Raw genomic sequence first — 72,089 nt, 5'->3', positions numbered from 1 at the left:
GTAGAATGGTTCTGAAGTCCTGAGTGTGGAAGAGTGGTCTAATTCTTTTCAGAACTTGGAGTTTGTGGAAACAGTCCTTGGTGGTTCTGTTGATGGAAGCTTTAAGGTTCATCCGGTTATCAATTAATACTCCTAGATCTCTCACCTGTGTAGTAGTTGGGATAGTTGGAGGATTAGAGATGGCATTGTTATCTGGGGAGATGACAAGCAGTTCTGTTTTAGAGGAGTTTAAAACTAGGTTTAGGTTAGCCAGGAGATGTTTAATTTCGAAGAGGCAGTTTTCCCAGTGAACCAATGTTTTTGTGTAGGATTCTTTAATGGGTATCACGATCTGGATGTCGTCTGCGTAGAGGAAATGTTTGAGGTTAAGGTTGGAGAGGAGTTGGCAGATAGGTAAAAGATAGATGTTAAAGAGTGTAGGTGACAGCGAGGAGCCCTGAGGGACTCCTATGGATGCGTCCATTCGTGAAGATTCTTTGTTCTGTATCTTAACCTTGAAGCCTCTGTTGGAGAGAAAAGATTTAAACCATGAGAGAGCGGTGCCTGAGATACCTATAGAAGCCAGAATGGAAGTGAGAATGGAATGATTGACCGTATCAAAGGCGGCTGATAGGTCCAGTAGAATTAAGAGGAAGGATTGGCCTTTGTCAAGGCCCATTAATATGAAGTCAGACATGGAGATGAGGAGGGATTCTGTGTTCAGTGATTTGCGAAATCCGTATTGTGATTGGAATAGGATTTTGTTTTCTTCTATGTATTCGGAGAGTTGAGTATTGACAACTTTTTCTAGAATCTTGGCTATGAATGGGAGATTGGCGATAGGACGGAAGTTGTTGGGGTCTTTAGGATCCAAGTTGGGTTTCTTGAGTAGAGGTTTGATGGAGGCCAATTTGAGGTCGTCAGGATATAGTCCTTGGGAGAGTGAGCAGTTTATGATGTCCGACAATGTTTTAGCGATGGAGTCAGGGATGGCCAGGAGCAGTTTGGTGGGGATAGTATCCAAAGGATGGGAGGAAGGTTTCATTCTTCTTATAAGAGTTTGTATCTCTAAGATAGAGATGGGTTCAAGTGTTTCCAGACCATTGTTGTTGAGGGATGACTGTTGAAGAGACTGGTAAAGAGCAGGGTCGGTGGGATTAGAAGGCAGATGAGTTAGAAGGCTGTTGACTTTGTTGTGAAAATGAAGAGCAAATAAAGCAGCTCATCCATAATCGGTTCCATGCTAAATAAATAATGCAACTGACGGAAAAAACTCAGCTATGTTATTTGATCACATTTCAGGGAGGCGTGGTTACTTGTTTCCAGGGACATCCCGATGCCTGCATATAACTGCACCCCCCCCCCCCCTCAAATGCATAAATGACCCCAGGGGTCTGAGTAGACCCACTTAACCACCCCTGCAATCTAAAAGTAAAAAAAAGTTAAACTGCATGGAGACACCCCCTTCCCAAGCTCTTTCCCTTGGTGTTAAAACTCACCCTGTCCCAAACAAACCCCCCACCCCAGCAGCAGCTCCCACCTTCTCCATCCTCTCCCCTTGGTCAAATTAAAAAAAAAAAATCCCCGTGGTCTAGTGGTCTCCCCAAATCCCTCCTCCCAGCCCCCTACCAGAAAAAAAGACACTGGTGGTCTGAGGGGGGCACCCTAACCCCTCCCCCATCTCTGGCTCCCCCAATCTCTTAGAAGACTCGCTGGAGTGTAGTGGGGGCCCCGGAGTGATAGGAGAAAAGTCAGGTTGACGACATTTTGGGAAATGGCTCCGGGCATCCACTATACCCCAACAAATCTTCTAAGAGGTAGAGGGGCGAGGGATGGGGGGGGTCTTCTGAGGGGGGGAGGGGGCTGCTGCTGGAAGAGGAGTTATTAGAGGGAGGGGATTTTGTTTGGGGAGGGAGTAAGTTTTAACACCAAGGGGGAGAGGGGGTTTGGGAAAGGAGGCGGGGCATCATCCCACAACTTGGTGCATTTTTTAAAAAATTTATTTTGAGGGCCCGTGCCGCCTCTGCGGCCGACACGGGCTGGGCAGTGGTCTCGATAGATCCTGAGGGCGGTGGGTTCCCTGAGCAGGGGGGAAGGTAACTTTCAAGGCCCTTTGCAGTTCAACCACTTAAATCCCAGTTTAAAGTCATATGTAGGGGGAGGGGGTGGTCATGTGATGCAGTGGGCTCGATAAGTCACACAGCGCAGCGCTCCGGGTGCCGCCTCCTCTCTCTTGATTTTTTTTTTTTTTTACTGTGAATGCCCGGCGGTTTTTCGTGTTTAGTTGCCTCTCTCTGCAGCAGGAACTTACCGAGCTTCACTGGAAGTGATCTCTGCGCTTCACGGCGCCGGCATGTCACTTAGAACAGTGAAGGGAGACAAAGAGAAAAGGTAAACCGGCTTCTCCCAAAATGGCCGACAGGATGGGCTCGGCTGCGATGGAGGATTTTGACGTGGCTTTAAGAAAGAAACTCCCAGATGCCGTCGTGCTGGCCTTGGATAGCAGATTTGATCGTATTTCCACTCAAATTGAGGCACCGAAATCTTCTCTCGCGGCTTGATCAAGCTGAAGGGTGAAGCTTGGGAGTAGAAGACGATGTGCTGCGCCTTGAAAAGCGGGGTACAGGATGGCGGAAAAAGAGGGAAAGATTGATGACTTTGAGAACCGTGCAGGGAGGGAAACCCCGCGTTTCATTGGCATTGGGGAAGATGAAGCCACCACTGATTTGCGTGAGTTACTGGAGGATTGGCCACTGGATAGCTTTGGGCCTGCAGGACCTGCGTGGCAAAATGGTCTTTGAGGGGGCGCCTCATATAGGGCCCAGGCTATAGGGCAGGACCAGGCCCAGGATAGTCACGGCGAACTGTCTCATTCTGCCTACAACGGTATGATCCTGTGAGTCTTTTATCAAAGAAAAGACTTTTCTGTGTAAGGTGCAGACGGTGCTAATTTTCCACGATTTTTCCAATCGGGTGAGATTGAAGCGCAGGGAATTTTCACCTATTTGTTTCAGTTTTGGTTCAGCCAAACATTCGATCTTCCCTTCAGTGCTCTGCATGCGTAAGGATTTGGCACCAGGGCAAGCGCGGCTGAGGAAGCTGAGCGGTTTGTCTCTCACCTGCAGAACTCATCCACTTGAAGATTTGGAGTGGAGGCTCCTTTGGCTGTTATAGCCATTAGTTATTGAAGACTGATATTACATTTTTTTCCCCCAGAATCCAGCTTATTTCATGGCTGCAGGAATGCTTTGGGTGACTTTATTTGTTCTGGGTTTTTTTTCCCCCTTTTCTTCCTGCTGTGTAGTTTTGGCAGGGACTTATATTTCCCATGCGGTGTTTGGCGCTGGCTTCCTTACCATTTTTATTTCAATGTGGATTTGCACGTGGGGCTTCTTCTTAGGTGGGCCTTTTTTTTTTGTATTTTTCTTCTTATACGTCTCCTGCATTCAACGTATCGTGCTCAATACAAAACATTAACCTTAATCCATAAAACTTTACATAAACGACAATATGAAATGGCACACTGCAGCACTCCATTTCCATACACCTCACAGAAACACCAGATCGGCCAGCAATGGTACTCTTCCCATTCAATTCTGTTAGACAAAGAGCACTGTCTAGAGCTGGCCCACAACTGTGGAACTCTATGCCACTTGAACTTAGAACAGAACCCAATACTAAAATATTTTAAAAAGGTATCAAAACGTGGCTTTTTAAACAAGCCTTCAATTAGTATTCTATTTTTTACCTTTTTAATCTTGCTCATATTTTACTTTTATTTGATTTGATTTTTATTTGCTAAGAATTTTATGCACTTTCATTTTATTTTTTGATATTTAAATACATTTCTTATTCAATGACTTTTACAGTCATGATGACAAATAACCTCTTATGTCGTTATAGATGTTGGCACTAGAATTTTATGATGTTTTATTATTTTATAGTGCTTTATATTGATGTTTTGATCTTTGTACTGTTTTTATTGTATGCCTGTTTTATTTTTATTTTTATATTTATTTTGTCATGAAAACCGATGTGATATATTTTTGAATGTCGGTATATAAAAACAAACAAATAAATAAATAAATAAATAAGGAAGACTGTATTGGCTTTTGCATGCGGCGTCCCCTACTGTTTACAATTCTGGTCACCGCATCTCAAAAAAGGTATAGTTGCGATGGAGAACGTACAGAGAAGGACAACCAAAATGATAAAAGGGATGGAAAGGCTGAAGAGGTTAGGGCTGTTCAGCTTGGAGAAGAGATGGCTGAGGGGGGATATGACAGAGGTCTTTAAGATCATGAGAGGTCTTGAACGAGTAGATGTGAATCGGTTATTTACACTTTTGGATAATAGAAGGACTAGGGGGCATTCCATGAAGTTAGCAAGTAGCACATTTAAGACTAATCGGAAAAAATTCTTTTTCACTCAACGCACAATTAAGCTCTGGAATTTGTTGCCAGAGGATGTGGTTAGTGCAGTTAGTGTAGCTGGGTGCACAAAAGGTTTGGATAAGTTCTTGGAGGAGAAGTCCATTAACGGCTATTAATCAAATTTATTTAGGGAATAGCCACTGCTATTAATTGCATCAGTAGCATGGGATCTTCTTAGTGTTTGGGTAATTGCCAGGTTCTTATAGCCTGGATTGGCCACTGTTGGAAACAGGATGCTGGGCTTGATGGACCCTTGGTCTGACCCAGCATGGCAATTTCTTATGTTCTTACTTTAAGGTCCCTGTTTTGGTTTCTGAACCCACCAGCTACATTGGTATATGTTTGACCCCCGGCAGGGTACCCACAGGGAGTGAGTACTCTGTCTGTAACACAAAGAACTTTTTTTGTTTGTTTTTATTTTCTCCCACGGGAATGCTAAGGATAAGGGGGCAGCACCCTAGTGCCTCTGATTGACCTCTAGCCTCCAGTTAGGCGATGTGCTCTCATACATTTGTTTCAGGGGGGAGGGCTTGGGGAGGGGTGCGGGGGGTCGTGAGTAATTCTCTTTTCTATTCTATATCTTGGGCAACGGGTATTTGGCATATTGACTGTTTCTCCGGGGCTTGTTTCTCCTGAGTACGGGTGATAAAGAATATTTCAGCGCTCTTTTCTATGTTTGTCATTGTCGGACTGTGGTGTTCTTTGTATTCCTGATGCATTTCACTAGCCATGGGGGTGGGGGACTTGCAATGTGGCAGGATTGGGCACGCCTGTTAAACGGGAGAAGGTACTCGCACAGCTAAATCGTTTGGAATATCATATTGCATTTTTACAAGAGACTCAAACGACTGATGATAAGCTCTCCAAGCTCTGACGGCGTTGGGTGTCACAAGTTTATGCTGCACAAGGAACTTCAAAAAAATGTGGGGTGGCTATTTTATTTCACCGCAAGTGGAAACCCTTTTTGGGAAGCCTATTCAGCTGGAGTCTTTTTGCGTCCACCCAACAGATGTGACCATACTTTTTTTTACTGTGGGGAATGCCCCTCTCCTGGTGGGAGGGGATTTTGACTGCATAGTTGATGGGACCTTGGACACACAATCTACATCTCCATATTCCTGTATGAGTAAATGCAAAGGAATTCCTTTTCTCTGTGAGCAATTATATCTTTTAAGATTCCTGGAAAATTTTGCACCTGGGGGAGGTCGGGTTTGGGGCTGCAGGAGACCGGACGGGACCAGGGCAAAAAAAAACAAACGAAAAAGTAGCAAGGCTCGGGCCTGCTATGGTAAGTTTAAAAAGTGTAAAAAACAAAAAACCTGTGTGTTATATAAAAAAATAAAACAATTTTAAATACCTGTCGGAGGGCCGTGGGTCCCGGTGGGCGGCGGGCAGCCATCAGCGGCATCCGGTAGTCCCTTCTCCCTTCCTCCCTCCCTCCCCTGCCTGGATGAGCGCCAAAATCGCACGGGCGGGTCGGCAGCGGGGGGGGGGGGGGGGGGGGGGGGGGGCGGCAGCAGGATCCGGGAGCGGCGGGTAGGCGGCAGCGGGGTCCGGGGGGCAGCGGCAGCGGGGTCCGGGGGGGCAGCGGCAGCGGGGTCCGGGGGTGACAGCGAGATCCGGGGAGCCAGCAGCGGCAGCATGTTCGATCGGGTAGGCAGCTAGGTGGCAAAGTAAAGATGGCCGCCTGCACGGGAAAATCGTGCAATTGGCCGCTGAAGACGTGACGTCACGACATTTGGCGTCACGGGGTGTGACGTCACGTCTTCAGCGGCCAATTGCATGATTTTCCCGTGCAGGCGGCCATCTTTACTTTGCCACCTACCTGCCTGCTCGATCGAACATGCTGCCGCTGCTGGCTCCCCGGATCTCGCTGCCACCCCCGGACCCCGCTGCCCCCCCGGACCCCGCTGCCGCCCACCCGCCGCTCCCGGATCCTGCTGCCGCCCCCCCCCCCCCGCTGCCGACCCGCCCGTGCGATTTTGGCGCTCATCCAGGCAGGGGAGGGAGGGAGGAAGGGAGAAGGGACTACCGGATGCCGCTGATGGCTGCCCGCCGCCCACCGGGACCCACGGCCCTCCGACAGGTATTTAAAATTGTTTTATTTTTTTATATAACACACAGGTATTTTTGTTTTTTACACTTTTTAAACTTTTTTACACTTCCTGGTGCCTGTCATTTCAAATGTCATTTGAAATGACAGGTACCAGCGCACCCAGGTTACTGTATAGGCGCTGTTACAGCGCCTATACAGTAAAATGGGTTGCGCGGGCATAACCCTTCCCTAACGCTTCACAGCCGCGGCATGCATTTGCATGCGATTAGAGGAGAGTATCGGGGAGTTAGTGAAGAGAACTGTGCGTGCGGGGAGGAAGGGTGCGCCTGACACTACCTCACTGTTTTTACCGCGGCCTTACTGGATCGACCTGCTAGCTAGGGCCCGTGACACAAAAACTTGGATTGATTTCCTTCTTATTTCAGCTCCCTTTCTCTCCCATTTAAAAGCTTCCGATATAGGCCCACGTGTGATTTTGGACCACTGCCCTGTTTCCTGTACTTTGGAAAACTTAAACTCTCATTTGGGTAACGTAGATTGCAGAATGCCTAGATGGTTAGTTAAAGACAAGGGGATTTGTGCAGTTTTTAGGAATAAAATGGGATGATTATGTGAATAACAAGCAGCAGCATACGGAGGACCCAATCCTATTTTGGGAGACTGCCAAGGCAGTCTTATGGGAGACATTATTAGCTATACTATCCGGCGGAAAAAGGGAGCTTGATGAGGGATATTTTGTCTCTCACTAAATTGGCTCAGTCTCTCCAGTGGCAGCTAGCTACTGATCATTCACAACAAATGGGATTTCGGGGCTGCCTCTAAGCTGCTTCATGATAAGCTACGACCGAGGGCGCGTTCTTCCCTTTCTAATATACAGCATGCGTTTTTCCTATTTGGTAATAAACCTGGGCGGATGTTGGCAAATTTAGTACGGGCGAAACATCAGTTTTCCTTTGTTACCCACCTCCAAGAGCCAGGGGGCAGCTCCATTACTTCCTCACAGGGGATCAGCAAGGCTTTTGGAGACTATTTTCAAACTTTAAACTTCGCTGAAGAATGTACCGTGGGATATATGGAAAATCTTCTGAAAAAGGTAACTGTTACCCAAATTATCTTCTTCACAACTGGAGCCCCTAAATAGGCCCACACATGTCCAGGAAGTGCAACGGGCCATTTCACAACTTTCTCCTTTGAAATCCCCGGGCCCAATTTTATAAGCCACTTAAAGAGAATAGAGAGATGATCGTTAAGATGTTATTTGATATATGATACAGGTCGGTAGAATGCCTGACTCTTTGAAGAGTGCCAATATTATAGTTTTGCTGAAGCCTGGAAAGGATCCTAAATTGGTAACTTCTTACCGTCCAATTTCTTTGTTAAATTTGGATATTAAACTTTATGCCAAAATAATTGCCAATAGACATAAGTTTGATTTTGCATGCTGTTATTTCTGCAGGGCAAGTGGGATTTGTATCAGGTAGACGGGCGGTTCTGAACGCTCGGAGAGTTCTCACGTTACTGGAGAATTGGCAGCGGGTGGGAATTATAGACCCTATCTTAATAAGTTTTGGCGTGGAAAAAGCGTTTGACAGGGTCTCGTGGCATTTGAAATTTTTGCTGCCACTTTATGGGTTTCAAGGCCCAATTTATGTTCTAACACTGAAGCTAGGATGTGGGTAAATAATTTCTTTTCTCCGTCTTTCCCTTTAAAAATGGGGACCAGGCAGGGGTGCCCTCTTATTGCCTCTGCTATTTATCCTCACACTCGAGCCTCTGGTATTGACTTTGATTGCTATTACGGCTGAGGCAGAGCGTGCACAAGACTCCCCTTGTCTTAAGGTTTTTCTTTGCAGATTATATCTTACTTTTTCTACCGAGAGCTAGGAACTATCTGTCCCAAACGCTGAAGCTTTTTTACAATCTATGGCAGTTTCTCTGAATTTACGGCTCAGTTTGGATAAATCAGAGGTCTTAGACCTTCCGGGAACATTACATTCTGGTTGGCAAGATTTCCCCTTGAAGTAGGCGAAAGACATGCTTAAATATCTTGGCCTATTTATCCATAAAGACCCATCTATGTGGCATTCTCTGAATATTGTCCCCCTTCTCAGTGATTTTCAGAAATTATGTGATAAGTGGATGCCCTTTCCAGTTTCCTTCACGAGTCGCAGAGCCCTCATAAAAATGATGCTACTTCCTAAACTTTTATTTCTATTGCAAATGATTCCAATTACCCTATCTCATAAGGATGTCATGGGAGTTAAACGTATACAGTTAAAATTTGTGTGGAGAGGGTAAGAAATCGAGAATGTCTTGTAAATCCCTTATGACCCCTAAAGAGGATGGATGGGGAGGTTTTCCTTATAATCGATTTTACAACATCGCTTGCCATTTACGGCCTGTGTGTGATTGGTTAAGTATTCTGATGTTGTCTTGGAGAGACTATCATTGGGGTATATATTCTTCATGCCCCGAGGAACCCTCTCCCTCCTCATCTGCGTGATTCAGTGCGGATTAAATCTGCACCGGCTGCTTGGAAATCTTTACGAGCTCATTTGTCCTTACCATGGGACAAATCCAAATCGTTTCTCTTGCCTCTTAGAGGTAACCCTTACCTTCCACCTGGGGATACTATGGCTTTTTACAAAGAGCTCGATAAAAGTCAGAGAGCTCCGATATTGCCCTACATTAATTTGCATACTGGGAGGGTTCATTCCTTCTGTTACTGTATGTCTTACATGGAGTTTCAGTCATGCCATTATCTTGTCTATTTACAAATTAGGAGTTTTATTATGTCCCATTTTCATTTACAATTTACTCAATGTACTTTGGGGGCTTTTCATAGGTTGTACCTTTTGGGTTCTCGGAAAAAACATACTTTGTTGGGATTGTACAGATTTTTACACGCTTGTCAAGCCTACGAGATCCTAACCTCTTTAGCTAGTGTCTGGAGCACAGACCTTCGGACTGAAATGGATAATGATGAAATTTTTGTATGTGTTAATGCTTTATTTCAAAATTCTGAAGGGGTTCTGCTTCGAGAGTTACCATTTAGAATTATGCATAGGATGATTTACTCATCGATTCGCGCCTTTAAGGCTGGCATTTTATTTATTTTATTTAGGCATTTTATATACCGAACATATTGTATGCACTTCATGTCGGTTTACATAAAAGTTGGATAAGTCATTAACACTTTATCCTAAAAACTCGTAATAAAATGAAATTAAAAATAAATTAAAATGAGATTAAAAATGAAAAATAATTAAAATAAACCCCATTTATCCAATAAATATATAGCTCTTAATAACAATCTAGACTAGAAAATCTTGACTAAAAAACATTACAAAATAATAAAATACAATTTAAATATAATAAAACCCTACCTGATAATACTCTCTTACAAAATAAAATACTAAATATTCTTAAACTAGAGCTATAAAATTCCCAGGGGGAGTCACTGTAGATGTTAATCTGTGTTAATAAAAACCTGCTCAAACAACCATGTTTTTACCTGTTTCTTAAAAGTCTGAATGTTAAGTTCTAAGCGTATATTGGATGGGAGGGAATTCCAAAGTTTTGGTCCAGCCAATGAGAGTGCCCTTTCCCCGACTGCGTTTAGATGTGCCAATTTAGGTGATGGAACTGTGAGTAGAGCCTTGCCTGAAGATCTCAGATTACGAGCGGGAGTGTGCATATGGAGAGATGCATTTAACCATTCTGGATTGTCACCATAAACGGTTTTATGAATAAGAGTTAGGCATTTATGATGGATTCTGGCCTGAATAGGGAGCCAATGTAACTCTTCAAAATGGGAGTAATATGCTCAAACGTCTTGACATTTGTCAATAGGCGCGCAGCCGTATTCTGCAGCAACTGCAGAGGGCGAATAGATGAAGCCGGGAGGCCCAAGAGAAGGGCATTACAGAGCTTGGAGAACCGTACAAAAATCACTATGATGTAAAAGAGGTTTTAGTTTCTTTAAAATCTGTAATTTATAAAAGCCATCTTTTACTATGGATTTTATATAGAAACATAGAAATGACGGCAGAAGAAGACCAAACGGCCCATCCAGTCTGCCCAGCAAGCTTCACACATTTTTTCTCTCATACTTATCTGTTTCTTTTAGCTCTTGGTTCTATTTCCCTTCCTCCCCCACCATTAATGTAGAGAGCAGTGATGGAGCTGCATCCAAGTGAAATATCTAGCTTGATTAGTTAGGGGTAATAGGGGTAGTAACCGCCGCAATAAGCAAGCTACACCCATGCTTATTTGTTTTAACCCAGACTATGTTATACAGCCCTTATTGGTTGTTTTTCTTCTCCCCTGCCGTTGAAGCAGAGAGCTATGCTGGAGATGCGTGAAGTATCAGTTTTGTTTTTTTTTCTCCCCTGCCGTTGAAGCAGAGAGCTATGCTGGATATGCATCGAAAGTGAAGTATCAGGCACCTTTGGTTTGGGGTAGTAACCGCCGTAACAAGCCAACTACTCCCCGCTTTGTGAGTGTGAATCCTTTTTTCTTCTCCCCTGCCGTTGAAGCTATGCTGGATATGCGTGAAGTATCAGTTTTTCTTTTCCCCTGCCGTTGAAGCAGAGAGCTATGCTGGATATGCGTGAAGTATCAGTTTTTCTTCTCCCCTGCCGTTGGAGCAGAGAGCTATGCTGGATGTGCATCGAAAGTGAAGTATCAGGCACATTTGGTTTGGGGTAGTAACCGCCGTAACAAGCCAGCTACTCCCGGCTTTGTGAGTGCAAATCCTTTTTTCCACATTTCCTCTTGCTGTTGAAGCTTAGAGTGATGTTGGAGTCACAGTAACCATGTGTATGTTTATTGAATAAGGGTATTGTGTCCAGGCAGTAGCCATCATTCTGGCGAGTCACCCACTCTTCATTGGTGGCCTCTTGACTTTATGGATCCACAGTGTTTATCCCACGCCCCTTTGAAGTCCTTCACAGTTCTGGTCTTCACCACTTCCTCCGGAAGGGCATTCCAGGCATCCACCACCCTCTCCGTGAAGAAATACTTCCTGACATTGGTTCTGAATCTTCCTCCCTGGAGCTTCAAATCGTGACCCCTGGTTCTGCTGATTTTTTTCTTATGGTAAAGGTTTGTCGTTGCCTTTGGATCATTAAAACCTTTCAAGTATCTGAAAGTCTGTATCATATCTCCTCTGCTCCTCCTTTCCTCCAGGGTGTACATATTTAGATTCTTCAATCTCTCCTCGTACGTCATCCGATGAAGATCCTCCACCTTCCTGGTCGCCCTTCTCTGTACCGCTTCCATCTTGTCTTTGTCTTTTTGTAGATACGGTCTCCAGAACTGAACACAGTACTCCAGGTGAGGCCTCACCAAGGACCTGTACAAGGAATAATCACTTCCCTTTTCTTACTCGATATTCCTCTCTCTATGCAGCCCAGCATTCTTCTGGCTTTTGCTATCGCCTTGTCGCATTGTTTCGCAGACTTCATATCATTAGACACTATCACCCCAAGGTCCCTCTCCTGCTCCGTGCACATCAGCCTTTCCCCCCCCCATCGAATACAGTTCATTCGGATTTCCACTCCCCATATGCATGACTTTGCACTTCTTGGCATTGAATCTCAGCTGCCATATCTTCGACCACTCTTCCAGTTTCCTTAGATCCCGTCTCATTCTCTCCACTCCTTCCGGCGTGTCCACTCTGTTGCAGATCTTAGTCATCCGCAAAAAGACAAACCTTACCTTCTATCCCGTCCGCAATGTCGCTCACAAAGATATTGAACAGGACCGGTCCCAACACCGATCCTTGCGGTACACCACTTAAAACCGCTCTCTCTTCAGAGAAGGTTCCATTTACCATCACACATTGTCTTCTGTCCGTCAACCAGTTTGCAATCCAGGTCACTACCTTGGCACTCACTCCTAAGCTTCTCGTTTTATTCACCAGTCTCCTGTGCGGAACCGTATCAAAAGCTTTGCTGAAATCCAAGTATATGATATCGAGTGCTCTTCCTTGATCCAATTCCTTGGTTACCCAGTCAAAAAAGTCAATCAGATTTGTTTGACAGGATCTTCCCCTGGTGAATCCATGTTGCCTCTGGTCCATCAATTCTCCGGACTGTAGATAGTTCACTATTCTCTCTTTCAGCAGTGACTCCATTACTTTTCCCACCACCGAAGTGAGGCTAACTGGTCTGTAGTTGCCAGCCTCCTCCCTGTTCCCACTCTTGTGAAGCGGGACCACCACCGCTCTTCTCCAATCACTCGGCACCACTCCCGTTTCAAGGGATCTATTGAACAGGTCACACAGTGGACCCGCCAGAACATCTCTGAGCTCCCTCAATATCCTTGGATGAATCCCATCAGGCCCCATGGCTTTGTCCACTTTCAGGTTCTTTAGCTCTTCCCACACATTTTCTACTGTAAAAGGATTTCATCTATTCCATTTCCTTCCAGTTTCTTGTTGTGTAGAGATGGTCCTTCTCCAGGGTCTTCTTTAGTGAACACAGAGCTGAAGTATTCGTTTAATATTTCTGCCATTTCTTCGTCTCTCTCCACACATTGATCATTATCACCTTTCAATTTCACTATACCACTTTGGACCTTTCTCTTTTCGCTGATGTATCTGAAAAATGTTTTGTCACCATTTTTTATCTCCTTGGCAATCCTCTCTTCCGCTTGACTTTTTGCCAACTTGATTAATTTCTTTGTCTCCCTCAGTTGAATCAAATATTCTTCTTTGTGTTCCTCCCTTTGGGATCTTTTATATTTCTTGAATGCTGTTCTTTTAGCTTTAATTTTGTCAGCCACCTCCTTTTAAAGCCACAGCCTTTAAATTCAGTTCACTATCAAATATGATGCCTAGATCCCTAACTTCCTGCTTGATATTAGCAGAGGGCAGGTTTGAATTGATATCTAATGTAATTTTTTCAGTCATTTTATTGCAAATGTAAAGAATCTCAGTTTTTGAGATAGTGACATATGGGTAAGAAGCTGTTTAATGGAGTTGAAATAGATGCCCCAAAGTTTCAAAGTGTTATGTAGCGAAACTGTAACTGGTAAGAGGATCAGCACATCATCAGCGAATACATAGGGGCGGATTTTCAGAGCCCTGCTCGCGTAAATCCGCCCAAAACCGGGCGGATTTACGCAAGCAGGGCCCTGCGCGCCGGGAAGCCTATTTTACATAGGCCTCCCGGCGAGCGCAGAGCCCTGGGACTCGCGTAAGTCCCGGGGTTCTCCGAGGGGGGCGTGTCGGGGGCGGGCCCGGTCGTCGCGGCGTTTCGGGGGCGTGTCGGCAGCGTTTTGGGGGCGGGTATGGGGGCGTGGCCGCGCCCTCCGTACCCGCCCCCAGGTCGCGGCCCGGCGCGCAGGAGGCCCGCTGGCGCGCGGGGATTTACGCCTCCCTCCGGGAGGCGTAAATCCCCCGACAAGGTAAGGGGGGGGGTTTAGACAGGGCCGGGCGGGTGGGTTAGGTAGGGGAAGGGAGGGGAAGGTGAGGGGAGGGCAAAGGAAAGTTCCCTCCGAGGCCGCTCCGATTTCGGAGCGGCCTTGGAGGGAACGGGGGTAGGCTGCGCGGCTCGGCGCGCGCCGGCTATACGAAATCAATAGCCTTGCGCGCGCCGAGCCAGGATTTTAGCGGATACGCGCGGCTCCGCGTGTATCTACTAAAATCCAGTGTACTTTTGTTTGCGCCTGGAGCGCAAACAAAAGTAGGCTATTCTCGCTCGTTTTAAAATCCGCCCCATAATGAACTAATCCTAAACCGGCTAGAAGCCTGCATAGTGGGGCCATGTAAATGGTAAACAAAGTAGGAGAAAGGGAAGACCCCTGAGGTGTTCCTGACGTTAGCATAATCTTGTCTGATTCTGCTGTACCTATTTTTACCTTGAATGATCTCTTGGATAAATAAGATTCAAACCTAGCAAGAGTGGTATTTTGAAGGCCAATTTCTTTGAGTCTACAGATCATGGACTCATGGTTAATGGTATCAAAAGCCGCTGATATATCTATGAAAATTAGAAGATACGAATTGCTATTATCGAGGCCTCTCAATATGATATCTGAAAGAGATGTTAAAAGGGTTTCAGTATTGTGTAATTTCCGAAACCCATAATGGGAGGGAAAGAGGAAGTGATGGTTCTCTAAATAACCCATAAGTTGTTTATTAACGATTTTTTCTAGAAGTTTTGACAGGAAGGAAAGGGTAAAAATAGGTCTAAAATTAGCATAGCGGATCATGGTAATTGTCTTAAATGTGGCCACACAGCGGCTACTTTGGGTGACGTGCTGCGGGAGTGTCCTCAGATTCAGTTGTTTTGGGAGGGTATTTCTGAAGCTGTTGGACAATGGTGGGGAACTTCGATAGCCTGCTCAGCGAAAGTCTGTTTGTTGGGAATGGAACCGGATAATGTGCGACTGGGTAAATCCGGGATTATATTTCTTTATAAAGGTTGCCTAGTGGGGAAACAGTGTATTCTTTTGAAATGGCTGGAGTCGGCTGCTCCCACATACGTTCTTTGAGTTATGTTTGGAATCTCACTCCATTCTGGCGAAAGCGGTGTCTTCCATACGCTGTTTCTCTTTGATTTGGGCTCCTTTTATAGAGTCACTGCCGGCCACTGTTCGCGCTGTTATTGTTGGAAGTATCCGTAAGACCTGAAGAGCTGTCTTTTGATATGGCATAATATGTTCATTACTGTATTCTTCATTTTTCTTTGTTTACGTGCCCTTCCGCCTATGTGGCTAGTGAACGCCAGTATATTACTTGTATTATCTGTATGTTTATTTTCAATATTTTAAGTCCCAGGGTTGGGAGAGGAGGGTATGTGCATATTGGAGTTCATTGGTTTGTGAAAGAAGCGTGTATTGTATTTACTGTTGAAACTTAATAAAAACTTTATGCAAAAAAAAAAAAAAAAGTAATTTGTATACAGCACTGATGAGCATTAGAGTCTCTATAAAGCAAAAAACAATACCAGAAGCTGAATTGATTTCCAGCCATATTTCTATTGAAATGTTGTGAAATGGTGAAATATCTTTACAGCAGTTTAGTTCACTTATCTATGTAACAAGTGCTTCAAATCAATTTGTGACTTTTTTTTTTTCAGTCTTGTTTAAAATTTGAGAGGGTGAAGCCAATTAATTCAGTCTTTGTTCTGATGTTTCTCCCATCCCGTTGGCTCAGGGCAAGTTTAGTGCTTCCCTCCCAACGTTGGTGACATGCTAAAAAGTGAAATCCAGTTTACACAGTCATTAATCTCCTATCTGCCCATGTAATTTTCTTTTCTGAACTCCTCATCCTCCTCACACTGGGTATTTTCCTCTTCTGTCTTTTAGTGTCAGAGCGATACTCCTGTTACTCCTCCAGTAGATATTCTTGGGCCCCGCAGAGGGTCCATCCCATCTCCTTTCTCCCTCTTCACATCTGGATGGCTGTAAATCATCCTTCCTGTGGATACAGACAATTCCTCAGGGTCCTTCTCGGTGAAGAGAACCTCTCTCTTGTGTTGTCAGAACAGGAAAACAGAAAGTAACGGAGTCCCTAGTTAATGGGTACTCGGAACTCAAATAAATCAGCACAAAAAATATAAAAGGGATAGGGAGGCTGGAAAGAGACTCCCATGTCCAAAATAAAAGTCTCCCTGGAGGTATTAAGGCTTAAGCAAACAGAAGAAATCAGGGGACAGTCATGGCTTGATTCCCCTGCAAAAGGAAACAGAAAATCCACACCCTAAGATGGTGGTCTGGCTTTATATACAGAGGAATTCACCAAATACTTTCCTCCACAGGGGGATCCTACTTACCCACATTTTTACTGTTTCCTCCCCACTCAAATGGACTACTCTGTGGGATCCAATAGGATCTCTATATGTGAATAGATCCTGTTTTGACATGTGATATTTTTGTAACATGTTTGTCCAAGGATAAAAAATTGTGAAGTGCGACCGCCGCAAAATTTTGTCAGGGAGGGGAAAAATATCGCAGAGGGGCCCCCCCCCACACAATATTTTGCACCTCCCGTGAAAAAAATATCGTAGCTTAGTAAAGGATCTTGTTAGATTGTAAGCCCTCTGGCGATAGGGAAATACCTCCAGTACCTGAATGTAATCCACTTTGAAGTGCCGAAAAGCGGAATATAAATCAAAGAAATGAATGCAAATAAATAAATATGTGGCACCCGTATGCCTCAGAGTGTCTAGGATTCTATATTTCTAAAGAAGTGCAACACAGTGTTATGCTCAGGGTTGTGGACCCTTGGGCCGACGGGAGAATGGTATTCCTTGGCGGAAGATCCGCAGGTTCTCCCGTTGGGTGGCGAGGCAGGAACCGAAGATGTGACCAGTGGACCCTCAGCACTGTAGACAGGCGTGGCTGTGGAGGCAGACGAAGAGTCGTGACGTCGGGGAGCAGAGGTGTGTCTTCACAGCTGGAGGTCCGCGGTCCCCCCCGGGAGGAGCCGTAGGAACCCGGACCACTGGGACTTAGGTGGACCTTTGAGAGGTCAAGGAGCAACATACGGTGCAAGGGCTGACTGGAGCTTCACCCCTGGAAGCCCGCGGTCCCCCCGGGAGGAGCCCGTAGGGATCCGGGCCGCTGGGACTTAGGTGGGCCCTTGGAGATGCTGATCCGAAAGAAGTCCAAGGTCGAGTGCCAGAGAGTCACCGCTGCCAGTCCGAGGTCACACACCGAGGGGTCGCCGCTTGCCAGTCTGAAGTCGATACCAGGAATCACCGCTAGCCGATCCGAAGTCAGGAACCAGGAGTCAAGACACGCTGGAACAAGGAATCAGACACTGGAACTCACCGAGGCAAGCAGACTCTATAACAACTCTCACCAGAGACGTTGCCAAGTCAAGGAATGGTCAGAGGAAGTCTCCTTTTATACTTCCTCTGGCCCTGAGGATAGGAATCAGCTGCAGCCAATTAAAGGGACGAGGTCCCTTTAAATCTAGCAAAGAGGCGCGGCCTCGTGCCTAAGGATGGCGGCGGCCATCTTGGATCCGGGCCGCGGAGGAGAGCAGTGGCGGCCGCGAGGGAGGAGCAGGAATGGCTCTGGTCCCGGTGGCCAGCCCGGAGGCCCGCGTCGCCGCGCCGAGCCTGGCGCAGGGCAGTCGGCCCTGACGCCGTGGTGACTCCGGTCGGGAGATGAGGTAGGGGGCCGCGCCCGCGGAACACAACACACAGGAAGTCTGAAAGGACTGTAACAGTTGTCAAGTGTGCACAGGATGTGGAGAACTAGAGTGAGGATTGTTCCAGTGCTTGCAGGTCATCTGTTGGTCAGAGGGTGTCACAGACCCTTCTTGACTGACAGTGGAGTACAGCCCCTATGGGCTCTGTCAATGGGAAAGGTAATAAAAACCCTGACTCTTCCGAGTCTGGGGCTGCTCCAGAGTGAAGGGACAGAAGAAATGATGGAGTTGTCATCCTCTCCCGGGGTTACAAGAGCGCAGAAGCAGGAGCGGGGCAGAGATTCTCAACCAGAGTCTCAGGAAGCCGGAAGGAAAGGAGCTGAAGTATTGCAATACTATTTTGAAGATCTGAAGGAACCTGTGCTCAACTGTGGTGGGGACTTGCTTGGACCAGGAGGCAAAACTGTCTCAGCAGGGACTTTGCTGCAGGACTCGGTGGATTCCTATCTGCTGCACCAGAGGGATTTCTTCCTAGAGCTGAACAGGACCTACGCGAGCAACTGTTTTAATAATGGAAAGAAAAAGAGGGCCAGGATAGGCCTGGGTAGAAAGATGCACGGTATCAGCAGAAGAAATAACTGTTACTAAGGAAGAGAAGGGTGGAGCGAGCAGAGGGAAGTATTATTTATGTTCTGAGGAGGGAAGAGCTGATTAAGAACTGCCCATGAGACTCGATCCCCCCACCTTGGGAGAGTGACTCCAAGGCTGGGAATGTGACCCCCGAGTGGTACCAATACATATAAATAAAACAATTGCCAAAGGTTTGGGTGTAGCTGGCCAGATCTTCTGGAAAAATCTGCTCCACTTGGCAGTACCTGGCTGACTTTCTCTTTACGGGACCAGGGGCCTCGCAGACCTGTGCCAACCCTAAGGACCGACTTCTGCTCAGCGCGCCCTCGGCCTTTGGCATTTCTTCCGCGCATGAAGGGCAGAGGTAGCCAGCACCTTCCTGGAGACAGAACCTGGCTCGGCGAACCTCAGGGAAACCAGAGGGCTTGGTCTGTGCAGCAAGGGTCACAAAGAAGGTCAACACTGGGAGAGCTCCAGCAGTCCTTCAGTGTCAGTGGTGCTTTTCTGCCTCATCACGCCAGGTCGCTGATCCCAAACTTTCCTGAGCTGGCTTCCTTTTCCCCATTGGGAAACGGTGGAAGGCTGTCGCTGGCCCCCGAGGGCGGGTTATCTTTTTAATTTAGAAAAGTACCACTGGTTGCAGGGCATCTGAATTTCACTTGTGGGGCAATAGCCATGGGGGTGAGTGTTCATGCACAGGATGCCTGCGGCTGCAGCAGAGAGCCCCAGCATCTAAGGGCGAACCGAGGAAGGCGGGAAGAGCTGCCCATGTCCTTCTTGGATCGGTTCGAGCCCCTGGGGGGGGGGGGGCATGGGTGAGATTCTTCTTGCCAGGGCGCGTGTGGCTGGTAGAGAGCATTCCCCCCCCCCCCCAGCACTATTCCTCCTTGCGGGGGGGGGGGGGGGGGGGGGGGGTTCAGCTTTGGCTGTGATAACACGGGGGGGGGGGGGCGGAGGTCGCTAACAGACCGTCTGCCGGCTGCGAATGGGCCGGGCACCTCCCGAGAGAACGCGAGCTGCCCGTGCCTGGCGCTCGCGGTGGAGCCTTCCCTTATCCCGCGCTTGCAGCGGGAGGGCCTTTGGAAGTGGGGAGGGGGCGGGGGGAGGCGGCCTCCGCCTCCTCCTCCTCCTCATCATCTGAGTTTCGTTTTCTCCTAACTGAGACCGGATGGTGAGCGAAAGGGAAAAAACAAAAAAACCAACCCTGAATTCTGCCGGGCTATAAAAAGCCTCCCCTAGCCCGGAATGCACCTTTCTGGTGCCTGAGAGCCTCTGCCAGAGATGTCGGGGTTCCTGCTCTCCCTGCTGGCTGCAGCCCTCTGCGTGCAGACGGGTAAGGGGGCGAGAGGGCATCTCCGGTCCTCGCTCCTCATTTCTGTTATCTCTGCCTGCGAGAAGGCGCCATTCGGATAAACGGGATTAGTTAGACGGTGGCCTGTCCGCCCCTATTCAGTGTAAGGGGCAGCTACATCCTTCTTAGAGATGGGGGGGGGGTAACCTGCTAAGAATACAAAAAGAAAAAATATAAATGCGCGCTTACCTGCTAATGACAAAGTAATGGATTTTATGATTCTGGTTCTCGAGGGTTTACACTGCTTGCCAGTAGGTTTCTGCGTGCAATGTAAGGTCCTCTTCCCTGTGTTTGCAGCACTGAGGGGAGAGGGGGACCTGCTTTGCTTACAAGCGCCCGGCGGTGGGGTGGGTGCAGCCCGTGCCAAACTCGGCGCCTTCTCAGCGTTATCCGTGCAACGTGTTGCCCCCTTGTTGTTGAGAGGAGCGGGAGCCCCTTGCAAAGCGCCCGGCGGTGGGGATGGGTGCAGCCCGCGCTAAACGCGGCCCTTTTCGGCGCCTTGGCAGCGTTATCCGCGCCACGTGTTGCCCCCTTGTTGAAGTCGCCCCTTTGTCTGTATTATTCGCGCAGTCTGCAGCCGTCTGCTAAATCGGGCCTGGTCGTGAGTGATAAAAGTGCCGTGTGCACTCTTTTGGGAGGGAGGCGAATGGAGAAGATGTGTGGTTTGGGGAAGGAGGCATTAAAGATCAGATGAGGGGGGGACTACTGCAGGCCCTGGGGGGTAGTTAGAGAGGAGGACGGGCTTGGGGGTGACTCCTGGGGTACCCCTCAGTATCTTAGAGACATTGTAGATTAACAGCAGTCTGGAAAGCAAACACAGTGTTAGGCATTGTTATCTTTTATTCCCCATTCCTGCATCCATCATGGTTTCCACATCTCAAAAAAAGTTCGTTTTTCATTTTGTTTCGTTTCACCTTGGGTCCCGGCCACCGCTGCCATTTTATTTTATAGCCTGCACTTCCTGATTATAAAAATATCCCCTCTCCCAGGCTTTATTTTATTCTGTCCTTAAGTATTCATTTCTGAGTCAAGAGGGCTGCTAGTATCTCCTGTAAAGACTTATGAGCTCTTCATTTAGAACATAAACATAAGAGATGCCAAGCTGGTTCAGAACAAGGGTCCATCAAGCCCAGCGGCCAATCCAGGCTGCAAGTACCTAAACATTAAATAAATCTCAAGTTACTATTGCTTGTTAATTAATAGCAGTTTATGGATTTTTCTTCTAGAAACCTATCCAAAACATTTTTTAAACCCAATTGCACTATATGCAGTAACCATATCCTCTGGCAATGAATTCCAGAGCTTAACTATGCATTGTGTGAAAAAGAATTTGATTTGTTTTAAATGAGCTACTTGCTAATTTCATGGAGTGCCCTCCCTGGCCCATCTATTATCTAAAGAGTAAATAACTGATTTACATTAACTTGTTCAAGTCCTTTCATGATTTTGTAGACTTCTGTCATATCCCCCCTCAGTCATCTCTTCTCTAAACTGAACAGCCCTAACTTCTTTAGCCTTTCCTCATAGGGCAGCCGTTCTATGCCCCTTATCATTTTAGTCGCCCTTCTCTGCACTTTCTCCAATGTAGCTATATCCTTTTCCAGATGCGGTGACCAGAATTGTACACAGTATTCAAGGTGTGGTCTCACCATGGAGCAATACAGAGGCATTATGACATTTTCCGTTTTATTAACCATTCCCTTCCTAATAATTCCTAACATTCTGTTTGCTTTTTTGATCACCACAGCACACTGAGCCGACTATTTCAATGTGTTATCCACTATGATGCCTAGATCTTTCCTGGGTGGTAACTCCTAAGATAGAGCCTAATATTGTGTAACTACAGCAAGGGTTATTTTCCCTGGACTGCCGCAGACACGCCCCCGGACCGCTCATTTTAGCAAGCCGCGGGAGATACGCGCGTCCTGGGGCTTGCGCGCGCCGCCGAGCCTATGCAAAATAGGCTCAGCGCGCGCAGGGGCAGATTTCCTCAGATCAGGGGAGAGCTGGCAATCTGGTGCTCAGATTCAGGAGTCCAGAGGAGGGAAGGCGAGAGGTGCACGGGAGAAAGATTCAAGCATTGGATATTCAGATACCAGAAAGTGCCCTTGGGAGACTTTTTGGATTAAATTTCTCCACTTCTTCCATGGTTAAGAGTTAAAAGATGCAACACTTGGACATCATCTTCATAAGTAAACACACTGCAGCCCAAATCCTGAATCAAGGTAGCCAGGGGTGATCACAAAATAGCCCTGAGGGACACCACATTTGGAAATTCTGGGTTCTGATACTTCAGCTCCCCAGGGCACCATTAAGGATCGATCTCCTACAGAGATTTAATCCATTTCAGCCCTAAAGTGACTGGGAGGCATGGGGTTGTTCTTAAGAACATAAGAAGTTGCCATACTGGGTCAGACTGAGGGTCCATCAAGCCCAGCATCCTGTTTCCAACAGAGGCCAATCCAGGCCATAAGAACCTGGCAAGTACCCAAATATTAAATAGATCCCATGCTACTGAAGCCAGTAATAGCACTGGCTATTGTTGCGCTGGAGGGGGATCCTTGGCCTGGTGCAGGATTGGTAGGGCCCTCCAGTCAGACTCAGAGAGCACCTGCCACCAGGAGGCGAACCACAGGAGGAGACAGAGGCTCGCTGGAGCTTCGCCAATAGCAACCCGGGGTTCCCTCAGTTTGATGGGCCGCCTGGTCTTAGGTGGGCTTCGCAGGGTCTCCTAGAGAGAAAGTTCAAGAGAGTGCCCACCATGCACAAGGGTGCGCGGGCGGTGTGCAGAGGCGGCAGGAGGCCAGAAGAGAGTGTCCGAGTGTATAGCGAGGATCAAAGCTAGAGTATCAGTCCCGAATGGTCAGCCAAAGCAGGGTCAGTAACAGAGGTCAGTCCGGGCGTAGTCAGGCAAAGGTCAAGTTCCAGGCGGCGATCAAGAGTGGTCAAGGTCCAGGCAAAGGTCAAGTTGCAGGCGGCAATCAAGAGTAGTCGGAGTTCAGGCAGAGGTCAGACAGGCAGAAATCAAGAGTAGTCTGAGGTCAGGCAGCAATCAAGAGTAGTCAGAGAACAGGCAAAGGTCAGTACCATGAGATCAGTCCGAAGGGTACTACCAGGAATGGAGAGACGAAGGAACAGGAGATGCTGGAACAGACAAACTGGAACAGGAGACAAAGGAGCAAGACACTGGAACGCAGGGAGGCAAACTAGAGACACCGGAGTGTACGACCCAATTGCCAAGGCACCGTTCAGGGGAACGGGCCTTCTCTTTTATACTGAGGGAGCGTGATAACATCGGGGAGCGCCGGGTTCGGGTTTCCCGCGCTTGGCCCTTTAAGTATAGCGACGTCGGCCGCGTGCGCGCCTAGGGGCGGGGCCAAGGAGCAGGAAGACTCAGAGCCCCTCCGGGAGCTCCGCTGTGGGGCCGGCGTGGGAGATGGTGAGCGAGGGAGCCGGGGACACCGCGAACTCACTGCAGTGGCCAAGGAGGTGAGGCCGGAGCTGGTAGACGGACGGGAGCAGTGAGCAGGACCGGCCATGGAGCGGACATGGCCAGGAAGCGCGCAAGCTATTCCCTAAGTCAACATGATTAATAGCAGGTTATGGACTTCTTCCCCAGGACTTATCCAAAACATTTTTAAACCCAGCTACATTAACTGCTTTAACCACATCCTTTGGCAGTGAATTCCAGAGCTTAATTTGTGTTGAGTGAAAAATAATTTTCTCTGATTTGTTTTAAATGTGCTACTTGCTAACTTCATGGAGTGCCCCCTAGTCCTTGCATTATCTAAAAGAGTAAATAACTGTTTCTCATTTACCCGTTCTAGTCCTCTCATGATTTTATAGACCTCTATCATATCCCTCTCAGCCGTCTCTTCTCCAAGGTGAATTGCTCTATCCTCTTTAAACTTTCCTAATAATAGAGCTGTTCCATCCCTTTTATCATTTTGGTCACCCTTCTCTGTACCTTCTCCAGTGCAACTATATATTTTTGAGATGCGGTGACCTGAATTGAACATAATACTAAAGGTGCGATGGAGCGAAACAAAGGCTTTATGACATCCTCTGTTTTATTCACCAACTGTTTTAATGTAAACCAGCATGATGTGATTTTATCATGAATGCCGGTATATAAAAACCTTAAATAAAATAAAATTCCCTTCCTAATAATTCCTAACATTGTTTGCTTTTTTGACTGCCTAGATCTCCTTCCTGGGTGATAGCTCCTAATATGGAACCTAACATTCTGTAACTACAGCAAGGGTTATTTTTCCCTATATGCATCACCTTGCACTTCTCTACATTAAATTTCATCTGCCACTTGGATGCCCAATTTTCCAGTCTCTCAAAGTCCTCCTGCAGTTTATCACTATCTGCTTGTAATTTAACTACTCTGAATAAATTTGTGTCATCTTTAGATTTGATCACCTCTCTTATTGTTCCCCTTTCCAGATCATTAGAAGGCGTGGGCTAAAAATAATTTTAAATAAATACATCTTAAAAAGCATCGGTCCAAGTACAGATCCCTAAGCCTCTCCACTGAGAAAACTGACCATTTAATCCGACTGTTTCCTGCCTTTTAGCCAGTTTGTAATCCACGAAAGGACATCGCCTCCTAGCCCATGACTTTTTAATTTTCTTAGAAGCCTCTCATGGGGGACTTTGTCAAACGCCTTCTGAAAATCCAAATACACTACATGAACCGGCTCACATTTATCCACCCCTTCAAAAAAGTGCAGCAGATTTGTGAGGCAAGACATCCCTTGGGTAGATCCATGCTGGCCTTGTCCCATTAAAACATGTTTTATCTATATGTTTTATGATTTTGTTCTTTATAACAATTTCCATGATTTTTCCCAGCACAGAAGTCGGGCTCAGTGGTCTATAATATCCTGGATCACCCCTGGAGCCCTTTTAAAATGTCAGGGTTACATTGGCCACCTTCCAGCCTTCAAGTATAATGGACAATTTTAATGAAGGTTACCAATTACTAGTAAAAGATCTGAAATTTCATTTTTGAGTTCTTTCGGAACCCTGAGGTGTACACCATCTGGTCCGGGTGATTTGCAATTCTTCAGTTTGTCAGTCTGGCCTACTACAGCTTCCAGATTTACAGTAATTTAGTTCAGTTCATCCGAATCATCACCCTTGAAAATATCCTCTGGAATGGGTTTTTCCCCAACATCTTCATTTGTAAATACTAAAGCAAAGAATTATAGTTCTCCATGTTGGCCTTATCTTCCCTGAATACCTCTTTAACCCCCTTGATCATCTAATGGCCCAACCGACTCCCTCACAGGTTTCCTGCTTTGGATATATTTTTTAAAAATGTTATTATTTCCTAGGTGGGAGCAGACATATGTATACACTGTACCATCATAATTCCACATATAATCAGTTTAGAAAGACCTGCTCTTTAGGATTGATTTTCAGAGGGGTAAGCCCATAGATTGGGTCTCTTATTATTGTTGTTTCAGTAGATGATTAATCTGTATCTGCATTTGTCCGTGCCATAGATTCAGCACTTTTTATTATCATGGAGAGATGGGAAGGAAGTGTTATATGTGAATTTCTAAAATTGTGACCATTTCTCTGTGTTTTGGCACATGTGTATTGTGAAAGTTTGGGGGTTTTTTTTCGGTTTTCAAATGGTCAATACAATTTCTATTCAAAAAAAATAAATTTATTATGAGTTTTTGCCTCTACAGCCAGCTTCTTTTCAAATTCTGTCTTAGCCTGTCTTATCAATGTTTTACATTTAACTTGATTAGATCAATAGTGTCTTATAGCTTATGGGTTAACCATACAAAACAATATAGTATTTTCTTGACAATGCTTATGCTTTTTCCTATTTTCTTCAGACAGATCCTTCTTCCAATATTTGACGGAAGTTTTTTTTGGCTGAAATAGCCTCTTTTACTTCGCCTTTTATCCAAGCTGGCAATTGTTTGGCCTTCCTTCCACCTTTCTTAATCTGAGGAATACATCTGGACTGTGCTTCTAAAATGGTATTTTTAAACAATGCTCATGCCTCTTGTACCATCTTAACCTTTGTAGCTGCAGCTTTCAGTTTTTTTCTGTTTTTCTCAATTTATCAAAGTTTCCCTTTTGAAAGTTTAGTGCTGGAGCTGTTTGTCATTAAGTCAAATGTGATAAAGTTATGATCAGTATTGCCAAGTGTCCCAGTCATCGTTATCACCCTCGCCAAATCCTGCATTCCATTAGGAATCAGATCTAAAATGGCTTCCCTTCTTGTTGGTTCCCAGACAAATTGCTCTATGAAGCAGTCTGTTTTTTTCATCTAGAAACTTTACTTGTCTAGCATGTCCTGATGTTACATTTACCCAGTCAATATTGAGGTAATTGAAATCTCCCATTATTATTTCATTGCTAAATTGGTTAGCTTCCCTTATATCTCTTGGCATTTTATCATCAGTCTTATTTTGGCCAGATGGATGGTAGTATATTCGTATCACTATATACTTCCCCCAACACACAAGAGATTTCTACCCATAAAGATTCTACTGTGCTTTTAGTCTTTTGCAGTATCTTTATCCTGTTGGACTCTATGCCTTCCTGCCCCCAAGTTGATCCACCCTATCACTGTAGCATAATTTGTACCCTGGTTTAGCATTGTCCCATTGGTTATGCTCCTTCCACCAGGTCTCTGAGATGCCAATTATGTCTACCTCTTCATTCACTACTATACTCTCTCTCTCCCATCTTACTTTATAGACTTCTGGCATTGGCATACAGACATTTCAAAGTATATTTTTTGTTTGTATCAACAACCTGCTTTTCAGTTGACAGGGATAATTTGGAATCTTTTACCTCAGGTAGTTCTTATAGGCACATGGACTACTTTTGCTTTTATTGGAACCTCTCTGTTGGGATGCCCAACTCTCTTATCTCAACAGTATCCTTTGAAAATACCTCCCTCCGAACCATGCACTGCTGAGCGACTGTCTGCTTTCCCCTTTGTTCTAGTTTAAAAGCTGCTCTATCTCCTTTTTAAATATTAGCTCCAGCAGCCCGCTTCCACACTGGATAAGGTGGTGCCCGTCTTTTTGGAAAAGACTCCCCCCTTCCCCAAAAGGTTGCCTATGCATTGAGACTCTGGAGCTCTGCCTGCCTCTGGGGACCTGTGCATGGAACAGGTCCCCAGACCTGTTCCATGCACATTCTCTGAAATGCTCCAGGGTAGCATTTCAGAGAATGCTACCCTGGAGGTTCTAGATTTCAACTTTCCACTTAAAAGCCTTAATTTGGCTTCCAGAACCTCTCTCCCTCACCTTCCTGTCGTTGGTGCCCACATGTACCATGACAGTCAGCTCCTCCCCAGCAGCACTGTTTAAAATCCTATCTAAGTGACACGTAAAGTCCACTACCTTTGCATCAAGCAGGCATGTTACCAGGTGATACATGCGCCCACCAACCACCCAGCTATCTACATTCGTAATAATGGAATCACCAGCTATGAAGGCCGACCTAACCCTTCCCTCCTGGGCATTAGCGATGGGATTCTCTTCCTTGGTGCGCGAGGATAATGCATCAACTTGAGCATGATGGAGTAGGAATGTGGGTTTAGCTTTTCCCGCCCCCCCCCCCCCCCCCCCCCCCGTGCAAAGGGGGTGGAGGAAGGGTTAGTTTGTATTTTATATTTGCTACTGTACTTTTATGTATTTTAACACTGCAAAGTTGCTTACCTGTAACAGGTGTTCTCCGAGGACAGCAGAATGTCAGTCCTTACACGTGGGTGACATCATCTGACTGAGTCCGATGCAGAATTTTGATCTAAAAAAATTCTAGAACTTTCAAACATGCCCTACTGAGCATGTGCAATTGTAGTCACCTCCCTGCCTCCCAAGCAGAGCTCCCTCAGTCCATGATATAGCTAATACATGGAGAAACTACCTCCCAGGGGAGGCGGGAGGTAGTCCCGCTGTCCTCGGAGAACACCTATTACAGGTAAGCCGTTCTGTTTTCTCTGAGGGCAAGCCGGATGGCAGTCCTCACACATGGGTGATTACCAAGCTACAGGCTACCGAAAAACAAGAAAAAAAGGGGGGAGGGAGCCCCATAGTACTGAAGGCACCACTTTTTCCCCTTTATTTTTTGAGGCAGCCGAACTTATCACAGGCTCTAGGAGGAAAAGGAGTTAGATTCTCTACTTCAGAGATCCGTAGGAAAGACTGAGAGACAAAAACCCACTTGCAAATGCGTGGGCGAGAAGCCCACTTCACCACACAAAAACTAATGCCATCAGAGCTGCTATATCATGAGCCGTGATATGCTCCACTAGGTCTAGATTCACCTGGTTAGCAGGACAGGGCACAAATCACCAACCAAGAGAAAAGAGCTCTTGGATCCAGACTGCACAGCCCTCTCTGGTGTTGCAAGAAAGCCGAAAAGACAATCTAGGGCAAGCGAGCCCTTCAGAAAGAAAACTGTGGTTCACTAGCATCTAAGAGCAGGAACAGCTTGCCTACGCAAAGCTACATCTGATGTTTGCTGACAGGAACAACGGTCACAGAACCCAAGTTCTTGCTTTGAAGAACCAGAAAAAGGCCTCAGGGTCTGTCGAAGACCCCTCCTGCCAAATGACTACAAGAAAAGAGCTTACATCCCAAGTCAGATGGAGTGGAAATAAGAGTACCAAGGCATGAAAAGGCTACCCCTCCAGTGGGAACATCAGTAGTCTATGGGTACACTGTCAATCAAACTGATTGACAGGCGAGATAAGGATGACATCAGCCAATCAGCATTCACTTCGGTCTAAGCCCTGCCCACGCCTCACCCACTCCCATTGAATTGAATGGGGTATAGCCCCGCCCCTTGCCTCACCCACCCAACTCCCTGACTGATCCAGTCAGGGAGTTGCCATCGAGGCTGACTCAGCCCATAGGTCCAGTTTCTTCTCAGTAGTCAAAAGGCAACATACACTGACAGAGTCAAAAAATACACAGTACTAAGCCTAGATTCCAGGCAAGGTGATAATATCCTGAGGAAAAGTCCAGAAGCCTCTCCACTGAGAGATGAAATCAGTAATGCCTCAAGAGCCAGCACATATAGCTGACCTGGGACCCTGAGAGTACTATGGTTTATTTGGTTTTTATAAACCGTCACATCAGTAATAAAACCATCACAACGGTGTACAATTTATAAAATAGAAATACAATAATATAATAAAAATACAAATAATAATAGCTAAATACAACTAAAATATCAGTAGCTTAGAATTAATCTAAAACAGCTCTAAGACATTATTAAATTGATGAATAAAATACACAGTTAAGTGAAATAAGCTAAAATTAAATTAAGATAATAAGTTAAAATTAGAATCAGAGAAATGTAGAATATGAAACTTGCTGATTAATTATCATGACTCCGTAGAGGCGCATGTAAATAGCCATGTCTTTAAGTCGGTCTTAAATTTCTTGATATCTGTTTGCAGTCGTAAATGAGGTGGTAAAGTATTCCAAAGCTTGGGACCTGCGATGAAAATAGCTCTCTCTCGGACCTCACTAAGTTTTGCTGATTTAATCGTTGGGATTGAGAGGAGACTGACTCGGGACCCCTGAGGGTACCAGATCAGGTTAAGAATAACCGAAAAAGTACAGACTGCTCACCAACCTGGCAAAGTCACCCATACGTGAGGACTGCCATCCTGCTTGCCCTCTGAGGCATAGTCATCAATACCTCTTGCAAAGATAAGGATTTGTACAACCTAATAATCTTGTGGCATGTAAAGTGGAAACAATATCTGCATGGAAAAGGCTTGCGATGTCAACCAATGAATGGTACCCATCTAAGACCATTACAACTTCTCCAGAACGCAGCCGCTAGAGTTTTTATTTGGGGGGAAAGAAATTTGACCACATTACCCCAACCCTAATCGATTTGCACTGGCTACCTATAAAGCAAAGAATTGAATATAAAACACTATATATCTTATCCAAATCTATAAATCACAAACAAACTGAATGGTTAAACTCATCTTTGCATCTTCACACACCACAAAGGAACCTTCGTTCAGCCAATAAGGGACTTTTATCAATACCATCTATCAGAACGGCACATCTGTCTGAGGTAAGAGAATGAGCTATCTCAGTTGCAGGCCCCAAATTATGGACCTCTTTACCAGATGAACTTAGATTACAAAAGGATATGAAACATTTTAAGAAAAGTCTGAAGACACTGCTATTCCAAAACGCTTATGAATTAATGGCAGAGAACTGATCGACTTGTTGATGGATACTTCGCTAGGTTGTTTCTTTGCTTTAAACTTTGTTATACCTTGTTTTTTTACTTTGTTTTACTTTATTTTATTTTTGACTATTTGCTAGGTTTTTCTAATTTTTAAATTTGTCTGCAATGTACTTGCTGTTTATACATTTACTTATCAGTTTTAACTATTTTTTTTCCTGTACTTTTTATCTATTTATTACTAACTGTACACCGTCTAGATTGTCCTATAGATTGCCGGTATATAAAATAAATAAACAAATTAAATAAATAAATGAATGAATGCATTGACAGGGTTATACCTGAAAGTGGACACGACAACCCCTAGGTTACTGCCACATGGGTACGGGACTTCTTTTTGTAAGATTCCCACTCCCTAATACATGCCACCATGCATAGGGTGAGTTGTCTGAAGGTGTATATTAGGGATATGCATTTGTTTTAAACAAAATAAACAATGACAATGAAATTGTCTATTTTGTCTGGTTTTGTGAGTGCCACAAAACGAAAGAATAGATGACGAAATTTCCTAAAAATTGTATTACATGCTAGCGCGCACTAACTGAAAATGTTACTGATAAGTTAAAAAGTGTTAATTAGAGGAGCAGTTCATTAGCTAGAGAGGTATGGTTCTGCATTCCCATTGCCTGTCTCCTTAGTTACTTGTTTGTGTTGCTTAGGTTGCAAGGTGGTATTTGTGGAGGAATGGCCAGTGCTGGTAAAAAATGTAAACAAGTGATTTAATAATACCATCAAGTTCTCGTCAGCAAAAGCATTTTAATGTAAATGCATATTTTGAATTTGCCAATCCCTTTGTATTTTAGGAAAAGGGCCCTGGTATTTTGGGATATGCATATTCTTAATTCCCCTGGAGGGTGTGGGGTTGACTGGTGAGAGGGTGAGTGACTGGGGCGACTGTTAGGTAGAAGAGCATCTGGTTGGAGTGGTGAGTGGTGACTGCTGATGAAAGGCAATCTGATGTGTATGGGAGGTGATTGATGAGAGGGAGAATGAATGGGGTTGCTCTATGGGATGACAGGTGGGAATGGTGACTGGTGAGAGAGAGGCAGCCTGGTATGTGGGGGATGACTGGTGAGAGGGGAGAGTGACTGGGGCAACTGTATGGGGTGACAGGTGGGAGACTGAGGTGATGAATGGTGAGAGAGGGGCAGCCTGGTGTGTGGGGGTGACAGATGAGAGAGGGAGTGACTGTATGGGGTAACACGTGGGGAAGTGACTGGTTGGAGTGGTGACTGGTGAGAGAGAGGCAATCTGGTATGTGTGGAGGTGATGGGTGAGATGGGGTGACAGGTAAGAGAGAGATTGGTTAGGGTAGTGACAGGTTTGAGAAAGGCAGTCTGGTATGTAGGGGGTGATAGCTGAGAGGGAGAGTGACTAAGGTGACAGGTGGGAGAGAAACTGGTTGAGGTGGTGACTGGTAAGAGAGAGGCAGCCTGTTGGGGGGGGGGGGGGGGGGGGGGCCACTGCTGAGAGGTGGAGTTACTGGGGTGACAGGTGGGAGAAGGACTGTTTGGGGTAGTGAATGGTGAAAGAGAGGCAGCCCTGTGTGTGTGTGGGGGGGTGTCCCTGGTGAGTGGGGGAATGACTGGGGTGACTGTATGAGATGACAAGTGGGAGAGAGACTGCTTGAAGTGGTGACTTGTGAGAGAGAAGCAGCTTGGTATGTGGGTGGTGACAGGTGAGAGGGGGAGTGACTGGGGTTACTGTATGGGGTGAAAGGTGGGAGAGAGAAACTGGTTGAGATGGTGACTGCTGAGGGAGAGGCAGCCTGGTAAGTGGGGAGTGAGTGGTGAGAAGAAGGATTGACTGGGGTGATTGTAAGGGATGAGAGGTAGGAAAGAGACTGGTTGAGGTGGTGGGTGACTAGTGAGACGGGGTGTAGCTGTGGTGACACATGGGAGACAGATTAGTTGGAGTGGTGACTGATGACTGGTGAGAGACAGGCAGCCTGGTGTGTGGAGGGGTGACTGGTGAGAGGGGAAACTATGGGATGACAGGAAAGACTGGTTGAGCTGGTGACTGGTGAGAGACAGACATCCTGGTGTGTGTGTGTATGGTGGGGTGACTGGTGAAAGGGGGTGTAACTGGGGTGACTGTATGGGGTGACAGGTAGAAGAGAGACTAGTTGTGGTGGTGACTAGTGAGAGAGAAACAACCTTGTGGTGTGTGAGGGATGGCTGGTGAGAGCGGGTATATTGGAGTGACTGTATGGGGTGACAGGTAGAAAAGAGACTGGTTAGGTGGTGACTGGTGAGAGAGAGGCAGTCTGCTGTGTGTGGGGGGTGACTGGTGAGAGGGAGTGTGACTGGGGTGACAGGTAGGAGAGAGACTGGTTGGGATGGTGACTGATGAGCGAGAGGCAGCCTGGTGAGAGGGGGAGTGACTGGGGTTACTGTCTGGGATGAAAGGCGGGAGAGACTAATTGGGATGGTGACTGATGAGAGAGAGACAACCTTGTGTATGTGTGGGGGGGTGGCTGGTGAGAGGAGGTGTACTGGAGTGACTGTATGGGATGACAGGTAGAAAAGAGACTGAGGTGGTGACTGGTGAGAGAGAGGCCACCTGCTGTGTGTGGGGGTGATTGGTGAGAGTGGGTGTAACTGGGGTGACTGTATGAGCGACAAGTAGGAGAGATAATTGGTTGAAGTGGTGACTGGTGAGAGAGATGCAGCCTGATGTGTGTGTTTGGGGGGTTGACTGGTGAGAAGGGGAGTGACTGAAATGACTCTATGGGGTGACAGATAAGAGGGAGACTGATTTGCAGTGGTGACTAGTGAGAGAGAGGCAGCCTCTTGTGGGGGTGACTAGTGAGAAGGGGAGTGACTGGAATATCTGTATGGGGTGACAGGTGGGAGAGAGACTGGTTGGAGTGGTGACTAGTGAGAGAGATGCAGCCTCTTGTGGGGGTGACTGATGAGAAGGGGAGTGACTGGGATGACTGTATGGGGTGACAGGTGGGAGAGAAACTGGTTGGAGTGGTGACTAGTGAGAGAGAGGCAGCCTCTTGTGGGGGTGACTGATGAGAAGAGGAGTGACAGGGATGACTGTACGGGGGTGACAGGTGGGAGAGGGGCAGCCTGGTTTATGGAGGTGACTGGTAATAGGTGGAACTGAGGGAGACTAAGAAATTAATCAAGTTGGCAAAAAGTCAAGCGGAAGAGAGGATTGCCAAGGAGATAAAATATGGTGACAAAACATTTTTCAGATACATCAGCGAAAAGAGAAAAGTCTAAAGTGGTATAGTGAAATTGAAAGGTGGAAATGATCAATGTGTGGAGAGAGACGAAGAAATGGCAGAAATATTAAACGAATACTTCAGCTCTGTGTTCACTAAAGAAGACCCTGGAGAAGGACCATCTCTACACAACAAGAAACTGGAGGGAAGCGGAACAGAGGAAAATCCATTTATAGTAGATAATGTATGGGAAGAGCTAAAGAATCTGAAAGTGGACAAAGCCATGGGGCCTGATGGGATTCATCCAAGGATACTGAGGGAGCTCAGAGATGTGCTGGCGGGACCGCTGTGCGACCTGTTCAATAGATCCCTAGAAACGGGAGTGGTGCCGAGTGATTGGAGAAGAGCGGTGGTGGTCCCGCTTCACAAGAGTGGGAACAGAGAGGAGGCTGGTAACTACAGACCGGTTAGCCTCACTTCGGTGGTGGGAAAAGTAATGAAGTCACTGTTGAAAGAGAGAATAGTGAACTATCTACAGTCGGGAGAATTGATGGACCAGAGGCAGCATGGATTCACCAGGGGAAGATCCTGTCAGACAAACCTGATTGACTTTTTTGACTGGGTAACCAAGGAATTGGATCGAGGAAGAGCGCTCGATATCATATACTTGGATTTCAGCAAAGCTTTTGATACGGTTCCGCACAGGAGACTGGTGAATAAAACGAGAAGCTTGGGAGTGAGTGCCGAGGTGGTGACCTGGATTGCAAATTGGTTGACGGACAGAAGACAATGTGTGATGGTAAATGGAACCTTCTCTGAAGAGAGAGCGGTTTTAAGTGGTGTACCGCAAGGATCGGTGTTGGGACCGGTCCTGTTCAATATCTTTGTGAGCGACATTGCGGACGGGATAGAAGGTAAGGTTTGTCTTTTTGCGGATGACACAAAGATCTGCAACAGAGTGGACACGCCGGAAGGAGTGGAGAGAATGAGACGAGATCTAAGGAAACTGGAAGATTGGTCGAAGATATGGCAGCTGAGATTCAATGCCAAGAAGTGCAAAGTCATGCATATGGGGAGTGGAAATCCGAATGAACTGTATTCGATGGGCGGGGAAAGGCTGATGTGCACGGAGCAGGAGAGGGACCTTGGGGTGATGGTGTCTAATGATCTGAAATCGGCGAAACAATGCGACAAGGCGATAGCTAAAGCCAGAAGAATGCTGGGCTGCATAGAGAGAGGAATATCGAGTAAGAAAAGGGAAGTGATTATTCCCTTGTACAGGTCCTTGGTGAGGCCTCACCTGGAGTACTGTGTTCAGTTCTGGAGACCGTATCTTCAAAAAGACAAAGACAAGATGGAGGCGGTATAGAGAAGGGCGACCAGGAAGGTGGAGGATCTTCATCGGATGACGTACGAGGAGAGATTGAAGAATCTAAATATGTACACCCTGGAGGAAAGGAGGAGCAGAGGTGACATGATACAGACTTTCAGATACTTGAAAGGTGTTAATGATCAAAAGACAACGACAAACCTTTTCCGTAGGAAAAAAATCACCAGAACCAGGGGTCACGATTTGAAGCTCCAGGGAGGAAGATTCAGAACCAATGTCAGGAAGTATTTCTTCACGGAGAGGGTGGTGGATGCCTGGAATGCCCTTCCTGAGGATGTGGTGAAGACCAGAACTGTGAAGGACTTCAAAGGGGCGTGGGATAAACACTGTGGATCCATAAAGTCAAGAGGCCGCCAATGAAGAGTGGGTGACTCGCCAGAATGAGGGCTACTGCCTGGAGTCAATACCCTTATTAAATAAACATACACATTTTTACTGTGACTCCAACATCGCTCTAAGCTTCAACAGCAAGAGGAAATGTGGAAAAAAAGGATTCACACTCACAAAGAGGGGAGTAGCTGGCTTGTTACGGCGGTTACTACCCCAAATCAAATAAGTCTGATACTTCACTTTCAATGCATATACAGCATAGTTCTCTGATTCAACGGCAGGGGAGAAGAAAAACCGATACTTCACACATCCAGCAGAGCTCTCTGCTTCAACGGCAGGGGAGAAAATGAGGGTTCGCACTCACAAAACGGGGAGTAGCTGGCTTGTTACGGCGGTTACTACCCCAAACCAAATGTGCCTGATACTTCACTTTCGATGCACATCCAGCATGGCTCTCTGCTTCAACAGCATGGGAGAAGACTGATACTTCACGCGTATCCAGCATAGCTCCCTGCTTCAACGGCAGGGGAGAAGAAAAACAACAATAAGGGCTGTATAACATAGGCTGGGTAAAACAAATAAGCATGGGTGTAGCTTGCTTATTGCGGCGGCTACTACCCCGAACTAATCAAGCTAGATATTTCACTTGGATGCAGCTCTATCACTGCTCTCTACATTAAAACTGGGGGTGGAAGGGAAATAGAACCAAGAGCTAAGAGAAACAGATAAGTATGAGAGAAAAAATGTGTGAAGCTTGCTGGGCAGACTGGATGAGCCATTTGGTCTTCTTCTGCCGTCATTTCTATGTTTCTATGTTTCTATGAATGACCGGGGTGACCTTATTTGGTGACAGATGGGAGAGAGACTGTTTGGAGTGGTGAGAGAGAGGCAGCCTGGTGTGTGTGGGTGTGTGTGTCTGTGTGCCTAGTGAGAAGGGGATTGACTACAGTGACTGTGTGGGGTGACAGGTATGAGAGAGACTGGTTGGAATGGCGAGAGGTGACTGGTGAGAGACAGGCAGCCAGATATGTGTGTGTTTGTGTATGGGGAGGTGACTGGTGAGAGGAGGAATGATTGGGGTGACTGGTGGGACAGCTACTGGTTTGGTGACCGGTGAGAGAGGCAGCCCCTTCTCATCAGTCACCCCACTCACACACCAGGCTGCTTCTCTCTCACTCACCCTCTCACCAGTCAACCCCCACACCCACCAGGGGGAATTAAAAGTAAGCATATCCCAAAATGCCAGTGCCCCTTTGGTAAAATACAAAGGGACTGGCAAATTCAAAATATGCATTTGCATTACATACTTTTGCTGACTAGAACTTGATGCTATTATTACATCACTTGTTTGTTTACATTTTATTATTTTTTTTTACCAGGCACTGGCCATCCCCCAACAGCCGCCACCTTGCAACCTAAGCAACATAAACAAGTAACTAAAGAGAGACATCCATTGGGAATGCAGAACCATACCTCTTACTAGGAACTGCTCCCCCAATTGTCACTTTTTAACATATCAGTAACATTTTCAGTTAGTGCGCGCCAACTTTCAGGTAATGCACACTAAGTCCCGTTCGTGTGTACTAACTCCGAAATTAGGGAAACCTAGAACATAACATAAGAACATACCATACTGGGTCAGACCTGAAATAAACACCCCTTGAACCATTTAAAAATGAAATCAAACAGATAATGACACAAAACAAAAACGACACACACGAAAAAAACCCCAAAAGCACACCTCAGCGCCATTTTTGGGATGCAGAGGGGGGTGGAACTCTCCCCTCGGTGGTAAAGTACCACCCAAACCAGACACTAATTGGCAGGAGTGGTCTCAAAGTAGAAATACTTGTGTTGTGCCCAGCAAGTATCAGAAGAGGCACACTTTCCACCTGGGAAAAAGCCTTAATCTGTTGCTGGGGAATGGATTCCTAGGAGAGGGAATCCCTAACACTGTGGGGAGCCCGAGTTCGGGATAGGTCCCTTGCATGCCACTAAGCATCTCCTCTGTGCAGCGGTACAACGGCAGAGCGAGTGCTCCTCCCTGATGTACTCCTGGATCCAGCGGGATACAGACAGCAGTCGAGGAATAATGTTGCCACTCAAGGCAAGGTCCTCCCCGAAAGAAAGGGAAGTGAAAACAACCTCTTTCCTGAATAGAAAACAAGGCACCAAGAGGGAACCTACTAAGGTTGCTTCTCGAAATCCAGTAGCCATACCTTTCATCCCCGAAGGGGATGAAGATTGTAACTTTAACTGGATCGTCCCAATCCTGGAAACCCTTATTCTCTGTACGAGACTGGGGCACAGTCACTGACCTGTGAGGTTCTATTGGTGACTTAGCCAGTCACTAGTGGCCATACAGTCAGACGCTACTGACACCGTGGCAACCAGGTGCAGGGTCGCCCCAGCTGGAGCAATAACCTGCAATGATCCCGAGTGTGAGCCCATATGGGAGGGGACTTGTACAGGCCCATCACCTTGCCAAAGTCATCCCGGTGCACCAGCAATTGCTGTGCACAAGTATGAAATGCTCTCCATCACAAGAGGAGACACATACAACAAAGGCACCAAGTAATGGTGCCATCCTGCAACTGCAATACCTTGCATCCATGATGCTGTGCTCCATCATGTCATCGGTGGCACTTATGCACCCGAAATCACGTTGCCAGTTGGCATAGTAGCCCATGCCACAGCCTGAACCGGGAAACAAAGCTGCCAGTACCTGTGACTATGCACTGTGTAGGAGCTGACCATTGTAAATTGTGTGGTGGTGCTGCTACCATCGGTGCTACATAAGACTCCATGGTGCCAGACAAACAAGGTCACTGGATGGCACCAGTGGCAACACCTATTGACAGGCGCTAATGGCGAACAGTATTCTCTGCACTTTTGCGCTTGGCCCTGGCAGCCCAATTTCAAGCATATCCTGGCACTCGTGCTGATAGTGCTTGACACTGTTGAAGCCCTATAAGATACATTACATGTTTGATGGTGGGAACAGCGCCCCAGGCGCTCAGCACAACAGCAGTGTTGTCAGTGGCACCCATAGCAGCAATGGCACCTATAGTGCCAATGGTGACATCTATGTCCATAGCATCCAGGCACTCCACAGTGCTGACAGATTTGGTAGTATCCAGCGGTGCCCATGGCGCTCAGAGGCAGAGACAACTCACGCCAGTGTCAACCACACCTATAATGCTCCACTGTCTCAATGACCCCCTATGGGATCAGCAGTTCTCATAATGCTTGACGATGTTAACAGTGCTCACATCACCCCAACAACATCATCCTGCATGACCACCATTACACACACAGTGCTTGATGGCATCAATGGTGCTTGATGGTGCTCCACAGCACCCATGGTGCTTGACAACATGGATGGCGCCCATCATGCTCAAATAAGTTGGCACCGATAGTGCTTGATTGCATCACTAGCACCCTTGGCACCCACAGTGCTCAGCAGCACTGACAGCTCCCACAGCACTCAAGGGTATCATTGGTGTCCTCGATGATCAACAGTGTCCACAGTGCTTGACTGTGTTCTTGGCACTTGATGGCATCAATGGTACTTGATGGCATTTATGGCGTTCATGGCATTTGATGGCACCCATAGTGCTTTCGATTATAATGGCACTCAAGGATGTTCATGGTGCCCACAGTGCTTGAGGGCAGTCATGATGCTCACAGTGCTGAAGGACATCCATCGCACTCACGGCAGTTGACGGTGACAATGGCACTCAACAACACTCATGATGCTCAATGGAGTCCATGGCACTCGAGAGCATTGATTGCGCCCATGGTGCTCGATAGTGTCCATGACACTTGACAGCATCTATGGTGCTACACATACATTTATTTATTTATATTCCACTTTGCAGGTACTTCAAAGCGGATTAAATTTTAGGTACTGAGGATATTTTCCTATCCCCAGAGAGGCTTACAATCTAAGTTTGTACCTAAGGCAATGGAGGGTAAAATGACTTGCCCAAGATCACAAGGAGTGTTAGTAGGATTTGAATCCTGGTTTCCATGGTTTGTAGCCCACTGCTCTAACCACAAGGCTACTTTTCCACTCCAATTTACAGCCACTATGGAGCCCATGGTGCACACAGCATCGATGGCATCCATGACACTCGATGGCATTCATGATGTCCATGACACTCAATGGCATCCCTGGTGCTCGACAGCAACCATAATGCTCAGGAAGCTCAACGGATTCCATGACACTTGACAGCATCAACGCTGAATGGCCTCCAGCATCTGACCATCAGTGCTCTGGTACAGATGTGCATAGGCAAACTATTTTGGGCATGGCACCACTGATGCAGCAGCAAAGCTGATTGCATAGGCTAATGCTCAACATCTTTTCCAAGGGGACTTCACTACCAGAGCAAACTGGTAGGCAAGAGGGGAGGTTATGTCATTCAGGGCATCGGAGGTGAGATTAACTTGGGCCCATGGAGACTAGTTCCCAGAAGCATGGGGAGGATGAGCTCTCCTTCCCATGGTAACATTCCAGTCCTCTGTTGATGCCCTGCAGTCAGATAAAACTTCATGGAACTCCAGCCTGGATGGGAATTCAGGCAAGTCCCAGCCTAGAGGCCTACTCAGACCACACATGGACTGCATACTGCCAGTCCCACAAGGCACTGAGAAAGGCACAAAAACAAATTAATGTGAGGACAACATGAATAAGCAGCAGGTGCAGCATTCTGTATTAAGGAGAAGAGAAAAACCTTGGCCAGGCTCCACGGTGCACTAGGCCTGCCATGCGGCTGACAGAGAAGGTGTTTGAAAAAGGGGAAAAACCCAGAATAAACCGAAACTACCAAAAGAAATATGAAGGGGAAAAACAAATCGCAAGGTTCTGCTAGAAAAACAGTTACTGCAGCTCCAGAACTGTGAGGGAGAGAGCAAAGCTGAACCATGACCACATGGCTCCACAGAAAAAGAAAGCCTGAGGGGCTCTGCCTGGGAGGTGACTACAGTGCACATGCTCAGTGGGACATGCTGAAAGCTCTAGAATCTTTGAGATCAAAAGTTCCGTGCCGGGCTCCATTGGATGATGTCATCTATGCGTGAGGACTGCCATCTTGCTTGTCAGCGGAGAAATACGCTATTGCTTTTGTAACCTGCTATTGTATATTTGATATTTTATTGTATTCTGGTATATTTTGATCGTTATTGCTAATCTGTCATAAACTGCCCTGGGTCCTTATTGGAGGATAGTGGCAGGCAAATCGAAATGTAATTTTACGGTTCAACTCAAGCAGTTGTTTATTCCTGCTTATCTGACACACAGGCCGGAGTAAACCTTCTCTGCTTTTATAAATGAATTTACTTGGGAGTCCAAAAGCCTTTAGAGACCTTCAGGTCCTTTATTTATATAGCAGCAATAAAGAAGTACACACAAGCAGTCTAGTCCAGGTATTATTATTATTAATGCACCTGGAAAAAACTAGTGTGTAATATGTAAACAGCAGAGGTTTTGTAAAAAATCAGGATTTCTGGGGGGGAGTGAGTAAGTACAGCGGAATGTACCAAGACACATCTCTGTTATTGCATCATACGTTCTGGCCTTATAGTGACAGAATGCATAGGAAAAGACGTTAGAAGGCCAAAGATACCGAAAATAGATATCAGTAAAAGGGCAGAATGACAGGTGCAAATATTGAGGTTATACTGGAAGGGAAGGGGGAAGGGGGCAGAAAAAAACAAAAAGCCTTTACTTAGAAGGGGCAAAGCAAAGAGCAGAGCGCAATTTTGTACTTCAGTAGTTTTCCAGCCATCACCCAGATTCCACGACTACACCTGCAGAACGTGTAAACTAAAGTTCTGTGAGGGGACTTTCGCTAACCAAAAATAAATGCTATTAAGGGCTGTCTTCTTCAATCACGGAAAGTGTTGTGACGCATACACAGGTGTCCTCTGCTCCACCGAGTTTCCTTTTCAGTCTTTATGCCCATCTACTGTTTGTATTGTAGGTTGCACTGTAAAATGGAGGATGGTATCAATGGCCACAGTTTCCCTTTTATTCATATCGCAGTTCATTTCCTAGAGGGCCGAAGTTAACTTTGTTAAACGAGAATCACACTAAGGTGTTGGGTAACTGTGCATGGGTGGAGGGGGGGAGCCTTGCTCCTATAAGGCCATCATGTGAGACACAGGTTAGCCAGACTGATATCCGTGAAGGACACCCTTTTAAAACATTTTGTTTGTTTAATTTGCAGCTGAGCCTCTAGTGTGTTTTCAGTGCCTGGCACAGACGAGCAACTGGAACTGTCTGCAGCCGGTGGCTTGCGAGGATTCTGACAACTACTGTATGACCACGGTGCAATCTGCGGGCTTAGGTAAGATTCCCTGAGTTGCTTTTCATGTAAATAACTCTCCTGCACCCCAGGCTCCACTCCCTTCAAGTCTTCTCAGCCCTGAAAACGGTGTGCAGACCATCAGGCAAAACTCGACGGCCATTTTCAAACGAATTCAAAGAGCTCTTGAAAGTTATTTCAGGTGCCCCCTCTCACCTCTCCCTGCTACCATGCAAAATAAAATACAGATTCTGCAAGACCCTCCGATGATCAGAGACCTCGGTGACTCCCTTGAGTGCAGTTGCACTAATAATCTCCTCTGGGTAAGACTTCCAGACGTATTGCACTAGCAGGTGCTTCACAGGTCCCAGGGGTTCATGCTCTCCGGTCCTGCAGGGGCTTCCTCTGTCACCCTCTTCCTTCATATCCTGAAGGGGAGCTGTGCATCGCTTTATGGTCTCATACCCTGCGGTGACGCTCTGGCATTGCTTCGCACTCTCTAGCACAAGACACTTTCATACCCTGCAGGGGCCCTGCATACCCTTACATGCACATTCACAGCTAGGGCTTTCTTTTGTGTTTGTTTACAGTATTTATAACTGAGATCACAGCAGTTTATAGAATTTATAACACAAATGCAATGAATAAAAACAATACGATGCATAAAACATCATATCAAGACAGTATACATTTAGCACAGCCAGCCAGAATAATATACTTCTACCATGACAAAACAAACATTGACAAATAACATGAAACTAACAGTAAACAAAAGAGAAAAAAATCATGTAGCAGCAAAATGATTAAAATGAATCAATCCTTGCTTAACAGCAAATAGCTGTCAAGTGATTAAGCATCAGCCAATGCTACTTAAGAGCACAGTCATGGACCATTTTGGTCTTACTCCAAGGATAAGCAGGATGGCAGTCCTCACACATGGGTGACATCATCAGATGGAGCCTGGCACGGAAAACGTTGACAGACACACTGAGGATGCCACCAACCACACAAGGTCCATGTTTTTCTTCCTTACAGTGTTGTGTCTGGTCCCTCTGCATTTGGCAGCTTTTTCCTCATTGCTTTTGGTAAGTTTTTCTGGTACTGGCAGTGTTGCCATCAATCGTGCCCTGCATTCTTTTTGATATGGCATCTGGCTTTAACCAGTGCCCCCAGACCAAGTCCATCACAAACCCCCACAAGGTCTGTGTCTTCTGCCTGGGGGCATTGCACAATGTCCATGGTTTTTATTTATTTAGATTTATATTCCACTTTTTGCACTTCAAAGTGGATTACATTCAGGTACTGTTAAGTATTTCCCTATCCCCAGAAGGCTTATAATCTAAGTTTGTACCTGAGGCAATGGCGGCCAAGGTCACAAGGAGCAACAGTGGGATTCGAACGCAGGTTTCCTGGTTCATAGCCCACTGCTCTAACCACTAGGCTACTCCTCCATTGGTTGTGATTTTTGTGCCTAGATGACTCCTAAGAGCCGTCGGGCGCAGTTAGACAAAATGGAAAAGGCGCTCGGCTCTAAGAAATCGGATCCGTCGTCAGCGTCCAGAACTTCTACTCAGCAAGGGAAAGGGGTCTCAGCATCGACCCCCCCCCCCCCAACTCCGCTTCCACTCCTCGATCCCGAGGTGGGGAGGCAGGGGACCGAGCAAAATCAATATCCTCTCAATCCAGGTCGGGTTCCTTGCCGTTGTTGTTGGTCCCGGGAAGGACCGAGGTGAGCACCAAGAGAAGTCAAGGAAATGTCGACACTGCTCGTCCTCCCCGAAGCTGTCTGAACGTCAGCCGTTCTATTCTCAGCAGCTTTTGAGGAGAAGTTAGAGAGGCACGTGCGGTTGGCGGTCAACCGTGCCCTGCAGGGCAACGAGCCTCCAGTTCCATCAGGACCGCTGCAAGAGTCGATTCATTGGTGCTTATGTCTCTCCTGGAGTGGCTGGACTTGCTGCTCAGTGTCTTACCGATGCAGCCAGCTCCGATGCCCTAAGCTCCTTCGCAGTCAAAAGGAGCACTGGTTCCCATTCCAGTGAGCAACTCTTTGGATGAGGAAGGTCCATCGGGGTCGATGGCGCCTCGACAACTTCTGGCTCTCCCGGGACCACCAGGACCAGTGCCATCGATGCCCCCACGGCCCTCTGGTTCAAGGCTTAAGGCTCAGGTGGGTGCTTCCCTCCCCCCCGCATCTCCAGACATTCACAGCGAAGGGGTAGCCCTCTGTGGTCCCTGGGAGGGTGAGACATCTTTTTCCTCCATGGAGGAATTGGAGGAGAGGCAGAAATCCCCTCCAGAGGATCTTTCTTTCATGGTGGAGTCTGTGCTTTTCCAGCTATTAACAGAACAGGATTCTCGTCACAAGATGTTAGAGATCCTGTAATTTCTTGATGTTCCTAAGGAGGTAGTGGCTGTTCCAGTCCATGACATCTTTAAGGAGCTAGTTACCCAACTCTGGGATCACCCCATCTCCGTTCCTCCTGTGAGCCGGAAGATGGATGCAGTCTATCTGGTCCAACCCACCATAGGTTTGAGCGCTGCAGCTTCCTCACCAGTCAGTGGTGGTGGAATCTGCCCTAAAGAAGGCAAAGAGACTTTGGACTCATACCTTGGCACCCCTGAGCCATGAGCACAGAGCTCGGGACTCTCTTGGACACCGGGTGTTCCAGGGCTCGATGTTAGCAGCTAGGATTCCATGCTGTCAGCTTTATATGGGACAGTACTCCAGGAAACTTTGGAAACAAGCCCAACAGTTGGGGGAATGCCTCCTGCAGAAATTTCAGGAGGACTTCCAGAAAATAGTTCAGCACGGCCTGGACTGCAATAAACACGAGGTCCGCTCTGCATATGACGTGTTTAAGACAGCTGTGAGAGTTGCCACAGCAGGCATTGGGGCTCACTGTAAGGCTTGGCTGAGCGCCTCCGACCTGCGTCCCAAGGTTCAGGACCGTCTGACAGATCTGCCCTGTATGGGCGAGAACCTTTTCGGGGACAAGATTAAAGAGGTGGTTTCCCAACTGAAGGACTATCATGAAACCCTTAGCAGTTGTCGGCCAGCACTTTGGATACCCAGCCCTATAGCAAAACGCCTCTCAGGCAATATCCAAGACCACCTTTTTACTGGCCGTGCAAGTACTACCCGCCTGCCTCTAGATCGAGACCTCAGCGGACTCCGGCAAGACCAAGGGCACTGCAACGTCATATGCCCTACCCGACTCCTGCCTCACCACAAAACCCCATCACGGGATTTTGACTGGTGGGCGGGGAGTGCCCTACCCCAGAATGCGAAACCCCCCCCCCCCCCCTCCCCAGTGAGGGGCCGCCTGCAGCTATTTGTAGATAGATGGACATCAGTTACCCTGGACCTGGTCCTGTCCATCGTAAGGCAAGGGTAAAATTGCATTTCCAATGAACTCCACCCCATTCACCTCCATGACCCCTGTGGAGAGGCATAAAGAACCAGCAGATATTCAGAGTAGAGCTCTCCGCCTTCTTAATGGCTTGAGCGATTGAACCAGTCCCTCCAGGCCAACAGGGAGACGGGTTCTACTCCAGGTATTTCCTGATTCCCAAGAAAACTGGTGGCCTTTGCCCCATTCTGGCTCTGAGGGCGTTGAACCGGTTTCTTGTCAGAGAGAAGTTCAAAATGGTCTCATTGGGTACTTTGATTCCCGTCCTCAGGGCTGAGGACTGGCTCTGCTCCCTTGATCTCAAAGACACATATGCCCATATCTGCATTTCTCCAACGGATCAGAGGTACCTATGATTCCTGGTAGAGAGGGGAATGGAACAACTCCCCTATGAGGAAAGACTAAAGAGGTTAGGACTTTTCAGCTTGGAGAAGAGACGACTGAGGGGGGATATGATAGAGGTGTTTAAAATCATGAGAGGTCTAGAACGGGTAGATGTGAATCGGTTATTTACTCTTTCGGATAGTAGAAAGACTAGGGGACACTCCATGAAGTTAGCATGGGGCACATTTAAAACTAATCGGAGAAAGTTCTTTTTTACTCAACGCACAATTAAACTCTGGAATTTGTTGCCAGAGAATGTGGTTCGTGCAGTTAGTATAGCTGTGTTTAAAAAAGGATTGGATAAGTTCTTGGAGGAGAAGTCCATTACCTGCTATTAAGTTCACTTAGAGAATAGCCACTGCCATTAGCAGTGGTTACATGGAATAGACTTAGTTTTTGGGTACTTGCCAGGTTCTTATGGCCTGGATTGGCCACTGTTGGAAACAGGATGCTGGGCTTGATGGACCCTTGGTCTGACCCAGTGTGGCATTTTCTTATGTTCTTATGTTCTTATGAGGAACTGCGTACTGCCCTTCGGGCTAGCATCAGCACTATGTGTCTTCACCAAATGCCTGTTGGTAGTGGGGGCCTATCCTCGGAGGTGAAGAGTTCATGTCCTCCCTTCCTCGATGATTGACTTATCAAGAGCAACTCCAGGCAGGGGGCACTGCGTTCCCTACAAACTACCATACGCACATTAGAAAATCTGGGATTTCTGATCAACTATCCAAAATCCCATCTCCAGCCATCGCTGCAACTGGACTTCATCGGAGCCAGGCTGGACACCGTCCAGAAAAAAGCCTTCGCCTTCTGTCTCAAGACAGGGCAGAGACCCTTGCTGCCTTCACTCGGGTCATCTCCAGTTTCACCCATGTCTCAGCACGCCAGTTTCTACGACTTCTGGGTCAAATGGCGGCGACAGTTCATGTTACTCCGTTGCTTGTCTTCACATGCACAGGGCACAGTGGACATGATGTTCCCAGTGGTGTCAAGCCACCCAGGATCTTCGGGTGCATGTCCTGATCACCACTCCCCTCCGGCAATCCCTAGTGGTGGGAAACCCTATCCAGTCTGGAGCAAGGGATGCCCTTCTAGGGCCTGCAGCCCCAGATTGTTCTCACCACAGACTCATCTCACACAGGTTGGGGAGCCCACACTCAGGGTCTTTGGTCTTTGCAGGAGAAGCAGTCCCAGATAAATTTCCTGGAGTTACAGGCAATCTCTTATGCCCTGAGGGTGTTCAGAGAGCACCTGCTCAACAAAGTGGTCCTGGTTTAGACTGACAATCATGTAACGATGTGGTATCTGAACAAGCAGGGAGGAACAGGGTCATACCTCCTCTGTCAGGAAGCAGTCCAGATCTGGTCATGGGCCCTCGAGAATAGCATCTTCCTCCGGGCTGTGTATCTCCCCGGGATGAACAACGTCCTGGCAGACTCCCCCACGAGTGGTCCCTGAATCAAGAGGTAACGAACCAGATCTTTCGCTTGTGGGGGATCCCAGACATGGATTTGTTTGCTTCCCCAGAAAACAAGAATGTGGATCGATTCTGCTTATTGGGATGGGCAAGCAGGGGATCAGTGTCAGATGCCTTTTCACTTCACTGGGGCACCGGTCTGCTGTATGCTTATCCTCCCCTTCTGCTGATCTCGAAAACGCTCCAACAGGATTGAGGCACCATTATCTTGGTCTCGCCTTTATGGCCTCACCAGGTCTGGTTCCTGTTTCTTCGGGAGCTGGCCTCGTACCCTCCAATCTGGTTGGGGAATGCTCCGGACCTGATCTCTCTCAGGATCAGGGCAGGCTTCACCGCCCCAACCTCCAGGCCCTGTCTCTCATGGCTTGGATGTTGACCATACAGGCTCTGGGCCTTTTGGAAGGCATGTCTCGAGTCTTCTTGGAGTCCAGGAAACCCTCCACGAGAAGATCTTACAATCTCAAGTGGAAGAGGTTTTCGGCTTGGTGTGCTGGGCACGGTCTGGATCCCTTTTCTTGTTCCCTATTGAAGCTTTTGAATACCTACTGCACATCTCAGAGTCTGGTCTGCAGACCACTTTGGAGAGAGTTCACTTTAGTGCCATCAGAGCATACCATCATGGGAGAGATGATACTTCCATTTCCACCCATCCACTCGTGGGGCGCTTCATGCAAGGCTTGTTGCAACTTAAACCTCTTAGTCGGCCTCCAGCAGTCTCCTGGGACTTCAATGTAGTCCTGTCCCAGCTCATGAATGCTCCATTTGAGCCCCTGCGGGCTTGTGATCTGAAGTACCTATCCTGGAAGGTCATCTTCTTGATAGCAGTTACTTTAGCATGCAGGGTCAGTGTCATACCCCCCTTATACAGAATTTTGTCATAAGGTGGTTTTACATATGCACCCAAAGTTCCTTCCTAAGGTGGTCACGGAATTCCATCTCAATCGTTCCATTGTGATGCCTTCCTTTTTTCCAAGGCCTCATGCTCACCAGGGTGAATAGGCACTGCATACTCTATCCTTTTACCTGGAACAGATGGCACCTTACTACCCATCCACTCAGCTTTTTGTCTCCTTCAACAAAAACAGGGTGGGAGACAGTGTCTAAGCAGACCTTATTTCTTTGGCTAGCAGACTATTTTCTTTTGCTATGCTCAAGCGGGCCTGCAGCTTAAAAGTCGCTTCAAGGCTCATTCCGTTCAGGCCATGTCGGTTTCGGTGACTCACTTGCATGCTGTCCCCATTTACGAGATATGCAGGGCGGTGACCTGGAGTTCCCTGCACACGTTCACCTCTCGTTATTGTCTGGACAAGGATGGACGATGTGACAGTCATTTTGGTCAGTTGGTCCTCCGTAATCTTTTTTAGTCATCAAAACCCAACTCTTCCTGCCTTGGGCCCTTTACTTGGGTGCAGGCTTGCTCCCTTGGTTCTAGCAGCTGTAGTTGTTGTGCATGTTGGCACCTGTTCTATGCTGCACATGTTGGGAGCAGCCTGTAGCTACATAATCATCCTCGCGTCGCCAAGGCGATGCCAGACGGCAGCACCAGACAGCAATACAGGGCAGCACCCTGTATTGAAAATGTCTGGTGCCCACCAGAAAACGGAGATATCTCTGGTGACTGCGGGAGATCTCTATGTACACACATGCATCCTTGAGATCGAGAGAGCAAAGCCAGTCCCCCTCTCTGCAAGAGGGGGATCAGAGAGTGCTGAGGGAGACCATCTTGAATTTCTCTTGTTTGAGAAAACGATTCACAGCTCTTATGTCTAGGATGGAACTCCGTCCTCTTGGGGATCAGGAAATATCGGGAGTAAAACCCCGTTCCCTGCTACTGCAGAGGAATCGGCTTAACCGCCTTGACTTGATTGAGGGCGGAGATCTCGGACAACAGGATTTCCTGATGGGGAGACTGACCTCAAGAGGGGCACAGGGGAGCATCCCCGGGCGCACTCAAGAAGTTTAAATGATACTCTTGGTGAACGATGGACAGGATCCACCGATCCGATGGGATTGCTAACCAGCAATCCAGAAAGAGGCACAGGCGGCCTCCTACTGATGGATCCAGCACCAAGGGCATGGTGACTGGACTTGTGCTCCCTCTCCACCAGTCAAAACCCTGTAGCAGGGTTAGCTGAGGCGCTGGCTGGGGTCTAGGCGTCCGCGGCTGCTTGGAACAGCCTCTAGAGGGCACCCGGTGAGAACACCCGTGGCAAGCCAGGTGGTAATATTTCCTCTGATGGTAGAAGGACCTATGTGCCTCTTGCCTCACCGATCGTCTGGCCGAGGAGGGAGGGTCTGAGGTGCTAGCCGAAAGATGCTGGAGGGTCTCATGATGATCCTTTAGCTGAGCCACAGCATCCTGGACCTTATCCACAAAAAGGTTATCCCCTGTACAAGGGAGGTCCGGCAGTTTCTCCTGGACCCTCCAGATGGAGATCTAAAGCTCTGAACCAGGCCATCCTGCGGGCTCTGATGCCCGCTGTGGCCATTTAGCTGACGTATCAAAAATGTCATACATGGAGTGCACTTCGTGCTTACCACACTCAAAACCCTGCTGGACCAGTGCTAGGAACACATCCTGCTGCTGCTGAGGGAGGCGTTCCGCCAATTCCTGAACCTTCTTCAAGAAGTTCCAGGAATGTTGAACCATATATAACTGGTAGGAGGCGATACAGCTATTAACATTGCCCCCGGAACACCTTCCTACCCCGTGGGTCCCATTCCCTATGTTCCTGACCTGGAGGCACGGAAGCATGGGTCTGGGACTGCTTCGCCTTTTTGAGGGTGGATTTCACTACCACCGACTGATGGGAGAGCTGGCACCGTTCAAAACCCAGGGACTTCTGAACGAGGTAGACAGCATCAGCCTTCATGTTTACCGGAAACATGGACACAGGATGTTCTCAAATGCGCAGGAACAACTCCTTGAAGCTCTCATGCAAGGGAACAGCCACCACCTCTTTCAGTGCATCCACAAACTGGAGCACCTCCAGCATGTGGTGCCTAGCATCCTTTTCCGTCAGGAGCTGGAATGGAATAGACTCTGCCATGGTGCGGACAAAACTGGAAATGTCAGGTCCTTTGGAGGAGACTGGCACCGTTCCTCTGGGGGGGTGGGGGGATTTTTCCAAGAGGACATCGGAGGAGGACTCAGAGGTATCATCCCCCCCATGGGTCGTATGGGGGTTCCTTCTCTCTGAAATCCCCAGGAGAGGTCAGTGGGGGACTCGCGCTGACTGCCCTTGGTCTGGGTCCCAGAGGCACCAGGGTACTGAGGACACTGATGGCACAGAGGCCTCTGAAGGACCCGGTGCCAGAGTGGGGAGCGGCAGCTTAGGCTCCAGAGGTCTCGGAGGAACCGGTGATAGGTATGGCTCCTGAGGGGGGAGGCAACACTGGCCGTTTGGGGGACTGAGGAACCCCTGGACACCGGTTGAGTAGGGAGGAAGCCCAGCAGAATGTCGAGGTGCTCAAGCAGCGGTGCTAGGATCGAGAGAGTAGGCTCAGCATCGGCGGTGGCACAATGGGGCTGGCTGTTCAATACCCCTGAGGGCTCAGAGCACCGCCAACTGAACCCTGTGATCCAGCTCCTCCTCCTCAAAGATCGCTGTAGGTAAGGTGGGTGGAGGAGGAGCAGGTGCCACTGAATTGCTCTTGAAACGAGGGGGATCAGTGCCTGGCACCGACATGGGCATCAGTAGGGAGTGCCTCGGACTCCCAGGTTCGACCAAGGGTGACGCTTGGTCTCCACGGGGCTGCTTCGGGGGCAACACGGACAATGCTGGTACCTTCCTGGAACTGGTGCCATGTGTCGACAATGACCAGTGACGGTGTTTCCTCTGTCCCTCCCTGTGCTCGGCCTGGTCTTTCACTAGTGCTGAGGTGGGCGAGGAGTCCGATAGTCTGGAGTGTGAGGACACCGACAGCGGTCAATCTCTGGCGTCCCTCTCCGGAGGGGGAGCCTGAGTGGGGGTGGAACAGATGGTTCAGTGTCAATGGGTTCCCCGAGGCGTCGATGCGCTTGACGCCGGCGTGGTTGGCCCCGACTTCTTGGAGCCCAAAAGTTTTTCCATTTTATCTAAGCGCGCTGGATGACCTTTAGGGGTCATCTGTCCCCAGGCAAAGAATACAGATGTCATGCGAATCAGTCAAAGACATGGGCCGCGGGCACTGGGGTCATTGACGAAACCTGGAGGAGGCCATGCCTTGAGCCAGCAAGCAGACGGTGCAGGGCGGGCACAGATGCCAAAAAAAAACAAACCCTGGAACCGACCGCAAAGAAGGTAAAAACTTACTGCACCGCCCTACTGACTAGGGAGGAACTGGAGAAGCGGGACCCCATGTAAAGGCGGCGAAAAAACCTGCAAGAAAACAAGCAGAGAACTCTTGAGAGCAGAGCTCCACCATCGCGAGCCAACTGCACTGCAGAAAGAAAGAGACTGAAGGGGGAAACCCCGGGTGGCCGCGCGGATAGTGGCATGAAGGGGCATGTTCGGTGTGCCAGTCAGAGTCCTAGAAACTTTGACAGAGGTTTTCCGTGCCGGGCTCCATCTGATGATGTCACCTCACGTGCGAGCACTGCCATCCTGCTTGTCCTAGGAGAGTCACATTTCTGCGGGGACATTTTGGACACGTAAAGGGGAAGGAGGCAGGAAAGGTTTCCCACCGCTGTGTAACTTAAGAGCGGAGGGGATGGGAAAGGGAAAACATCCTGCTGATGGGCCACCTGTCTTCCACCCCCCCACCTCCAGGCCCACTCAGCATTTGGCTGCCAATTAGCTCAGTCCCTTTTCAAACTTAGACAGCACGTTGACCTTCTAATGTCTTACGTAGCAGAGAATGTCACAAATTAACTCTGGAATTTAATATCCTCACTTTTGAATTGATTGACACAGTTCAGCCATTATTCTTCAAATTTAACATGAACAGCATGTTCTCAAAACCAACAAGGTTTTATAATTTACCTTCCTTACGATGTCCCCTGCAGTAACCGATAGGAGAAACTGTATAAATAATGGTCTGACTACGGGAGAGGAGCAACCGACATGTTCCTAATCAAATTTCCTTTGGACATATCCTGATGGAGAAGTAAATTGAGGATACGGCCCGCTCCATGCATGGGTACATCTACTGCCTGGCAGAAACTTAAAAGAGATGTGGAGGATAAGAACTCCTTTTAGCTGATGATTACCTGATTAAAATCGCCCATGGCCAGAAAATGCTCCACCGCCCGATTCCCCGATAGGCCAATCCGCCCTGGTGCCAGTTACTAACCTTAACAGAAGGCATGGAGTTTATTACCCTTAACCAATAATCCTTGATGCCTTTGATGCAACTGCAACATTGCTGTACACTTCGACGGCAGGGGAAAAGGGGGGAATTAGATTCAGATAACAACCAAGATGGGTCCTGACTTTTACGGTCTGGGGTACTGATATGCAGACATAAGCAATTGCTTCTAGGGGCAAGTCCATAAGCAAAGCCCGTCGGGCAGCATTTTCTGAATCTTCAAGAAGGCTCATTACCCATTAAAAATTGTGCTAGCAGAAATATTTTATGGGTTATTTTATGGGTTCAGTATACTTATCCCCAAGCATAAGGCTTGGGGATAAGTATACTGAACATAGTTGCTATCCTAAAGAGAAACATGGGGGTAAACTGCATGGCACGGCAGATACTATTACCATAAGAAGCTTGCTGGGCAGACCGGATGTACCATTTGGTCTTTTTCTGCCGTCATTACTGTGTTACTATATATGTATATAAGTCTCTTTTTTTTTTTGTCATATAATATTGCTTTTGAACAGTTTTTTACATTGGTCCACTAAGTGATGGTTCAAATTGCAAACACATCAGTAATTCGATGTGTCTTTCTATCAGGTCTTTTGTAACCCTGATTTCATGCATTGCACTTTAATACCTTGGTAAACGCAGTAGCATTTCATTTTTTTTTTTTCTCTCTGTCGTGATCCTCTCTTTTCTTTGGTTTAGGTTCCCGCACGTCCTACATCAGTAAGGGATGCGCTCCAATCTGTATTGCAACTAACGTTGATGTGATGATCGCAGGGAGCTCTACAAGCTGTTGCAACTCTTTCCTGTGTAATATCAGCGGAGCGACCAGCGTGAAAGTCAGCTACACGGTCCTGGCCCTCTCTGCGGCTCTCCTCGGTGTCCTGGTCCGAGCCGGGCTTTAATCTGACGGGAAGCAGACCGTCCTCACCGCTGCAGAAAGAAACCCTGCTGGAGAAGTCTTGCTTACTGTGTCCGCTGCAGTTTTAAGTAACCCCCAGTGGTCAGCGTTCTTATAGCTTTATCAATCTTGCCAAACAGCTGGATGTTACATGTTGGACTGACAAAATCATTTTTAAAAATGTCGTTTCTATATAGAGATTTCAAAACTGTACCAAAGGCCTTCCCAGATCTGCCCTGATGACCCCAAAACTAGTCACCATTTTCATCCCCAATGAATATGCATGAGATAAATTTACCTGTACTGAGTCTACAATGTATGCAGGTTTATCTGACACTTATCCCATGCCCTTTTCACACTTGGGATCAGCACAGAGAACCCTTATTTCCAAAAAATAAAAGTGAAGAAATAGCCGAAGACTTAGCAGCTGGCTGTGTCTGGCAGGCTGCACTTTCCTCTTCCAGCAGTTCTTTTTTTCCATGACAGCCTTTATTATGGGGGGGGCAGCACCAATCTCTGACTCGTCAGAAATGCAGGGGCGGGGGGGGTCTACCTGCATGGCTCGCAAGTTATAGCCTGCACAAAAGGGGCTTAACAAGCCTGCTAAGGTTTAGTGCCCAGACCCTTACCAGAGTGCAAGACCCCTCCCAGTCCACGCAATTTACCTCCCTCAACAATGCCAGAGATCCCCCGTTAACCTCAGGCTTTCCCTTCAGTTCTCCAAGAAGTAATAAAGATCAACAAAGGTGGAAACGTTTTTATTGGCTTAACCTTTTTATTGTGACCTGTTTAGCAGGGGCTTTGCTCCCTTCGTCAGGTCAATGCAGGTGATAGTCTATGCATTTTATTATTCTCTGTGCTCCTCCCAAAATTTCCTAAATCCTTAATCTCACTTGCAGTAATCAATCTTTAACAGGTATTTTTAGAAGTTTTGTTTTTTTTCACATAATCCTTCCGTAGTTTCTCCCTATAGTGCTTTTTGAGAGATTTAATAAAACACCAAACACAATAAATCTGTTGTTTTGTAAGGTAGAAGGAGTGACTGTGCTCTGATTACAGCCATTAGCGGTTCTTACTGATAGACAGGGCCGCTCATCTCCCAGGATTGTGTGGCTGTAACAAAGCCTGCGAGATTTGGGTCTTGCTATGTAATCGCCGGATACGCATTGGAATCGCAGAAACCGGGAACCTCTATCCCAACCAAGCCCCTGATTCCTCCTCTGACCCACACAATCTGAGCAGGATCAGGAGGAGGCAGCGATGCCAGAGGTTGTGGCCTTCTTTTCTGGGGCTTGGAGTCACAATGTCGCTCTTTCAGTCATGCAGCACCGTGGCGTCCCTTGCAGTTCAAAGCACGTGCCAGATCCTGGGCGCTGTAGGAGACGGGCACGATCTGAGGCACCACTGTGCTCCTCTTCATCCCAGCTTGGATGGGCAGTGAGAGGGAGGAGAGGGTAGGGGGTTAGAAGATTGAAGGGGGAGTTAGAGGGGGTTTTATCCAATGGACAGGTGTGAGGGGGTTGGCTTGGAAGATTGGGTGAGGGATGTGATGACCATTGCCAGGGTGTACATGTGCCTGTGTCCTGAGTGAATGTGAGAGAGAGAGAAAGAGGAGCTTGGTCCAGATCCCATGAAGGATGGGGTGGGGGAAGAGGACAGGGAGAAAAGTGAGGAACAAGGATGGAGCGAGGAAGGGAAAGAATGAGGAACGGGTTGGGGGTGAGAGGTGATGGGAATGCAAGAGCACTGGGGATGCAAAGGAGGAGTAAAACAAGAGTTTTCCCTCCCCAATCCTGCTCCTCACCCCTTCCACCAATCCTACCTTCCCTGCCGCACTCTAACTTGCAGTTTCCCTCCTGCCCCATCCTAGCACTTTCCCCCACTCTTTCCCAACCCTGCCCAATTCCTCTCTCCTTCTCCCTTATGATCTCAGAAACTCACGTCCACAACTCTTAGGCCCTCTCTAATTCACTTACCTTCTCAGTCCTTCCTCTACTTCCCCTTCCTCCCCCCACTTCTCCTTCCCCTTCTTTCTCCTTTCCCCATTCCTCGTCTTCTCTCCCTCTCTTATCCCCAGCCCTAGTCCTCTCTCCATCCCATTCCTTTGTTCCTATTCCCTGGTCCTCTCTTCTTCCTCGCCTCTCTCCATTCCTACTCCTTTCCTCTTCATTCCTCATCCTCTCTCCATTCCCAGTACTTTCTCTTCCCCCAACTCTGTATCCTTTCCCTCTATCTTCTCTCATCTCTGGTATTCTCTCCCTTCCCTTCCCACATCCCCATGATCCCTTCCCTGTGCTGATCCCTCCTTCTCCTGTCCTCACAGTAACACCCACTCATAGAAGCCCAACTTCTGGAAATGATTGTGGGTGATGAACTCCACAAAACCTACAGCTCTCCCTCCCCCCCCCCCCCCCCAGAAAAAAAGAAAAAAAAGCAGATAACAGTGGGTGCTGAGTGTGACTGCCGGACCAACTTTATTTACATGTCCAGAGAGGAGCAGGTAATGTGGATATGGGGAAGGCTCATGTGAACAAAACAGAAACTAAGGAAGCACTCAAAAGTCCCATCAGTCGTTCTTCAGCTCTTCACGGCCAGGCTCCTTCCCCCCCACCCCAACAGCTCATCCACCCCACAGTCTCTCCCATCTTCACCTGTTGCCAACACTCTTTCAAGCCCTCCTTTCTATCACATTCCCCTAATCTCTTCTTCCTCCTCTCCCATTTTATCCTTTTTCTCCTCCCCTCCTTATTCCCTCTGCACTTTTTTAAAATTCTCCCCCTCCTACATGGGCATACGTTTGCATTTACGGGCCAGGGATTTAAAAATTCTCTACTCCCTAGATCCTTTTAGCTTGCTCTGCTCCTCATTTTTCCTTGAAAGGATTGCCAAAGAGGTAAAGCGAGGAGACAAAACATTTTTTCAGATATCCCAGAGAAAGGAGACAGGTCTGAAGTGGTATAGTGAAACTGAAAGTTGACAAAGATCAATGTGTGGAGAGAGATGATGAAATGGCCAAAAAAGGAAACAAATACTTCAGTGTTCACTAAAGAAGACCCTGGAGAAGGACCATAGCTAGTTGACAAAACTGGATAGGGATGGAGTAGACAAAACTCCGTTTACAGAAGAGAACGTATGGGAAGAGCTAGGAAAACAAAGTCAAGGGGCCGGATGAGGTACATCCCAGGATACTGAGGGAGCTCAGAGATGTGCTGGCGGCTCAGCTGAAAGACCTGATTGGTGCTGCAAGATTGGAGGAGAGTGGAGGTAGTCCCATTTCACAAGAGAGGAGGTTTGAAACTACAGGCCAGCTAGCCTCATCTGGGAGGTGGTAAAATTAATTGAGACTGCTGAAGGAAAGGATAGTGAACTATCTACAATCTGGTGGGTTGCTCATCCTGAGATAGCATGGATTATATAGGGAAGGTCCTCCTGTCAGACAAATCTGATTGATTTTTTTTGATTGAGTGACTAGAGAATTGGATCAGGGAAGAGCACTCAATTAACTTGGATTTTAATAAAGCTTTTGATATAGTGCTGCATAGGAGACTTGTGAACAAAATGAGAAGCTTGGGAGTGAGTGCAAACTGTTTGACTGACAGGAGACAGCATATAATAGTTGGCTGACAGGAGAGAGCACACAAGGGTAAATAGAACCTACTCTGAAGCAAGAACGGTGTAAGTGGAGTGCCTCAGGGATCAGCTTTAGGACCACTCCTGATCAATATCTTTATATCTTTGTGCGTGACATTGCAGAAGAGATAGAAGGTAAAGTTTGTCTATTTGAGGATGATACTAAGATCTGCAACAGAGTGGAGTAGAGAAAATGAAAAGTGATTTAAGAAAGCTTGAGGATTGGTCGAGGATTTGGCAGCTGGGATTCAATGCTAAGAAGTGCAGTCATGCATCAGGGGTGTGGTAATCCATAAGAGCTTTATGTGATGGACGGTGAAAGACTAATGAGCACGGACTGGAAGAGGGACCTTAGTGTACTAGTTTCTGGTGATCTGAAGGCGGTGAAGCAATGTGACAAAGCGTTAGCTAAAGCCTGAAGAATGCTGGGCTGCATAGAGAGAGGAATAATCAGTAAGAAAAAAGAGTTCCTGTACGTACCTGGATCAGTCCAGACAGTGGTGGAGACAGACTAAAACTTGAAGGATGCCCTATATCAGGACAGAGCCTATCCTCTAACCCGTCAGTATTCGTCTGTCTCCAGCAGGTGCAGCATCTCCCCTTCAGTTCTGTGCTGTAGGCTAGTCAGCCTTTTTCTTCATTCTTTTGCTAGGCTCATATGCGTCCGTTGCAGAAAGCTTTGCTGTCCCGTTGGCAGCCAGTGTCGGAGCAGTTCCACATAGTCCTTCCGTTCTTGGATTCTACTGCCAACAAATTACAGTGGTGGCTGTCTCTTCCTCATCTTCTGCAAGGGATGCCTCTTCAAGCTCCACAGTGGACGATAGTGACCACGGATGCCAGCCTGTTGGGCTGGGGTGTGGTCTGCCTTTCTCAGTCCACCCAGGGAACATGGTCGCAGACTCAGTCAATGCTGCACATCAATCGACTGGAAACTTTGGCGGTCCGCCTGGCTCTTCAGGAGTTCCTTCCCCTGGTCCGCGGCAAGGCGGTACGAGTCCTGTCCGACAACTCCACCACAGTCGCCTACATCAATCGCCAAGGGGGCACTCGCAGTCCCCTGGTAGCCTTAGAAGCCAGCCGTCTCCTCGCTTGGGCGGAGCGTCACCTACAGTGCCTTGCGGCCTCTCACATCGCAGGCAAAGACAATGTTCAAGCCGACTTCCTCAGCCGGCAGTCGCTCGATCCAGGAGAGTGGGAACTCTCGGATGTGGCCATGGCTCTGATAGTGGACAGGTGGGGGTCCCCCTCACCTCGATCTCATGGTGACTCTGCGCAATGCCAAGGCCAATTGGTTCTTCAGCCGCTGGAGGGAGCACGGCGCAGAGGGTGTGGATGCTCTGGCTCTGCCTTGGCCAGTGGACGTCCTTCTGTACGTGTTTCCCCCGTGGTCTCTGGTGGGGAAAATCCTCAGGAGAATCGAGCTCCACTGGGGTCCAGTGATTCTCTTCGCTCCTGAGTGGCCGCGAAGCCCGTGGTTCGCGGATCTCATCAATTTAGCGGTGGACGGGCCCCTGCGCCTCGGTCATCTTCCTCGTCTCCTTCGACAGGGTCCTGTATTTTTCGACCAGGCCGATCGCTTCTATCTAGCGCTCTGGCTTTTGAACGGTGTCGTCTGAGGCGCAAAGGTTATAGGGAGGAGGTCATCTCTACTCTACTGCAAGCCCGGAAGCAGTCGACTTCTCTGGCCTATGTGCGCATCTGGAAGGTTTTTGAGTCCGCGTGTACGGAGGCGGGTGTCTCGGCGCGCTCTGCCTCGATCCCTTTGGTTCTTTCTTTTCTTCAGAAGGGTCTCTCTAAGGGCCTCTCCTTCAGTTCTCTACATGTTCAAGTCTCTGCGCTCGGCTCTCTCCTGGGTTGGGTGGACGGTCATGCCTTAGCGGCTCACCCAGACGTGATTCATTTCCTGAGGGGCGTCAGACACCTCCGCCCCCCCCTCTCGGGCCACGTGTCCGTCGTGGAGTCTCAACCTGGTCCTTCGTGCTCTCTGTGCGGCTCCCTTTGAGCCTCTTCGCCACGCTACGCTCAAGGATCTTACTCTCAACGCTGTCTTTCTGGTCTCTATTTCCTCTGCTCGCCGCATTTCCGAGCTTCAGGCGCTGTCCTGTTGGGAGCCCTTCTTGCTTTTCTCGGATTCCGGGGTTTCTCTCAGGACGGTTCCTTCCTTCTTGCCTAAGGTTGTCTCCGCTTTTCATGTCAACCAGTCGGTCGAACTACCAGCGTTCTCTCCGGAGGAGATTGCGGGTATGGCTGGTGGCGACCTCCGTCGGCTAAATGTAAAACGAGTCTTGCTTCGCTATCTCCAGGTCACCAATGACTTCCGGGTATTGGACCATCTCTTTGTCCTTTGGAGTGGTCCCAACCGGGTTAAACAGGCTTCTAAGACCACAATTGCGTGGTGGTTGAAGGAAGCCATTTCCTCGGCGTATCTTTGTCAAGGTCGTCCGCTTCCTGAGGGTCTGAAGGCCCATTCTCTGCGTTCTCAGGCTACTTCTTGGGCGGAGAGTCAATCTGTCTCCCCGCAGGAGATTTGCAGGGCCGCCACTTGGACGTCTCTGCACACTTTTTCTCGGCACTACCGTCTGGATGTACACGCTCCGGTGTTCGGTTCCTTTGGGCGGCAAGTGCTTCAAGCGGGACTGTCTCAGTCCCACCCAGTTTAGGGAAGCTTTGGTACATCCCACTGTGGACTGATCCGGGTACGTACAGGAAAGGAAAATTAGTTCTTACCTGTTAATTTTCGTTCCTGTAGTACCACGGATCAGTCCAGACGCCCTTCCCTGTCTGTCTTCTGTCCTCTCGAAGCTTATTTTCTTGCAGGTCTGCAGATTTTCCTAGTTTTTCTTTGTGCAAGATTACTGAGCAATTACACCGGAAGCCTTGGTTGTTTTCTTATACCAAGTCGATGCAAGAGCGTATAGGTATACTATGTTTTTCTACATTATTCTATATTTGCTCCGTTGAGCTTTATAGTTACTTGCTTGATCCTATTCTTGGGTTTCTTGTTTTATGCTTTGACAAACATTATACTGAAGGGTTAGAGGATAGGCTCTGTCCTGATATAGGGCATCCTTCAAGTTTTACTCTGTCTCCACCTGCTGGAAAGGAGGCTCAACCCACTGTCTGGACTGATCCGTGGTACTACAGGAACGAAAATTAACAGGTAAGAACTAATTTTCCTGTAATAATGCCCTTATACAGGTCTTTGGTGAAGCCTCACCAGGAGTACTGTGTTCAGTGCTGGAGCCCATATCTCAAAAAGGATAGAGATAGGATGGAGGTGGTCCAAAGAAGAACGACCAAAATAGTGTGGAGTCATCATCAGAAGATTTATGAGGAGAGGCTGAAGAATCTGAATATGTATATCCTGGAAGAGAGGAGGTGCAGGGGAGATATGAATCAGACCTTCAGATACCTGAAAGGTTTTAATGATGCACAATCATCAAACCTTTTCTATTGGAAAAAAAATCAATAGAACTAGGGGTCATAAGAACATAAGATATACCATACTGGGTCAGACCTAGGGTCTATCAAGCCCAGTATCCTGTTTCCAACAGTGGCCAATCCAAGTTACAAGTGCCCAAACATTAAATAAATCACAAGCTACAGTACTATTGCTTATTAATTAATAGCAGTTTATGGATTTTTCCTCTAGGAACTTATCCAAACTCTTTATTTAAATTTTTAGAATTAGTACATAGAATTCCATATCTATGACAGAAGAACAAGAGTAAAGAAAGGATCCAGCACATCCAATTCACAACCGGAAAAAAAATAATAATCAGGCCAATACAGTAAGGACGCGTTAGAAAGAGTGCGGCAGTGTCGGGCGCACCCTCGTTTGCCGCATGCACAGTTCGGATCACATACCGCTCGATACAGTATTTAAATTAGACGCAAATGCAAACCACGTCCAAAGCGCATCCATGAAGCGGTAGGTCAGAGCAATCCATTTTACTGAATAGAGCGCTATACAGCGCCTATACAGTATCCTGGGTGCGCTGGTACCTGTCACTTCAAATGTCATTTGAAGTGACAGGTACCAGGAAGTGGATGGTTGTCCTACGCTCGGGCATCGAGGATCGCCAGTCCTCTTTCCCCCCCCTCCCGAAGCAAGGCGCACGGCGAAAATCGACTCGACATGGTATTAAAGCAAATGTGAATAAAGTGCCACAAAAGTAAATTTACTGCATGTGAATTACAAACAGTCCTCTCTCCCCTCCTCCCGAGGTGCACACTGTGGCTCCCCCGCCTCCCGGGGGCAGCCGGCGGCGAAAGCCGCTTCCAGCAGCCCCCACCGGCGAAGGTGGATGAACGCACGCCTGTACGTGCAATTTGGGCGCTCTAGCCAGCGAAAGTGCATGACCGAACCCCGTGACGTCACGGTCATGCACTTTGCCGCCTTCAGCGCCTGCCTGTACGTTCAATTTGGGTGCTCAAGCCAGCGAAAGTGCATGACCGAACGCCGTGACGTCACGGTCATGCACGTTGCTGCCTTCAGCGCCCGTGCAATTTGGGCGCTCAAGCCTGCATGACCGAACACCCTCCCCCTCCCCCGTTCTTCTTGGGGAGAGATACCAGCAGAATATGGATGCTCAAAGGTTGAGGGGGGGGGGGGTTCATTACTTCAATTTGTTAATATAATCAAATCATTTTAGCTGCACATACCCCGGGTATCTAGCAGAACAAGCTCCAGTTTAGGGTACTAAAGCTGTAGCAGTGGCAACCTAAATTCCAAACCAAGCTCTGTCCTACAATGTGCAAGTCACTTCACTTTCCTGTGCTCCTACTCCAACTGTAAGCTCCTTGAGGAAGGAATCTTGGTTTCAACCATTTAAATCACTTTTTTATGTTGCTTTACATAGTGATACAAGCTCTTTACATAATATGTACTATTCTTATGTGTTTTTCCAGAAATGGAGAAACTGTTTATTGAGCTGCCCACAGTAAGAGAAAGAACTAGAAGAGCAGGGATGACACACGATGACAAGCAATCATCCAGAGTCTGGCTAAAGTCATCAGAGCAGCTAAACCCCAAATAACCACTTAAGGATTTAGCCAACAGACTGCTTATCTACGGGGGGAGGACCAAGGTCCCTGCCATCCTCTTACTTTAATGAAATGCATGAGAATAGCCTCTTACTGCCCCCCCATACACCTCAAGGCACCAGGCTGCTGGGAATCTCATTTTTCATTTTAGACTGATGCCTTTATCGTGATGTCCCTCAGGAGCCGGGATTAGAACCCATTCAGAAAATAAAATGGACTTATCTAAGGTCATACAAAAGTGACTTTGTATGACCAAGATGTTTAGGAGCCTCACACTGCCATTAACCTCTGCACAACCATTCTCATAAAAAAGATAGGAGTGAGGAAAGCACATAAAAGCACCGAGAGCCCTTCCATTGGCTGATTTAATGGACCAAACTGCTACCTCAGGTTCTGATCTGTGCCTAGCGTGGCACTAAGCTATATGCTGAACAGGACGACTCCCCTTTTACACATGCCTTGTTGACCCCCCCCCCCTCACCAGCTGATCTCCTTACATAAGAACATAAGAAATAGCCATGCTGGGTCAGACCAAGGGTCCATCAAGCCCAGCATCCAGTTTCTAACAGAGGCCAAAACCAGGCCACAAGAACCTGGCAATTACCCAAACACTAAGAAGATCCCATGCTACTGATGCAATTAATAGCAGTGGCTATTCCCTAAGTATAATTGATTAATAGCCATTAATGGACTTCTCCTCCAAGAACTTATCCAAACCTTTTTTGAACCCAGTTACACTAACTGCACTAACCACCTCCTCTGGCAACAAATTCCAGAGCTTTATTGTGTGTTGAGTGAAAAAGAATTTTCTCTGATTAGTCTTAAATGTGTTACTTGCTAACTTCATGGAATGCCCCCTAGTCCTTCTATTATTCGAAAGTGTAAATAACCGAGTCACATCTACTATTTTTTTTTTTTTATTTAAGTTCTTTTAATATACCGATGCTCAAGACAAGGTCTTATCGTACCGGTTTACAATAAACAAGGGGAAACCAGTTAACATATGAAGAGAAAAAGATACATTAAAACAGGGAAATCAAACATGGTTGTTGGAAGAAAAGGATAGATAATTACAATTCTAAACATAAAGAAGAGTCGATCAGTAGGAACGGTTGCTTCTTAGATAAACTTAAATACATATTTATATGGTGTAGATTCAATTGCAGTGATAATACACAAATGCGGTTCTAGAATAGTGGGTACTTAATGCAGCTGGGAGAGGACATCAACCGGGGGGTGGGCGACCTGGCGGGTACCATGGGTTTCTTCAGCGATAGGCCTGGGCGAGAGCCAAGTTTTCAGTTTTTTTTCTGAATGTGAGATGACAGTGTTCCTGGCGTATGTCTGAAGGGAGAGAGTTCCAGTGAAGTGGTCCGCGGTGGAAAGCGTTCGCTTTTCGATGGAGTTATATTTAGGGGAACTGCTGGGAGGAACTTGTAGGGAGCTTCTCTATGCCGATCTAGTGGGTCTTGATGAGGAGTGTAATTTAAGGGGTATGGTTAGTTGCAGAGAGGATTGGTGATATATGGCTTTGTGGATGATGGTTAGAGTCTTGAAGAGTATTCTGGAGTGTATGGGTAGCCAATGAAGTATTTTTAGAATTGGTGTGATGTGGTCCATCTTGCGTGTGTTAGTAAGGATCCTGGCTGCTGCGTTTCAAAGACCTCTCATGATCTTAAAGACCTCTATCATATCCCCCCTCAGCCGTCTCTTCTCCAAGCTGAACAGCCCTAACCTCTTCAGCCTTTCCTCATAGGGGAGCTGTTCCATCCCCTTTATTATTTTGGTTGCCCTTCTCTGTACCTTCTCCATCGCAACTATATCTTTTTTGAGATGCGGCGACCAGAATTGTACACAGTATTCAAGGTGCGGTCTCACCATGGAGCGATACAGAGGCATTATGACATTTTCCGTTCTATTAACCATTCCCTTCCTAATAATTCCTAACATTCTATTTGCTTTTTTGACTGCTGCAGCACACTGAGCCGCGATTTTAAAGTATTATCCACTATGATGCCTAGATCTTTTTCCTGGGTGGTAGCTCCTAATATGGAACCTAAACATCGTGTAACTACAGCAAGGGTTATTTTTCCCTATATGCAACACCTTGCACTTGTCCACATTAAATTTCATCTGCCATTTGGATGCCCAATCTTCCAGTCTTGCCAGGTCCTCCTGTAATGTATCACAGTCTGCTTGTGATTTAACTACTCTGAATAATTTTGTATCATCTGCAAATTTGATAACCTCACTCGTCATATTCCTTTCCAGATCATTTATATATATATATATTGAAAAGCACCGGTCCAAGTACAGATCCCTGAGGCACTCCACTGTTTACCCTTTTCCACTGAGAAAATTGACCATTTAATCCTACTCTCTGTTTCCTTTCTTTTAACCAGTTTGTAATCCACGTATGGACATCGCCTCCTATCCCATGACTTTTTAGTTTTCGCAGAAGCCTCTCATGAGGGACTTTGTCAAACGCCTTCTGAAAATCCAAATATACTACATCTACTGGTTCACCTTTATCCACATGATTTCAATGCAGGTATAGCTGAAACACAATCTGTCACATATAAAAAAACCAGATAAAAATATATACAGATTGAAAAAAATAAGCATGGACATGGGTTAGGGGGAGATGAACATACATGGATCAGCAACACTGTTATTCTCAGCTATATGTTCTGATTTCAGGGTTCTAATACAGCCTTATTCCAGACGCAGGAGGAAGCCTCCGTATAGCCAGCCGTATAGGCGTCCGCAGTGGAACCGGAGCCTCAGGATTCCTTAGCGGATGCCCATCTCTCCGGCGTCCGTAGAGGCGCCCGTGTCTCTACCTTTACGGATGCCGATGTTTACGGGCGCCCATCTTCCCGGCATCCGTAGAGGCGTCTCTGTCTAGCCCCTCTACGGACGCCGATGTTTATGGGCGCCCATCTCTCCGGTGTCCATAAAGGTGGAGACAGGGGATGCCTCTACTGACACCGGGAAGATGGGCGCCCGTAAACATCGGCATCCGTAAAGGCGGAGACAGAGACGCCTCTACGGACGCCGGGAAGATGGGTGCCCGTAAACATCGGCGTCCGTAAAGGCATCCCTGTCCCTTCCTCTATGAACACCTCTACGGACACCAATGTTTACGGGCGCCCATCTTTACGGCGTCCGTAGAGGCGCCCATAGACACGGAGATGGTGCAATTAAACCGAAACATATCACATACCTCCTCCGGTCTTGCTGCTGGGTTCTCCAGTCGGATGGGTTCACCTCTCCAATCCGCCGGGCATTTCCAGCATTTCTCAGTTGAGCATTTCTTATTCTCCTTCTCAACCGAACGAAAAATAGCGCCAGAGCAATAATATACATGTTGTCCATGGCACTGTCCGGTACGAAGCTGACTGAACACCACACTAACGCCAGGGTCAAGGTAGGTGGTAAATTAGCAGGTTAAACACGCGGCAAAACTGCAGGTTAAAAAGGCGATAGTCGGGCGCAACGTTACTGTATGGGAGGGAATAGCTAATCCGATCATTTACATATCATATACATGCCACCGGCGGAAAGGGTTACCCGTTGATTTAAAGAAGCGGTAAGGATGGGTTAAAAGGGGTAGTGAATCGCGGGTTGGACTTACGCGGCCAAATTGCGGGTACAGAGCGGGTTAGAAACGGGGAAATCGCGGCCGCACTTTACTGTATCGGCCTGGATGTTGTACAACCATGTGTATCATTAATGCACAAGTGAGAACATCAATTAGAACGTCAGGCATCATAGCAAGTTAGGCCACAGACAGATGAGCAGTTAAATATCTGTAGTAGGACTCCTATATCGCATTGTATTGAAATTGTTCATGTCGAAGACTAAAGCTAAGTTTTTTCTAAATCTGCAATAGTGCGCACCTGTTTCCTCAAGTAATCATTACAGGGGGTACGTTTCCAAAAAGTAGCTATGGTAAAATTGGGCAGCTAAAAGAAGATGACCCACTAGGCATCTATTTTTGGGGGAACTAAGGAGTCCTTCCATTTTCTCAGTAGGCCCAGTCAAGGGGAATAAATGAACAGGTAATTGTAATATATCCGCCAAGTGCTTTGCAAACCTTCTCCCAAAAGATTGGACCCCCTATGCAATGCCACCACATATGGATATAAGTCCCCTGTTCACCATATCCACGCCATCATTGGGAACTATCAGAGAAAGATATGGTTGCAAAGTAGACAGGAGTGCGATACGTTCTATGTAATAAATGAACCACTAGTTCTATTTGACACTGGCAGATAGAGCAGTGGTGGGCATTAGTCTAAATCCATTTTCAAGTTTGGGTTGTGCAGGCAGTGCCTAAATCAGAGTTCCTGCTATCAATTAAAGCTTGGGAGGTTACAGTACCCAGACTACCCTGAAATATGCCCTTATATAAGAGAGAAATACCTTTCCCCAAAGCGTCGGGGTCAGAGAGAATTTGAAAAGAAGTTGGCTGTAGAGGCAAAAACTCACAGTAAAAACTTTTAAAAATATATCCGAAGCAGAAAGCCTGTGAGGGAGTCAGTTGGACCACTAGATGATCGAGGGGTTAAAGGGGCACTTAGAGAAGATAAGGCCATCGCAGAAAGATTAAATGGTTTCTTTGCTTTGGTGTTTACTGAAGAGGATGGTGGGGAGGTACCCGTAATGGAGAAAGTTTTCATGGGTAATGATTCAGATGGACTGAATCAAATCACGGTGAACCTAGAAGATGTGGTAGACCTGATTGACAAACTGAAGAGTAGTAAATCACCTGGACCGGATGGTATATACCCCAGAGTTCTGAAGGAACTAAAAAATGAGATTTCAGACCTATTAGTAAAAATTTGTAACCTATCATTAAAATCATCCATTGTACCTGAAGACTGGAGGATAGCAAATATAACCCCGATATTTAAAAAGGGCTCCAGGGGTGATCCGGGAAAATACAGACCGGTTAGCCTGACTTCAGTGCCAGGAAAAATAGTGGAAAGTGTTCTAAACATCAAAATCACAGAACATATAGAAAGACATGGTTTAATGGAACAAAGTCAGCATGGCTTTACCCAAGGCAAGTCTTGCCTCACAAATCTGCTTCACTTTTTTGAAGGAGTTAATAAACATGTGGATAAAGGTGAACCGGTAGATGTAGTATACTTGGATTTTCAGAAGGCGTTTGACAAAGTTCCTCATGAGAGGCTTCTAAGAAAAGTAAAAAAGTCATGGGATAAGTGGCGATGTCCTTTCGTGGACTGCAAACTGGCTAAAAGACAGGAAACAGAGAGTAGGATTAAATGGACAATTTTCTCAGTGGGAGGGAGTGGACAGTGGAGTGCCTCAGGGATCTGTATTGGGACCCTTACTTTTCAATATATTTATAAATGATCTGGAAAGAAATACGATGAGTGAGATAATCAAATTTGCAATTGACACAAAATTGTTCAGAGTAGTTAAATCACAAGCAGATTGTGATAAATTGCAGGAAGACCTTGTGAGACTGGAAAATTGGGCATCCAAATGGCAGATGAAATTTAATGTGGATAAGTGCAAGGTGATGCATATAGGGAAAAATAACCCATGCTATAATTACACAATGTTGGGTTCCATATTAGGTGCTACAACCCAAGAAAGAGATCTAGGCGTCATAGTGGATAACACATTGAAATCGTCGGTTCAGTGTGCTGCAGCAGTCAAAAAAGCAAACAGAATGTTGGAAATTATTAGAAAGGGAATGGTGAATAAAAGGAAAATATCATAATGCCTCTGTATCGCTCCATGGTGAGACCGCACCTTGAATACTGTGTACAATTCTGGTCACCGCATCTCAAAAAAGATATAATTGCGATGGAGAAGGTACAGAGAAGGGCGACCAAAATGATAAGGGGAATGGAACAGCTCCCCTATGAGGAAAGACTAAAGAGGTTAGGACTTTTCAGCTTGGAGAAGAGACGGCTGAGGGGGGATATGATAGAGATGTTTAAAATCATGAGAGTTCTAGAACGGGTAGATGTGAATCGGTTATTTACTCTTTCGGATAGTAGAAAGACTAGGGGGCACTCCATGAAGTTAGCATGGGGCACATTTAAAACTAATCGGAGAAAGTTCTTTTTTACTCAATGCACAATTAAACTCTGGAATTTGTTGCCAGAGGATGTGGTTAGTGCAGTTAGTATAGCTGTGTTTAAAAAAGGATTGGATAAGTTCTTGGAGGAGAAGTCCATTACCTGCTATTAAGTTCACTTAGAGAATAGCCACTGCCATTAGCAATGGTAACATGGAACAGACTTAGTTTTTGGGTACTTGCCAGGTTCTTATGGCCTGGATTGGCCACTGTTGGAAACAGGATGCTGGGCTTGATGGACCCTTGGTCTGACCCAGTATGGCATTTTCTTATGTTCTTATGACAAGTAGAAATAGAAACCAGGAGGCTCGAAATCAAAAACAGAGGAGAGAGCGGTGCGAAGTTGAAGATAATGTGAGGAAGCCGGGAGATCATACTCAGAACTGAGCTCCTCAAAGATTTGAAATTTCCCATCATCCCAAAGTTGTATCAGGTGGTAAAGGCTGTTCTCTCTCCATTCCTTGAAAAAGGGAAAATGTATGACCAGAAACTAAAGCATTCCCATAAATAGGAGCAAGGCAGGAGACAGGTTCTGTATTCCGGCGCAAGTGGCAAGCAGTCTGTTGCCAAATATTAAGAGTATGTGCTATAATCGGGTTAAGCCTAGAGACTCTGTGATGAATCAGGGAATCAAGTGACAGAAAGGGCAGCGTTCAAGAGTGTACCAGACTACTCCAACATAACGAGACCAAACTTTAAGAGCAAGAAGCCTGGCAGCCCACTAATAAAATCGAAAGTTAGGGAGAGCCATCCCGCCTTGTCACTTGGGAAGTCACAGTTGACGTAGCTGAATACGAGGGCAACAAGAGTTCCAGATAAAACAAGAGATAATACTGTGATGAAGAGAATCAAAAATCATGGCTGGAATGTTGCAAGGAATATGTTGAAATATGTTGAAGATAACCATTTTGATCAAATTAATGTGCCTGGCCCAGGAGAGTGGCAAATTGTCCCATTTATGTAGTTTGGATTTGGTAAAAGTCAAAATTGCATCATAGTTTTGGGGAAAAAGTTCAGAAAGGTTACAAAGAATAAAAATTCCCAAATAGGAGAAGCTGTTCTGAACCACCCTACATTTCTGCAAGCATGGCGGAATCACCATATGGGGACCCAAAGGAAAAATCTCCAATTTAGTGAAATTAAGTTTATATCCAGCGATTGCACTAAAGGCAGTGAAAGCGGTCATCAAGGCTAGACCAGAGAACGGGGGATTGGAGAGAAAAAGAAGTTCATCATCTGCATATAAAGAGATAGAGTGCATGGCAGATCCAAATTGAAAGCGCTGAATGTCCACATTCTGCCTTATATGAGTAGCCAGGGGTTCAATTGGAAGGTCGAATAAAAGAGGGTAAAGAGAGCAACCCTGTCTAGTGCCTTGTGCGATTGGGAACCATGAGGACAGGACACCATTTATGAGAAGTTGAGCCTAAGGTGTTTGATACATAGCCTGTATCCATTGCAAGAAATGCTCTGGTAATTTCAGGTGATGCAGGACAGTATATAAATAAGACCAAGATATGCTGTCAAAGGCCTTTTCCGCGTCAAGTGAAATAATTAGCCAGATGAATAATATTGAACACCCGCTGGGTACTGGACATGAATAGCCAACCTTTGAAAAAACCAAGCTAATCTGGGTGTACCAAGCATGGGAGAACAGTTTCTAAACAAAGTTGTAAAATTTTCGCCAGAAAATTAAGATCTGTATTTAGGAGAGAAATTGGGCAATATGATCCGCAGGCAATTGGCTCTTTCCCTGCCTTGTGAATAAGAGAAATAGTAGCATCACCTAAGGTACCTAAAGATAGGGCAGTTAGACCAGCCTTATTGTATAGAGAGAGTAAAAAGGATCCCACATCCAAAAAACATTTCTTAAAAAAATCATCATTCATGGGTTCTTAGATAGTTTGGACTTGCCCAAACTCAGAGAACCACAGGGGGAAATGCTGGCAGCTCCTATCTCGATGGGTGAAGTCTAGACATTTCCCATTAGGCAGAGCCTGTATAGCTGTCTAGACTTCACTCATCGAGATAGGAGCTGCCAGCATTTCCCCCTGTGGCTCTCTGAGTTTGGGCAAGTCCAAACTATCTAAGAACCCATGAATGATGCAGGAATCACAAAACGGAGGAGAAGAATACAAGTCAGAAATAATGCATCGTCTCCCATTCTACTCCAAAAGGATCAGCTGTCAAAGACCCTGTGGCATCATGCATTTGGGCAATATACGAAGTAGTCTTCCGTTTCTGGACCAGTTTTGCTAAAAGAACCCCGGCCCGGTCCCCATGCTCATAATAACGCAATTTGGTATATTTGAGAGAGCGCTCTATCTGGCTGATTTCCAAGGACTGGAGATCTCGACTGGCTAGCTCAAGTTGTTTATAGGTTCGAGGGAGACAATCTCTTTTATGTTGAGCTTCCAGTCGCTCGATCTTAGAGCACACGCTAGCCACTTTTTAGCGATGGGCTTTCTAAACATGACTAGCAAGCTAATAATATGGCCTCTCAGGCATGTTTTAAGAGCTTCCCAATGGAGAACCAGGAAATAATCTGAAACAGGGTTATGCTCAGCAAAGTCATGAACCACTGTTGTAACATTGTGGAGGAAGTCCAACCTCCCCAATAAGGACGTATTCAGCCCCCACCGCGGGGGGCGCTCCTGAGTGTCAATGGGCTTAAGTATAAGCTGTACAGCATGATGATCAGAGATAGTACAGGGGAGGATCAAACAGCTTTGAGTATTAGCCAAGAAAGATGGGGAGCAGAGAAAGTAATCAATCCGTCTGTAAGAGCCATGGCGAGGAGAAAAATAAGCATAGTCCTGTTCAGTGCCATGGTAGGATCGCCAAAGATCTAAGAAGTGAAGAGAAGTGACTAGGCTGTGCTGATCCAACCCAAACGAGAGAAAGCGAGTACCCCCATGTGAGCGGTCTGTCATCGGATCCATGCATATGTTCTAGTCTCCACCCAAGCATACTTTCTCATTCCCCAGTAAAATAAGAATATTTAAGAGGGTATGAAAATATTCCTCTTGTGCATGATTGGGACCATATATATTAACCAATGTAAAGGTATTGGAGTACAGGGAACAGGCAAGGATGACATACCGCCCATCAGGGTCTCTTACATATTTATGAACTTTCAAGGGCAGGGACTTAGCAATAAGAATACAAACTCCCCGACTTTTAGAATTAAAGGATGAATAGTTAATGTCACCCACCCAACCCTGCCGAAGTTTCTCGTGTTCCACATTAGTAAGATGTGTTTCTGCAGGAATAAAATGCGTGTTTTGTAGTTTTTGGCCCACTGTAGTATTCGCTTCCTCTTCACAGGAGAGGAGATGCCACGAACATTAAGGGAGAGGCAATCTCAGAAGACATAGCTAAAAGTACAAAACATATAGACAAAATACAAGAGCCTACTTCTGGAGGCTATGCCTAGATAGTCATTGATATAAATAAAAATCAGCCTCTGAACGCAAGAGAGAGAGACGTGCCATGAAGCAATTAAGAATAAAGAAAAACACTCATGGTTGAGTCAAATCATGCACATATGAAACATTTTTAAGCTGGATCCATAGAACTGGTACATTCTACAACATTTGGCGCAAAAGCATAACATCCCCAAAAGACCCCCAACAAACCCCAACAACTCCCCCCAAAATATTAGGTCAAATTGGGGGCCACTGAGATTGCAGAAACAAAGGGAGGGAAAAATTCAAAGTGCAGCCGCATCACAAAAAGGAAAAATCTCCATAGCATTCCCAACGACCAAAATCACTCAAACACCACCCCCCCCCCCCCCCCCCTATCCCAAGGCCGGGGGATCACCCGGTGGGAATCAATTCAGCACCAGGGACCCGACCTTCAAAAAATCCCTATTCCCGAAAGAAAAAACTGACAAACTGAAGAGTAGTAAATCACCTGGACCGGATAATATACACCCCAGGGCTCGTGGAGAACTAAAAAATTAAATTTCAAACCTATTTCAATTATTTTGTAACCTATCATTAAAATCAAACTCATCCATTGTACTTGAAGATTGGAAGATGGCCAATGTAAACCCGATATTTAAAAAGGGCTCCAGGGGCGATCCAGGAAACTACAGACCGGTGAGCCTGACTTCAGTGCTGGGAAAAATCGTAGAAACTGTTATGAAGAATAAAATCACAAAACCTTTAAACAAACAGAGTTTTACCCAAGGGAAGTCTTGCCTCACAAATCTCAGAACGCCGTTCTGGGTTGTTCTGTCTGAAATTAAGCCCTCTGTGACAGGCGCAAAAAAAGGGGATGAACTGGCAGAGGTTAGAAAGCTGCGAGCGGTAGTGCCGTTCATCAAGGCCAGGACTGAAGCCTTGACAATTGGCAGTGCTGCTCTCACTGGTGCTAAGTCAAACTGCCCTATGTGTCTGCTCTCTGCTCTGCAGAATCTGCTTCAGGATCGCCCCCTTCCCCTTCTGTTCCCTGCAATACAGGAGGAGAGGTGGGAACAAGAGGGGTGGGATGGATTAGGGAGCAGAGTGGCTGTTCTCTTCTCTGTGTGCCCCAGGCTCACCCACTCCTCTTCCCTGCAAGCTGCCTGGAGGGGAGGGGCTGGATTAGAACATAAGAACATAAGAAAATGCCATACTGGGCCAGACCAAGGGTCCATCAAGCCCAGCATCCTGTTTCCAACAGTGGCCAATCCAGGCCATAAGAACCTGGCAAGTACCCAAAAACTAAGTCTATTCCATGTTACCATTGCTAATGCAGTGGCTATTCTCTAAGTGAACTTAATAGCAGGTAATGGACTTCTCCTCCAAGAAC

The 72,089-nt window shown here is 47.0% G+C and overlaps 1 protein-coding gene across 1 annotated transcript; it reads left to right on the top strand.

Moving 5' to 3' along the window:
* The first annotated feature begins 19,347 nt into the window (after positions 1-19,347).
* Positions 19,348-53,524, top strand: LOC115085764 (lymphocyte antigen 6E-like). The gene is made up of 3 exons (XM_029592148.1): positions 19,348-19,541; positions 40,954-41,073; positions 52,294-53,524. The coding sequence occupies exons 1-3, from the start codon at positions 19,490-19,492 to the stop codon at positions 52,494-52,496; spliced, it is 375 nt and encodes a 124-aa protein (XP_029448008.1). The 5' UTR covers positions 19,348-19,489; the 3' UTR covers positions 52,497-53,524.
* The last annotated feature ends 18,565 nt before the right edge of the window (positions 53,525-72,089 follow it).

The sequence above is a fragment of the Rhinatrema bivittatum genome, chromosome 2, assembly GCF_901001135.1.
Source record: "Rhinatrema bivittatum chromosome 2, aRhiBiv1.1, whole genome shotgun sequence".
In the NCBI taxonomy this organism is placed as follows: Eukaryota; Metazoa; Chordata; class Amphibia; order Gymnophiona; family Rhinatrematidae; genus Rhinatrema; species Rhinatrema bivittatum.
Note: the sequence above shows the minus strand (reverse complement) of the source record. Positions and strands in the feature narration are given on the sequence as shown.

Coding starts and splice junctions, on each gene's coding strand:
- LOC115085764 (XM_029592148.1), top strand. CDS start 19,490: ATGTCGGGGTTCCTGCTCTCCCTGCTGGCTGCAGCCCTCTGCGTGCAG. Junction 19,542..40,953: donor AGCCCTCTGCGTGCAGACGG/GTAAGGGGGCGA, acceptor TTTAATTTGCAG/CTGAGCCTCTAGTGTGTTTT. Junction 41,074..52,293: donor GGTGCAATCTGCGGGCTTAG/GTAAGATTCCCT, acceptor TCTTTGGTTTAG/GTTCCCGCACGTCCTACATC.